Source organism: Hyperolius riggenbachi, chromosome 3 (assembly GCF_040937935.1).
Source record: "Hyperolius riggenbachi isolate aHypRig1 chromosome 3, aHypRig1.pri, whole genome shotgun sequence".
In the NCBI taxonomy this organism is placed as follows: Eukaryota; Metazoa; Chordata; class Amphibia; order Anura; family Hyperoliidae; genus Hyperolius; species Hyperolius riggenbachi.
In genome coordinates this window covers 326,099,726-326,160,673 of record NC_090648.1, presented here as the reverse complement: position 1 = coordinate 326,160,673, position 60,948 = coordinate 326,099,726, and the positions used below count along the sequence as shown (strand labels likewise).

General features: G+C 46.1%; 1 long non-coding RNA gene across 1 annotated transcript; it reads right to left on the bottom strand.

The window, feature by feature from the left end:
• Positions 1–884: 884 nt before the first annotated feature.
• On the bottom strand, positions 885–18,157 carry LOC137561479 (uncharacterized). Its single transcript, XR_011030028.1, has 2 exons — positions 18,088–18,157; positions 885–1,205 (listed from the first exon to the last, which is right to left on the bottom strand). It is a non-coding gene; the product is annotated as an uncharacterized lncRNA (long non-coding RNA).
• Positions 18,158–60,948: the final 42,791 nt, after the last annotated feature.

Here is a 60,948-nt window from a genome sequence, read left to right as displayed (position 1 = left end):
TACGGCGCTGCTGCGCAGCAGCGCCGTAAGGCAGATCGGCGATCCCCGGCCAATCAGCGGCCGGGGATCGCCGCCATGTGACAGGGGACGTCCTGTCACTGGCTGCACAGGACGGATAGCGTCCTGTGCAGCCCGGATCTCAGGGGGGGGAGCAGGTAGGAGAGGGAGGGGGGAATTTCGCCGCGGAGGGGGGCTTTGAGGTGCCCCCCCCGCCACCCACAGCAGGCAGGAGAGATCAGACCCCCCCAGCACATCATCCCCATAGGGGGGAAAAAAGGGGGGCAATCTGATCTCCCTGCCTGCACCCTGATCTGTGCTGGGGGCTGCAGAGCCCACCCAGCACAGATCAATCAAACCAGCGCTGGTCCTTAAGGGGGGGTAAAGGGTGGGTCCTCAAGTGGTTAACACCTTGTCAACGATGTAGGCTGGAATAGCCAACTGGAGCTCCGCAGTCTGAGCTATACCAGCATCACATGGTTTATGGTATGGAGGGTCTCTGAAAAGATGGGCAGCCAGGCCCCCCCTCTCCCCAGAGCCCTTGTCCAATCTATGGACAAGGGGCTCTTCCCCACTTTAGGAGGAGGTGGGAGTGTCAACGCCCTGGGGGTATTCATGGTGGCTTCTGGGAGTCCCTATAAGAAGGGATCCTCCAGAATCCCGTTCCCTCCCCAGGTGAAATGAGTATAGGAGTACTAAGGTACCCCTTACCCTTTTCCACAAAGAATTAAAAAAAAGAAAAGAAACAATAAAGCAACTACAAAAAAAAGTCCAATTAACCATAAATACTGTACTTACCTTTGGTTACTTTCACGAAAGTATCCTTAGATATAATCCCATGCCATATCTTCTCCATATACAGAAATATTTTTTGCTCAAGTGCTTGCTAAATAAAGAAATTGTGCTCTTTTTTATTTTCTGTACTTATTTGATTTTTACATTACAGTAAGTAAATCATGCTTTACACATGCAGGATGAAGGCTTGAATCATAACAAAAGTAATTGTCATTGTTCTTATAGTTGAAGCCTCTGGCAGTTTATGCAATGTATGTATATACTGTATGTATCCATGATTTCATGTCACATCTTCTCTGGTCATCATGTCTCTCTTGAAGCTTTTTTGTGGACATTTCAGATTTCTTGAACATCTGAAGACTCTCAGTTTCTGGCATGTGCCTGTAATTATATGTCCATGTTGGAGAATTGCCCTGTAAACAGAAACCGACAATATACCATACTGCTATATAGTATTATCTCTGGTAGGAGGATAATAAACTGGTAATAAACATTACTTTGAAACCACATGTACGGTTGTAATGACTGCTAACGTCTACCTATAACATGTCATTTTCAGTGTTTAAAAGTGATAATGATTAGTATTAGCAACAACAAAACACTCCAAGATTACAAGAGGCAGTGCAAAGCAATATATATATATATGGGCTGTATATAGGTGATGTATAAGGAAATCTGTATTAACCACCCTGGCGTTCTGATTAAATCGCCAGGGTGGCTGCGGGAGGGTTTTTTTTAAATAAAAAAAAAACTATTTCATGCAGCCAACTGAAAGTTGGCTGCATGAAAGCCCACTAGAGGGCGCTCCGGAGGCGATCTTCCGATCGCCTCCGGCGCCCAGAATAAACAAGGAAGGCCGCAATGAGCGGCCTTCCTTGTTTCGCTTATATCGTCGCCATAGCGACGAGCGGAGTGACGTCATCGACGTCAGCCGACGTCCTGACGTCAGCCGCCTCCGATCCAGCCCTTAGCGCTGGCCGGAACTTTTTGTTCCGGCTACGCTGGGCTCAGGCGGCTAGGGGGGCCCTCTTTCGCCGCTGCTCGCGGCGAATCGCCGCAGAGCGGCGGCGATCAGGCAGCACACGCGGCTGGCAAAGTGCCGGCTGCGTGTGCTGCTTTTTATTTCGTTAAAATCGGCCCAGCAGGGCCTGAGCGGCAGCCGCTGGCGGTGTTGGACGAGCTGAGCTCGTCCAGACCGCTCAGCTGGTTAAGAGAAATATGAAGGCTGCCAATGGATAATCTTATATACCATCCTAATTAAAAATGCTATGTATCTGTGTGCTCACCGCTACCCCTCCACATTCTAAATGTAACACACAAAAAAATAGTCCATCAATTGTTTACGTGTCCATGGAGCGCAATATCAGTCACCAAGCATATAGTGTATAATCCAATCTCAATGTTTTTTATTGAAATTTTTCATTTTCAAAAACATACAGTCAAATTAATGACATATCACTTTGCATGTTAGCCTTGTACATATTAGTAAACATAATAAAGAAAGTTAACAGTATGTTTACATATCCCAAGGTATACTAAAACAGCTTATTTTTAAGTCTGAGCCTATATTCAAATATAACATATAAAATATAAAATAAACAATAGACAGAGTTGTCACATCAAATATTGTTAAACCTGTGGGAGCAGTACTACCAGGAAATGGTAGTCAATACCAGCCTACTGAGATCCTGGAAGACGCGTCCCTTACCATTAATGCTTTTTAAAGTTTTAACAACTAAATATGATGAAAATTATTTCCGTTTAAAGATATGGATATGCCAGCAATATATTTCTAACTTGGTGTAAGAGTTGTGTTATGGCTGGTTTAAACATGGATTGTTATTTGAAATAATTTTTAACTATTCTCTACTACTCTGTACTACACTACACTAAACTACATTACACTACAAGGAGTAAATAACTTGAGGTTCTGAACTCAGTTTAAGGTACCATATAGTGTATAATCCAATGTCCTCCAGTAATACCATGTGCCAATTCCGTCTTCTTGCAGTGGTATCACTCAAAAAAGAAAAAAGAAAGAAAAACAAACCATAGCATGATACTGTATTATCATATATGTTTCTTATAAAAATCACCCTGTGTCATATAACAATTGTTTTTTTGTCCACTGTGATCACAGCATAATAATAACACACCATGACCTATAGCTGTTAGATCACCGACAGCACGACAGCCATATGGGTACACTCTGAGCACCACCAATGTTGAAACACCAGGTCTCACAGGTCCTCACCATATGTGGAAGCTGCCACACAACAGACAGCACAAAGACACTATGTGTTTCTATGGTGCAGCCCTTATTCATATGCACAAAGCTATTTCACCACCACAAGTGGCCTCTCACCTTGTTTGCTGCTGCCCAAGTTATAAGACAGCAATAGCACTTGTGGCTTTCTCAGCCTAAGGCCTGGGCCACACTAGCTCCGGGTGCGGGACGCATCCGCGGTCCGGGCTCCGATTTTCAAAACCCGGAACGCAAACGGATCCGTGCTGCTTTTTTTGCAGCACACGTTTTGGATCCGCTTGCGTTTTTTGTTTTTTTTTTTGCTAGAGGGGGTAGCAGCCAGGACGGGGGGCTGCGGGCAAAGCGGCGGCCAGGGGGGGTCACATCCCCCCCCCCTTGCTCACCTGGGTGCCCCCTGTCCCCGCTCCCCCTCCAGCTCGCATATAATGTAATAATTTGTACCTAATGAAGTTCGGCCGGGCACTTCCGCCCACACCGCTCGCCGTCACTTCCTGCAATGTCGCCCTCTGTATTTCAGTGGGCGGCATCGCAGGAAGTGACGGCGAGCGGTGTGGGCGGAAGTGCCCGGCTCGCCGAACTTCATTAGGTACAAATTATTACATTATATGCGAGCTGGAGGGGGAGCGGGGAAGGGGGGCACCCAGGTGAGCAAGGGGGGGGGGGGTGGTGGATGTGACCCCCCCCCTGGCCGCCGCTTTGCCCGCAGCCCCCCGTCCTGGCTGCTACCCCCTTCAGCATGGCGGCCCCCTCCTTCACCATGGGACACTGGAAACTGATCCATTTCCAGTGTCCCAAAATGTCAGTGAAGAGGGAGGCCCGTTTCCCCATTGATTTTCACTACCCGTACGTGTATACGGGTCCGTGAAAAATGCTGCAAGTCCGGACTCAGCGTTCCGGGTTTAAAAACGTATTCCGCGGATCGCACGCGGATACGTTTTTAACTTGAGTGTGTGCTGTTCCTATTTTTAACATTGGTATCCGTGGCTACGTTTTTCGTCCGGGACAAAAAACGTAGCTACGGATACGTTTTTAAATTAAGTGTGAACTAGCCCTAATGCCAGACACTCCCTCAGCAGAATGGCTCCTTCTTCACAAAACCACTGTTTGCAGCCTCATATCCTAATGACTAAAAGAGCTTCCCATAGTGTAAAATGTATCATTTATTTAAAACTTTAAAAGTAGTGCACTCACATTTCCAGGATAAAAACACGCATATCATAATACAAGTTTCCTTTTGCCGACTTGCCCACGCCTGTAGCTCCGCCCAAAATGTTCCGTACTTCTGAACTCATCAGGGGCTGTATTGTGCATTGCGCAATAAGCACAACCCACAGTACATGGATAATACAAGTGCTGCTATGGTATCATACTGTACTATCGTACTAAGTACTGCCAATATTGCCTGTGCACGACAATATTAACAGCCTTTACTAAATCTACCCTTGTATGTGGTGTTGTTATTATTATTTAGTATTTATATAGCGCTGACATCTTAAGCCCCATACACACACATTTAACAGCGGTCTTTTAGGCTCACAACTTTTCTTGTGAAAAACCTAAAAAAAATCTCTTGTTATTGTTCAAGCAGCTGATAAGACTGATAAGAAGTCAATTCAATATTTGGATTGACTTCTTATCAGTCTTCTCAGCTGCTTGAACAATAGCAAGAGATTTTTTTTTAGGTGTTTCACAAGAAAAGTTGTGAGAGCCTAAAATACCGCTGTTGAGTGTGTGTATGGGGCTTTACACAGCGCTGTACAGAGTATATAGTCTTGTTTCTTAACTGTCCATCAGAGGGGCTCACAATATAATCCCTACCGTAGTCATATGTGTATGTATGTATCATATCTATATATGTACGTATTGTATAGTGTATGTATCGTAGTCTAGGGCCAATTTAGAGGGAAGCCAATTTACTTACCTGTATGTTTTTAGGGTGTGAGAGGAGACTGGAGGAAACCTACGCAGACACAGGAAGAACATACAAACTCTGTGCAGATGGAGCCCTGGTTATGTTTCAAACCGGGAACCCAGCGCTACTAGGTGAGAGCTCTAACCACTACATCACCGTACTGCCCGTTTTGATGCATGTTTTGATGCATATTTTTATGCATGCATGACTGCTCCTCCTTCTACTACCAATATCTGAAAATTTGTCTCAGATAATTGAGAAACATTGAAATTAAGACACTTCTGACCACATGGTGAAATATATATTTAGTTTTTGGTCCATTCTGAATAAGCGGTGGCACTGCAAATTGGATTAGATGTTTGTAAAATGTTCTATAATTTGTGTGTTTTGTTTTTCCTTTAACTTGCCCATAAACACAATTGTAACCTATTTTTCATTCAGTAGCAAATCAATGCGATACATTCAGTCCAAACATGTCTGACACAGCACAGTTGCTTCCTACTAATGAATAGAGAATAATCGTGCATCATTCACTGCCTCAGCCAGCAGTGCTGAAAATATGCTTATGTTTTCCTTCACTGCTGTGTGATTTATCTCTCTTGATATCATAAACACAAAAATAGCACAACATCTGTAATGCTTGTGTCACAATGAAAAGGCTAATGAAGCTGAAATCCACAAATTCGTCCTCACAGGCTTTGCTAGGCTATCTGGCTTCTAGAGAATACCAGCTAAACATTGTAAAGGGGAAAAAAATCAGTTTGCAGTGAATATCTGTCATCTTGCCTTTCAGGCTCTGTTTGGGAATAGAGTCAAGACAAACGATGAACTATTGTGTTCGCTATGACATCTGCACCCTAAAACAATTGTTAAAAAAGGAAGTTCGCCGTCATCCGTATTTTCTTTGGATGGCTGCAGGTATGGCTAAGTTTGCCAGTAGCTTGAGCTCTGAAACTGCTGAAGGCAATAAGCCTTTCCTACAGCATGCCGCCTCAGTCAAGAGTTATCTGGAACACCGGCTGACATTTGCATATTTTTTCACGGCATTTGTTTCACAAAAATTCCCCAGCTTGTTTGGCATTTAGCTACCAGGTTGTGAGAATGAATGCACAAAGCACTTAGCTGAGCTATGGCCCTTTGTGTTGTGCGCAGGGCATATGCAGGGGGAAGCAAGGATCATCAATTAAAGCAAGGTAGCTATGTCAGGTGCATCTGTTCCCCTCTGCAGTGTGAGGCTTCATATCCCTGCACTATTATCATCTGCTGCTACACAGGGTTCCTACAGTAATATTCTTTCTTTATAAAATACATCAGCTTTATGATGTATGCAAATACACAAGCTCTGTTTACTGTTTTCTGTTCTCTCCTAACATCTTTAAGAAACGATTAGCTGTGGAAAGGCAGGAATATGTGTGCACTATTATTGTTCTTTACTTAACTGCCACGCTAGTTGAAATCTGCGCCCTGCTGGTGGCTGCGTGGCTCTGACAGGACATAGATTTAAACATTGCCACTGCACGGTCTCATCGCTCCCGCCGATCACACCATTTTATCAATCAGGTGATAAATAAGTCATTTATGAGAAGTTTTGTGAATAGAGCCCATTAACGTATTACACAGGGATGTAGTTTGCAAATAATCACAAATAAAAGTCAAAGGAGGCGAGGAGTTCTTTGATGTACAAAAGATGGATATAGATAGAATGTTGACCTGTGACTAATACAGTCTTTCTCAACCAGGGTTCCTCAAGAACTTTGCAAGGGTTCCCTGGCATTTCTCCCCTTGAGTTGAGCTGCCACAGCTGTCAGGTTGAGAAAGCTTCAAAATTATGCCCCTAGCTTCTCAATGTCCTCTTTACTCATTTTCTGCCCACCTTGAATTCTAGCTTCCCTACTTGTTCAGCACTAGTGCAATCAGGGCCGTTCTCTCATGACAATTTTATGACACATCGAGCAACTATAATAGGGAGTGGAGTGCAATAATAGAGGACATGAAATTGGTGCCCTGTAAAATGAGAAACATGGAATGGGGACTATTACAATAATAAAAAGTGTTTAGGCTTACCCACTTTTAGGGCTTGATTCACAAAAGTGTGATAACTCAGTTATCACACATAAAAGCTTTGCACGTGCAAACTAGATTGCTAAGTAGTTTGCACTCTTAGTTTGTACCCTAGTTTGCACGTGCAAAGCTTTTTGGTGTGATAACTGAGTTTTTAGGCGTGCTAACTGTGTTAGCACCCTTTTGTGAATCAAGCCCTTCGTTTACTAATGAGTTTATTGAAGAAGAATAAACATATTGTCAAGATGCGTTCAAAGTATATATTCCTGAAACTAGGAAAAAAACATGCAAGTTACAGAGCAGGGAAAATTACCATTAGGTCTTTAAGACTTGACCATTGATGAATAAAAAAACAAAAGGTCTCACCCACTTTTAATGACCAATCCTACTAGAAAATAAATCCCATCTCCCTCCATCAATGCCTGAGATCCGAAATTATTTGAAGGGTTCCTACAGGGTAAAAGGCTGAATTAATATGTCCCTTTGCCCTTGTGTTGTATAAAGAGCCTTTTACTTTTTAACCTGTCTAGGACTGCCTAATGCCAATGGGTGTGACCAAGGCGGTAGCCTCAGGACCGCCTAATGGCAATTGGCGTCAAGTCCTGGGGCGGGGATTTGCAGGAGATCATGCACGCCGATGTACAGTGCTGCGATCTACAGCAACGCTGTACTGGGGACAGCCGTGGAAGGCAGCAGAGCGATCGCGCTCATAGACTAAAGCCGATGACAGCCCATCGCTGTCATAGGCTGGCTAGGGGTGGGAGGGAGGGTTGAGTTAGGAAAAATAAAACAAAAATATGTTTATTTATTAAAAAAAAGCATAAATATTTACAAAAAATATTTACAATAAAATAAACATTGGGGGAGCGATCAGACCCCACCAGCAGAAAGCTCTGTTGGTGGGGAGAAAAGGGGGGGAATCACTTGTGTGCTGAGTTGTATGGCCCTGCAGCAAGGCCTTAAAGCTGCAGTGGCCTAATTAGGGAAAAATAGCCTGGTCAATAGGGGGGTTTAAGCCCAGGGTCCTCAAGTGGCTCCATACACATGATAGATGAAGCTAGGCCAGTGCTGACCACTTTTTCCAAGATTCCAGTTTACAGCACCACCAAACCCCACTTGGCCGCTAGTGGATCACCTTGGCTGGGATCATTAATTTCCTCACTTACAGTACCCTGAGCTCACAGCTGCAGGCCAGGAGCACCATTCGGGTGCAATTAAAATGCAGCCGTATGGCAGCGTTTGTAATGCTGGGAATACACAAGGAGATTTTCTGTCACATTTCCTGTCAGATCGATTAATTCCAACAGGTCTCATCTGATTCCCGATCGACTTTCTGATTGATTTTTCATAGAAGTGAACGGAAAAATCGATCAGGAATCAGATCGGACCTGTCGGAAATAATCTTTCTGACAGTAAATCTCATTTTGTATTCCCAGCATTACACCACCCATATCAGCACGTGATTGTAAAGACATACAGTTAAGATAATTGGTTGGTCCCTAAAATCGTCCCTAGACTATGATGGACATATGACTATGGTAGGGATTCGATTGTGACCTCCTCTGAGGGATAGTTAATGACACAACTATAAAGCGCTGTGGAAGATTTCAGTGCTATCTTAATCATAATAATACTCGTTGTAATAATTGTTTTTAGCAAAAATAGCACCCCAACAGGGAGCCAAAACGGTACAAGTTGACTACAGTATGTTGTCTATGGGCAGCTTCAGAGAGACAGTAACAAAGCAACCAGATGCACAGAGGCAACTAGAAAGTATAAATGTAAGAATGTAGGTGCTAACCCCCATGCTCGCATTAGAATAAATGGTGGGCACACTGACGGCTTCCTACTCTCCAGAGTCATGAGGCAGAGGTGCCCCTTATCCCTCCTCCTATTTGATCTCGCAGTAGAACCCCTCGAAGTCCTGATCAGGAAGATCTGGCAGATTGAAAAACTGGACAGGTGTTGACAAAATAAGGTTTTATATTGATGATCCGGTCCCTGAGCCTCAGAAACTCATTTGGCGAATTTGCTGGCCTGCAGATCAATTAGACCAAGTTCTTTATCTTTTCCAGTTGATATCTTCCCCCCTGCCCTGCCTCAGGCCTCTTCTCCATTACAGTGAGCATCAGAGATCACATACCTTGGGATGAAGGGCTAGACCCCTGCAGAATTTTGGCTCCCTAATCTGGGCGCCTTTGTTGCAGCACCTCATTGCTAAGTTTTAAGCCTGGTCCAAGCTTCCAGTTAACATGGCAGGTCAGACTAACATTTTCAAGATGATCCTCCTCCCTAAGGTCCTGTACATCTCATGGAATTCCCCAATTTACCACATATTTAGCACATTTGCCAAACTCCTCACACAATTTATTTAGAACACAGGCAGGCATCGCCTTCCAGTGCTGTGCTTCCCAGACCCTCCAGAGTCCCAAGTATCTCGAGGGAATTGGGATCCCCAACTGCTACATTTATTATCTAGCTTCTAGCAATCCCATATATTTTTTTACCTTATAATGAATAGAGACATGTTGTGTAATTTATTTTCAGACATTCTCTTAGACACCTCTTAGACATAATTGATCTCCTTAGTGTCATGGCTACTGGTGTTACACATTCCTATAACCTTAAATTCTTCACTACCACGCTCTGTCAGACCCTTAAAGTTTGGGACCCTACTCTCCTCATGTCACGTGTAATCATGCTACATGCACACGGTAGGAGATGCTGGGCACCAGGCAGAGCAGCGAGCGGACAGGCAGAAGCACAGCACTGGAGAGGTAAAAGCACAGCTTCTGCTTTACACACTAAGCTGGGGGAGTGCAGGAAGGAGGTGCGCAATGAAATAAGACAGGATTGGCGAGTTATTTGTATCCTGGAAACTGTATCCTTAAAACTGTAAATTCAATAGTTATTTCCCAGATCATCTCCCTGGGAGGTAAAGGTGGATTCCTTCTGACGAGGTTAAAGGAACTATTAAGTGCTGTGGTGCAATTATGTATGTAATTAATTTAAGTAATTGTAACCTATGCAGGAACAAGTTTAGTTTTGCTTTGGGAATTTGCTACCAAATAGAAGTATGACTCAGGCTGAAACTAAGCACTAAGGTGAGTCAATGGAAAATAATATAATCAGTGTTAATTATGTGTTAAAGTGAAAGTGAAGCTTCATTGTTTACAAATCAAGTTTTAATTACAAAACAGAGCGCTTAAGCCCAATCTACACGATACGATTCTATTTACGATTCGATTAAATCCAACATGTCTGATCGCGATTCGATTCGATTCAGTTCGATTTGCCATTGCAAAACAATGGCAAATCGAATTGCATCGAATTGAATCCTGATCGGACATGTCGGATTTAATCGAATCGTAAATAGAATCATAATCGAATCGTACAAAGAATCGTATCGGAAAGCTGTGTTGCCAACCCATCCCTTTAATTACAGACACTTAGGAATTATACAGGTTTTGTGGTTACATGCAGTGTAAGCACTGATTATGTGTTTGTAGCCCCAGAACCTGAATAATGTAGATGTATCAGTATTTAAAGGGATGATTTTTCAAACTTGTTACATTGAAAATATATACTTCCTATTCTAAATTGTCTTTTCTCTTTTGTACCACCCACTCGTTCTTATACTGCCATTGAATTGCCTGACCCACTTATGATACTCTCCCTCACATGAAGTATTCATGGACTGCCCTTGCCCCTCCCCTGCCCATGTGACCACCTGCCCACTCCTCATTGGTTTGGCAGAAGGGGTGGGGCAGAAGTTCTCAACAATCTGCCATTTCCCAGTGTCAAGGAGATACTAATATTTACAAGTTAATACAAACTATATGCAAATGTATGTTGCTTTTGGTGTATATGCAGAGCTTCCGTTTGGGTTCAAGGTGCGTTTGCAGTTTCTGGGGGGGCTCAGCGCACCTCTGATTCGAGGCCATTTGGAGGCGGCCTGGTGATGCGCTGATCCACCTTTTGCGCTATATGCGAATGTATGCATCTTGAAAATAGATTGACCAAATACGGCATGTCAGTTTTCAATCTGCTAAAAAGAGCAGAAAGTTATCATAAAATTGCATCAACTTGCAATTAATAGACTCACATTGGACATTTATTTGCAATTACATCATTACTGTACATAAGTAGAGATTACTTATGCACAGTAATGATGTCATTGCAAATGATTATTCCACTCTTGATTCATCCTTGGCTATCTGGGTCCACATCAGAGACGTAACAATAGACCCTGCAAGAGATGCAGCTGCAGGGGGACCCAGAAGCAGCAGGGGGCCCCATGGGGCGAGAAGTTTCTTTTCCTTGTCCTGAGACACTGACAACTAATGCTGGGTACACACGGTGCGTTTCAGTACTCGATGCCCCGCTCGATTCCTGGCCACTCGATTATTTCTGAGCATTTCCGATCACGTTTCAGTGATTGTTAGGTCGATTCTCATGTAAAGTATGCCTAATCGACCTAACGATCCATCGAAACGCGAATAGGACATGTCGGAAATAATCGAGCGGCTGTGAATCGATGGGAATCGAGCGGGGCATTGAGTGCAGGAACGCACCGTGTGTACCCAGCATAAGGACACACAGAGAGAAAACATTCTGTTGTCTTCACAATTGTTCACAATTGTTCTAACGACTGTCACTGCTCAGTCACTGATAAGGAATCATATAAAGTTTTGCAGACAAAGATTTGGAGACAGTCCCTATTCACTGTGCAGCAGGGTCTTGTGTACAACGCCCAGCCCCCAACCTCTCTACCCCTCCTCAAGTGCTCTGTACTGTAGTGATGCTGGAGAAGGCTGCAGAGCCAGTTCTGCTCCATCAGAGATGGACAGAGTGAGTGTAATAAGCTGGGGCTGGGACCACACTCATGTGTACGGTTTTCTGTATGCGTTTTCTGTACACCATGCGTGCGAATGGGGGAGGGGCCCCATCCAAAGATTCGTAGGGAGGCCCAGTGATTTCAAGTTACGCCCCTGGTCCACGTCTCTATTTTCCAGGCCCCTATAAATATTTTCTTTTTTTAAAATAGTTTTTATGTTTTCCTTTTTATAGACTGAATGTACATAAAAATGTATTCAAGTTTAGATATACATTTTTTATTTCAAAGGAGCAATACAAATCATAAGAACTAATGCTGGCTGATCCGGTTTTACTGCTGAATCTGTAGCAGCTGTGAATGTGCCTGATGTGGGTCAGATCTCAAACTCAGAGGATCAGTTTTTCTCATCTCTAGTTGTTACGTAAAGCTCATCCCTGCTAGAGGAAAAGAAGTTCTAAAGAGAATTTCCTCAAGTAGAAATGCTCCCAGCAATGCTGAATGGAAACAATTTTTGCCCATCTGTTGCCACTTTGTCACAAAATCCAAGACAACTGTTTAACACTTTTAACTTTGTATTCCTGCCGTCTCTTCCACCTCTCATCTCAGAAAACGGAGACTCTTGGACATGCATTCAAAACAACTAGCTATCTATACTTCCTTTTCATTAACACCATCAACCAATACTTGAATATACAACTTATGTTGCAATTTTGCAGACTATGAGAGAAAGAATGGCATACAGACAGACAGCACCTACTGTTGAATCACATAATAGTCTCCCTCCATGTATATATAAGTCGGTATATCAATTACTAAAGTGAGTTCAGTGATTGCACCCCCTTCCATGCTGAACCTGGGTTCAATTAAAAAAGGTCAATAGTGCAAGTAAAGTGAAAAGCGTGTTGAAATGCCAGCACAGCATCGCAGCCACCAGCCAGCTAGCCGCAGCATCGCAGCCACCACCCTGCCAGCACAGCATCGCAGCCAGCACAGCATCACAGCCACCAGCCAGCACAGCATCACAGCCACCAGCCAGTAAGAACAGCATTGCAGACACCAGCCAGCAAGCACAGCATCGCAACCACCAGCCAGCACAGCATTGCAGATGCCACCAGCCAGCACAGCATCATAGTCAGCCACCAGCCATCACAGTGTCACAGCTACCAACCAGCACAGCACAGCATCACAGCCACCAGCCAACCAGCTCAGCATCACAGCCACCAGCCAGCTAGCACAGCATCGCAGCCACCAGCCAGCCACCACAGCATCACAGCCACCACAGCATAATAGCCACCAGCCATTACAGTATCACAGCCACCAGCCAGCAGAGCATCGCAGGCCACCAGCCAACCAACACAGCATCAGTGATGCTGAGCTGGCTGGTGGCTGTGAGACTGTGCTGGCTGGCTGGTGGCTGCAATGCTGTGCTGGCTGGTGGCTGAGATGCTGTGCTGGCTGGCTGGTGGCTGTGATGCTGAGCTTGTTGGTGGCTGTGATGCTGTGCTGTGCTGGCTGGTGGCTGTGATGCTGTGCTGGCTGGTTGGTGGCTGCGATGCTGTGCTGGCTGGCTGGTGGCTGCAATGCTGAACTGGTTGGTGGCTGTGATGCTGTGCTGTGCTGGCTGGTGGCGGCGATGCTGTGCTAGCTGGTTGGTGGCTGTAAGGCTGTGCTGGCTGGCTGGTGGCTGTGATGCGGTGGTAGCTGTGATGACAGACAACCAGTACAGTGTCTCAGCCACCAGCCAGCAGTGCCCAGCACAGCATTGCTGCCACCAGTCAGCCAACCCAGAATCACAGGCACCAGCCAGCACAGCACCGCAGTCACCAGCCAGCACAGCACAGCATCGCAGCCACCAGCCAGCACAGCATCGCAGTCACCAGCCAGACACAACAGCATCGCAGCCACCAGCCAGAGAGCTGAGCATTGCAGCCACCAGCCAGCCAGCACAGCATCGTAGCCACCAGCCAGCACAGCATCACAGCCACCAGCCAGTACAGTATTGCAGCCACCAGCCATCACAGCAACTACAGCATCACGGCTATCAGCCAGCACAGCATCACAGCCACCAGTCAGCCAGCTTAGCATCGCAGCCACCAGCCAGCTAGCACAGCATTGCAGCCACCAGCCAGCACAGCACAGCATCACAGCCACCAACCAGCTTAGCATCGCAGCCACCAGCCAGCCAGCACAACATCACAGCCACCACAGCATCATAGCCACCAGCCATCACAGTATCACAGCCACCAGCCAGCAGAGCATCGCAGCCACCAACCATCACAGCGACCACAGCATCACTGCTACCAGCCAGCACAGCAGAGCATCACTGCTACCAGCCAGCACAGCACAGCATCGCTGCTAGCAGCCAGCACAGCACAGCATCGCAGCCATCAGCCAGCCACCACAGCATCATAGCCACCAGCCAGTACAGTATCACAGCTGCCAGCCAGCACAGCATCGCAGCTACCAGTCGGCCAGCACAGCATCACAGCCACCAGTTGGCCAGAACAGCATTGCAGCCACCTGACAGCCATCACAGCATCGCAGCCACCAGACAACCAGCACAGCATTGCAGCCACCAGCACAGCATCAGAGCCGCTAACCAATCCCACATTTTGCTATGCATGCTGCAATACCAGTCTGGTACACAGAGGTGCCACAGACCTCTCAAGGTCTTACCAATGGTTCAGTGTATAAATGTTCAGCATGAATTAAGAAAATGTATGTAATGTAGTAATATATACTCATTTATGTATAGTAACTGACTTTTTATTCTTAATTAATGTTTGTGTATAGGTGCTTCCAAGCATCCTAATATGGAAGTGCTTAACATTAACAACAACAGGAAAGGCTACCATATCAAACATGTCTAAATGCTGCAGTGTTTGTTCAGTTTAACACGGTAACGCTTTCCCTTTTCTGCAATTACATCATAAATAGTGGTGTGTCAAAGAGCAGGACCTGAGCATATGTGCAGTACAATTACCAGTTGGGGACATACACACATTGTCAGTGCCTTGGGAATAAGCATTTGTACACAATGCCATGACCTGTAACCTGGTGGTGGACTACACAGCTTGTGTTCAGATTAAGGTCATGAATCATATAAATAATGCAACATTTTTTCCATCAAATTCTTTAGCCCTTAAAATCATTTGCCCTTTGTAATTTAGGGAACATTTAAAATGATTTTATCGATACAGCACATGGGAAACTATGAATGATTCCTAAAAGTGAATAATAAAATGACCCTAATGTACAAAACTGACAACTGGCGGGGGGAAATAAAAGTCCACGATGACAATGGGGTTGATTCACTAAAATAAATTGTGCGAGCAACCTCCTATTACTCACGCTATTACATCAGCGTGTCTTAATGTTAAAGTCCCTGCATACTACACGCGCTAGTGGCAGCGTAGCATGCGTAGGTAAGCAAAACAGGCGCTGCTTATAATAGCCGCACAGTAGTTATGCATTGCTAACGCAATATTTCACTAGCATGGCCGCTACTATGTTAATTAACATAATAGTGGCCGCACTAGTGAAGTATTACGGTTGCGATACATCACTACACCGCAGCTATTATAAGCAACACCCTTGGCTTACTTACGCACGCTATGCTGCCTCTAGTGTGCATGGACTTTAACATTAAGGCATGCTAATGTAATAGCGCAAGTAACAGTAGGTTGCTCGCACAATTTATTTTAGTGAATCAACCTCAATGACATTATTTTCTAAACTGAGCTGGATTTTGGAGATTATTGGTTATGTATAAAAAGCAATAATTATAGAAAATATAGCTTCATGTAATATATGTGTGTGTGTGTGTGTGTGTGTGTGTGTGTGTGTGTGTGTGTGTGTGTGTGTGTGTGTGTGTGTGTGTGTGTGTGTGTGTGTGTGTGTGTGTGCGCACAGTATATATTTTTAAACCATTAGTGTACTTATACACTTAAGTGTATCGAAATGTGTGGCAGCCAATGGGACAAAAGGTGTGTTCTACTTAGATTCCAGCTGTGAACCTTAACCTGATGGAAGCAGTGGAGTCTTTTTAAATTAACCTGCTCACGACCGCGTCAAGCCGATGGGCGTGGCCGCGACGGCAGCCCCAGGACCGCCTAACGGTGATCGGCGTAAAGTCCTGGGGCTGGCTTTTGTAGAAGCCCGCTCGCATGCTGCGCACGCATCTCCTATTGATAGGCGGAGCGGAGCTCCACCTTCAGTCTCCAAGCGGCGATCGCCACTCGGAGACTGTTAGATGGCAAAACCGCCGTCTAATTACCTTGTACAGTGCTGCATGTGTGACACGGCTGTCCCCCTGAGACACTAGAGAGCGATTGGCTTCTGCCTATGACAGCCGATCGCCATGATTGGCTGGCTGCAGGGAGGGAGGGAGGGGGAAAAAAAAGAAAGAAATAGTTATATTTATTAAAAAATAAATAAGAAAAATATTTATATAAAAAAAAATAAACACAGGGGGTGCGATCAGACCCCAACAACAGAGAGCTCTGTTGGTGGGGAGAAAAGGGGGGATCACTTGTGTGCTGTGTTGGACGGCACTGCAGTTTGGCCTTTAAGGGAACCTAAACTGAGATGGATATGGATTTTTCCTTTTAAAACAATACCAGTTGCCTGGCTCTCCTGCTGATCCTGTGTCTCTAATACTTTTAGCCACAGCCCATCAACAAGCATGCAGATCAGGTGCTCTGACTGAAGTCAGACTGGATTAGCTGCATGCTTGTTTCAGGTGTGTGATTCAACCACTACTGCCAGGCAACTGGTATTGTATAAAAAGTAACATCCATATCCCTCTCAGTTTAGGTTCCCTTTAAAGCTCCAGTGGCCTATTTGACAAAAAATGGCCTGGTATTTAGGGGGTATAAAACTGCAGTCCTCAAGAGGTTAAACAAGTGAAGGAAAGGCAATAAGTCTGCATATTATGCAACTTTGCCACTACAGGTAGTCCCCGACTTACGAATGTCCCGACTTAAAAATGACCCACTGATACAAATGACCTGATTCTGCGGGAACAAGTAAAACAAATTCAAAAAATTGATTGAAAACAATTCTAAGATTTTTTTTTAAACTCAGTAAAATTATATTTTAACATGGTATACAAAACTATATAGCAAGTTTTGAGTTCTGCATACACATTTTAAAGTAAACCTGGGGACTTTGTGTAGATTAACCACTTGAGGACCCACCCTTTACCCCCCCTTAAGGACCAGCGCTGTTTGTTTGGATCTGTGCTGGGTGGGCTCTGCAGCCCCCAGCACAGATCCGCGGCCACACAGAGCGATCAGATCGCCCCCCTTTTTTCCCCACTAGGGGGATGATGTGCAGGGGGGGTCTGATCGCTCCTACCTGCAGGCATTTTGCGGGGGGGGCACCTCAAAGCCCCCCCCGCGGCGACATTCTCCCCCCTCCCTCTCCTACCTGCTCCCCCCGGAGATCTGGGCTGCACAGGACGCTATCCGTCCTGTGCAGCCAGTGACAGGCTGTCTTCTGTCACATGGCGGCGATCCCCGGCCGCTGATTGGCCGGGGATCGCCGATCTGCCTTACGGCGCTGCTGCGCAGCAGCGCCGTACAAATGTAAACAAAGCGGATTATTTCCGCTTGTGTTTACATCTAGCCTGCGAGCCGCCATCGGCGGCCCGCAGGCTATTCACGGAGCCCCCCGCCGTGATTTGACAAGAAGCAGCCGCTCGCGCGAGCGGCTGCTTCTTGATTAATTAAGCTGCAGCTGGCGACGCAGTACTGCGTCGCTGGTCCTGCAGCTGCCACTTTGCCGACGCACGGTATAAGCGTGCGGTCGGCAAGTGGTTAAGTGAAAACAATTCAATTTCAAAATTGTAATTACGTGTAATTGTAAAACTTTATGTGAAAATAATCACTAGGACAGGAGGAGGCACAAAGGGGGGCGGGGAAGGGAGTCAGAGGTGAAAAGAGGGACAAAGTGGAAGCAGAGGTGGCACATAGGGTGACAATGAGGGAACAGGGGGACAGAAGTGAAACAATTGGGGGGGGGGGGGGGCAGAGGTGGCACAGAGGGGGACACTGAAAGCACAGAAGGGCACAGAGAATTTACAGGGGACAATCATGGCACAGTTTTCCAACTTAAGAACGGATTCAGATTAAGAAAATCATGTTCATTAACCTGAACCGAGTATTATTTTTTAAAATAAACACATGATGTACCTGCAAATGAAAATGATGTTCTTACCTCACAATCAGTTCCTCTCAGAAGCTCACAATTTTCTTCTTACAATGATCCCTTCGAGTTCTGATAATATTTTGTCAGAACTGAAATATATCAGTTGCTGTCGGGTTTATATTAGTTGCTGTCAGTTATAACTGAAAGGATAACTGATGAGCAAGGTAAAGTCCATATTTCCCTATAGCTCAAGTGGGCAAAATTACAGTTTAACGGTGTGCTGATCAGGAAGCTGTTATGGGGTAACAGCCGTTTTAAGGCCTCTTACACACTGCAAGCGATTCAGATTCAGATTCCGCTTTTTAATCTGTTTTTACTGCCGATTCCGATTCAGATTTGCAGTTTGCTCCCTGCACACTGCAAATCGGAATCTGAATCGGATGTAAAAACTGATTAAAAAGCGGAATCTGAATCAGAATCGCATCCAGTGTGCAAGAGGCCTAAAAATGGAGGAAGGAGAATTCCATGTATCAAAGCTGACAAACAGGACATGGGAGAGGCGAAAGAGATTGATGAATAGACTATACTGGAGGTAAGTATGACCTGTGTATGTTTATTTTGACTTTTAATTTTCAGGTTAGCTTTAACTGGGTCTACTTGTAGTTTATTATTTTAAAGCACTACTGGCATTTATTGAAATAGTAGTATACTTATACTTAATTGTGCTTAAAATAATCGTCAGGCAAACACAAAAGGGAGGTGGGGGTAATTGGGTTGAGGGGACATTTACAAATTAGTGAGAATAATATGTTAGAAACACGTTTCAAACAAGGATCAGTACATAATGGGGTTGTTTCACTAAACTTTTCTTGTGAATTGTCTCTATATATCTGTTTCTATGTCAAATCTTTATGTTGAGTTTCGTAAAACTTGCATTGCAGAGTGTATTCAGTAAATGTCAGTAAAATTGCTATGAGCAGGGTGTAGCACTCTGTGATGTGAATTATGCAATTAGCACAACCTGTGTTACCTTGGTAACAAGCACAATACCATGGTACTGAATGCTACACTACTCGCTGCTTTTCACCTTACCGATTCAAAACTTCCCAAGCTCCCAATAAAGTGCTAAAAGTATTACTGTTATCTGAGAAAAATAAGATTTTAAGTTCATCTGGAATCAAGAAATCACAAAACCAGGAACAGCTTATTTTGATTGATTTATTTCTTGGAAAACACTACAAAGGTATATTATATATTAGGTGAAACATAAGTAAGGAGTTATAATTGATGAGCTATGCTTTGTAAATCACATACTGTACACGTCACTATTGACGTAGATAGTAAAAATCAAGCATGTTACAATACTGATCAGGTCTCTATCTCAAGACATTTTAATCACATTTCAAGCAAATAGTAGCAAAAAGAAGAGAAAGAGAATTGGCTCTTTGGTGCATGAAAAATCACAAATTGCTTTATTTACAATCACATAAATGTAGTAGAAAAAACATATTAACTTCATCATATATTATAATAAACTCCACATAAAATGCAACAACAAAACTCCATCTGGGGCTGCAGTCCCCAATACTCATAAATAAAGTCCAACTCTGCAAAGTATAGTTCAATGTGGCATCAATATAGGTATATGCAGTCAATGATGACATATACAGTGGATATTGATAATGCAAATAATCTATGCTGTCCTGCTTTTGAAAAGGCTGCTAGTGCATGCCAGGCGACCACTGACAGCTATCCATCTCCTGTGGGCATTCCTTTTAACCACTTGAGGACCCACCCTTTACCACCCCTTAAGGACCAGCGCTGTTTGTTGGGATCTGTGCTGGGTGGGCTCTGCAGCCCCCAGCACAGATCAGCGTGCACGCAGAGCGATCAGATCGCCCCCCTTTTTTCCCCCCTATGGGGATGATGTGCAGGGGGGGTCTGATCGCTCCTGCCTGCAGGCATGTTGCGGGGGGGGGCACCTCAAAGCCCCCCTCCGCGGCGATATTCCCCCCTCCCTCTCCTACCTCTCCCTCCCGGTGATCCGGGCTGCACAGGACGCTATCCGTCCTGTGCAGCCAGTGACAGGACGTCCCCTGTCACATGGCGGCGATCCTCGGCCGCTGATTGGCCGGGGATCGCCGATCTGCCTTACGGCGCTGCTGCGCAGCAGCGCCGTACAATGTAAACAAAGCGGATTATTTCCGCTTGTGTTTACATTTAGCCTGCGAGCCGCCATCGGCGGCCGGCAGGCTATCCACGGAGCCCCCCGCCGTGAATTGACAGGAAGCAGCCGCTCGCGTGAGCGGCTGCTTCCTGATTAATCAGCCTGCAGCTGGCGACGCAGAACTGCGTCGCTGGTCCTGCAGCTGCCAGCTGCCACTTTGCCGACGCACGGTATAAGCGTGCGGTCGGCAAGTGGTTAAGCCACTCTATTATTCCATCTACCTCACCGAATTATGGGGGTTTATTCTAATATATGACATTTTAACATTTTTTCTACTACATTTATGTGATTGTAAATAAAGCAATTTGTGATTTTTCATGCACCAAAGTGCCAATTCTCCTTTTCTTCTTTTTGCTAATTATCATATGTTGGCATTGTGCATGAAAATATTGTTTATTTATACATTTTTAGCCTGGTTGGTTCCCATTTGGCTACTGCCCCTTTATACCGAGGTATTTTTTCATATTTCAAGCAAATATCTACTGGAAACATATAACGTGACACAATATGCATCTTGAAGTGAGAAACATGCTTACTGTTTTCATTGTCATGTCTGTTGCATTGGGGATTTCTGCTACCTGATGTTTTTTTTCTTCTTGCATGGAAGCTGCTATCTTGCTGATGGTATCACCACTATTTATAGAACAGGGAGAATTCACAGAGAATATAACCTAATGTGTTGTTTCACCTTAAAGGGATACTGTAGGGGCGTCGGGGGGAAAATGAGCTGAACTTACCCGGGGCTTCTAATGGTCCCCCGCAGACATCCTGTGTTGGCGCAGTCACTCCCCGATGCTCCGGCCCCGCCTCCGGTTCACTTCTGGAATTTCTGACTTTAAAGTCAGAAAACCACTCCACCTGCGTTGTCGTGTCCTCGATCCCGCTGATGGCACCAGGAGCATACTGCGCAGATACAGACCATACTGGGCTTCTGCTATACACTCCTGGTGACATCGGCGGGAGCGAGGACACGGCAACGCAGGCGCAGTGGTTTTCTGACTTTAAAGTCAGAAATTCCAGAAGTGAACTGGAGGCGGGGCCGGAGCATCGGTGAGTGGCTGCGCCAACACAGGATGTCTGCGGGGGACCATTAGAAGCCCCGGGTAAGTTTAGCTCTTTTTCCCCCGACCCCCCTACAGTATTTCTTTAAGGTGGCCACTAATGATCCAGTCTTTTTCATCCAATTTTACCAAATGTATGTAGTATAAGGGTAAATTGAATGAATGTATTGAATGGATAATGTTGGCAGTCTAATGTTGGCAGTCTGTAACATAGAAATGGTAAGATTGGATGAAAAACATTAGCTTGTCAGCTTATATGCAAGCATTGGTGAAATATTTAGGCTTTATTGTAAACATAAAGAGACCATAAAAACAAATTACCAGGAGGCGCATGCGCGGCGGTGACGAGATGGCCGCTTAGACTCTCTGCTCCGATCTGCCCCGCTCCTCTTTCTCGCCGCAATTAGCTCCCACTCCGCCCTTACAGCGCGGCTCCACCGGACACGGACACAGGAAGCTTCCGAGCACAGATGGCCACGAAAAGCAGCCAGAGAACAGCATCACAGGCCGGCTCCATGGACCGTTTCGTCCGCCCGCCGCAGCCACAAGATGGCGCCGACTGCGCCACAACCACAGTCGCCACCCACCTCTCCCAGCCCACACAGCAGGCCCCATCTCACCCAGACCTGGGCTCCACATCCATGAGCCACATACCGCTGACCGCTGCCACTCTTGAAATAGCTCTGGACAAGCATTACAGAGCCCTCCACGACTCATTGCAACAGATGATCCTATCCGCAGTGAAGGACCTCAGAGGTGACATTACTTCCCTGAACGAACGTTCCACAGCTCTGGAAGATAGGATGGACTCTATTTCCCTAAAACAACACGATATGGAGGACGAGCAACGCCTCATTCAAACCGACCTCAAGGCAATTAGGTCTGCGCAGGAGGACTTTGAAAACCGTGAGCGACGTCAGAATATTCGCATCAAAGGTATGTCCATGACTGTCACAGCCGACAAGCTCCCCACACATCTGCTAGATCTCTACAGATCACTAGTACCTGAACTTACTGATGAAATGTGGCGAATGGACAGGGCCCACCGCTCACTAGGTGAACGCAGACCTACAGCCCAACGCCCTAAAGATGTCATAGTACGACTCCATTACTATGAGGCAAAAGAGGCCCTCCTAAAAGCCATCCGAAATACCTCCACAGTTTCCTTTAAAGGAGATGAACTCTCAATTTATAATGACCTTTCACTCATTACTCTGGCTAAGAGAAGGGCCTTTAAGCCGATTACTCAACTTCTAAGAGATGCAAAAATCCAGTACCAATGGGGTTTCCCCTTCCGCCTTACTGTCAATAGAAATGGCGCACGCTTCACGGTATCGGATTTAGATGATGCACCAATGTTCCTCAAGCAAATGGGCCTTCGCCTCCCTCCGTCCCATTACACCCAGCAGAGCCTAACCCTCTCCCCGAGTTCACCCCCAAGAAAGATACGTCACATGGCCGACCATTCCAGAGGCACCCTGAGAAGCCTGACCTTCCCGGAAACACCTGAGGACATGGAAGCCCTTCCTACCTGATCTTACTGCCTTCATAACAGATCTTCATAACTCCATCGTCTTAGAGTCTCAGCTTGTTCCTGCTCCAGACTACACGCAAATATATATTTATCTATAATTGTCTATTTTTACTATGCTTTCTTCCTTCTTAGGTCAAAAGACGTTTAGCCATCTGTGCTCTAGTTAGTTGTTAACTTAACGTTAGTCCTTATAGACTGTTCATATATATGGAGGATCGTTGGGGGAGATCTGGGCGGCCCTTTTGGCTCACCCGCATGTACCTCCGTAGAGTCGCCACATTGTCCCACCGTTCTTCTCAGGGACCATGTTTTTTTTGGCGACTCTTCCCCTGGCAACTTTTTTTAGTTGCCCTGCTTTGCTGCCACAATTTTTGCAGTGGCTACACCTTCATCATTGTTTACCTATTGCTGTCGAGTACAACTTATCTTCCCTGGTTCCCCACTTCCCCCTCCCCAACCTTACTCGCTGACTGTTCACACCACAGCCGTCCTGGCCTTCTATACACTTACATCTTCAACATGAATAATGGTTAATCTTTATACGCTTAATACTAAGGGCCTAAATATCCCCCAAAAAAGGAAGTCCTTACTAAAAGACCTCAGAAGACTAGATAGTGACTTGGTTTTCCTGCAGGAAACCCACCTAACATCCAGGTGTACTACACGTCTTACTAACAAACTCTACCCCAATGTCCACCTGGCCTCCGGTCCGAAAAAACGTGCTGGTGTGGCAATTCTGTACAAGAAAGACCTACCTTTTCAGGTTGACAAAACCATCGCGGACCCACAAGGTCACTTTCTAATTTTGGTGGGCACTCTGGCAGGAAAGCCTGTCACTCTAGCTAACACTTATGTCCCCAATACACACCAGATTGACTTCTTATCCTCTTTCCTCACAAAACTGAGCAAAGCAGTGAAAGGTTCTCTCCTGTTGGGTGGTGACTTCAACTTGGCTTACTCCTCTACAAGGGACAGAAGCAAATTATCCTCTACCCTTTCCCAGGCCTCACACGACAGAAATTCACGTAAATTTAGGATACTTCTTAGAAAATACAAACTGTTTGACCTTTGGCGCATAGCTAACCCCACAAGCACAGAATATACCTTCTACTCTCCTCCTCATGCTTCCCATTCCAGACTAGATTACTTTTTTGCTAATACACCAGTTTTACCCATTTTAATCAACTCATCTATTATTCCTACAGCTTGGTCTGACCACCAAGCGGTTACAGTTGATCTAGACTGGCTATCCTCCCCACACAAACCCACCCATTGGAGGCTAAATGAGTCACTTTTCAGGGATAAAGCGCTAATCAACAAATGTTCTGATGAACTTCAATCATTCTTTGACACCAATTTAGACTCAGTCTCCTCTTACGGCCTGCTGTGGGAATCTCACAAGGCTTTTATAAGAGGGTTCTTCATTGCAGAAAGCTCCAAACGTAAGCGCTTCTCTACTGAAAAACTGACACATCTAAACTCCTCCCTCGTTAAGGCTTTTTCCGCTTATAAAAGTTCCCCCACTCAAGACAATTTCTCCAACATCCAACGAATCAAGCTTGACATCAGAGCCCTCCAATCATCCCAGTTAGAAAAAAGCTTGAAATGGACAAGGCAGCTCTTTTTTGAAAGAGGTAACAAACCACACACTATTCTTGCCCGTAAACTCAACCCTAGGGGGTCTTACCAGGCGGTCCACTCACTAAAAGACTCACAAAACACCTTACATCATGACCCCTTAAAAATAGCCCAAATATTCACAGGTTTTTATGAACAGCTTTACAACCTACCAGACCCCTCCTCCTCTCCAAATTATAACACAAGAGTCCTCTCCTTCCTCACAGATCTTAACCTCCCAAAACTCACAGATCAAGAACGCCTTTTACTTAACTCTCCATTCACCACAGAAGAGATATCCAAGGTACTCAAATCTCTTCCCTCCTCTAAATCCCCTGGCCCAGATGGTCTCCCTTACTCTTACTACAAAAACTTCTCCGATATCCTGGTCCCACACCTTGTAACTCTAGCTAATAAGATTATGAAAGATGACTTCCCCCCCTCCTCTATGCTTTCCTCTCTCCTCACTGTCATCCCAAAAGAAGGAAAAGATCCTCACCTACCCCAAAGCTACCGTCCCATCTCCCTCCTCAACTCCGACCTAAAAATATTGACGAAAACCTTGGCTAACCGCCTCAACCCCATTCTTACCAGAATTATCGATAATGACCAAGTTGGCTTTATCATGGGAAGGCAAGCAGGAGACAACACCCGCCGGGCAATAGACCTCATCTCACTAATGAATAAATCAAAGCACCCTTCTCTGCTCCTCAGTTTGGATGCAGAGAAGGCCTTTGACAGATTGTATTGGCCTTATCTATTCCACGTCTTATCTCACCAAGGCTTCACAGGCCCTGTCCTCTCCATGATAAAGTTCATCTACTCATCCCCCACAGCTTCACTCAAACTACCTTTTGCCTCTTCATCTCCCTTTCATATCCGAAATGGCACTAGACAAGGCTGCCCACTCTCTCCCCTGTTATTTGCCTTAAGTATTGAGCCCTTAGCCACAGCCATTAGACAAAACTCTGACATCAAAGGGATTTCCCTTGGCAAACAGGAATACAAGATCTCTTTATTTGCTGATGACATATTACTAACTCTCACTCACCCACTCACTACGTTACCAGCCTTGCATAGTGTACTGAAAACTTTTGAACTTATCTCAGGCTTTAAACTCAACCAAGATAAGACGGAAGCCCTCCCTATAAAAATCCCTCCCAATCTACTCTCATCTCTCCAATCTTCTTTCCCTTATAAATGGCAAACTCACTCTCTGAAATATCTGGGTATCCATCTCACCCCTACGTACAACACACTATATAAACATAACTTCCCCTCTCTCATACAAAAAATACTACAAGATCTCCATAAATGGACCGCCTATAAGATCTCCTGGTTGGGCCGCATTTACGCACTTAAAATGAACATTCTCCCTCGCCTCCTTTATCTATTTGAGACCCTCCCAGTTACAGTTCCCAACTCCCAACTATCAAGCTTACAATCCGCCTTCTTCAAATTTATCTGGAACCACAAACACCCTAGGGTTCTTAGGTCGACCCTCCTTGCCCCCAGAGACCAGGGCGGCCTGGGCGTCCCTCACCTGCGATATTACTACCAAGCTTCGCACCTCCGCCAACTACCCGAGTGGTCCAATTTTAAAGTCTTTACTAAATGGGGCCTCATCGAAGCAACTAGCATCCTCCCTATATCCTTAGCATCTCTTATTTGGACCCACCCCCAACCCAAAGTTTCCCAACAAGATTTTCTCCCCACCATCAAATTTACACTCCGCATCTGGGGATCTACTGTCCACTTAGCCAAGTTGAGGTCATCACCCTCCCCTCTATGTCCGATCCTAGGCAACCCACATTTCTTACCAAGTCTATCTAGGCCTTTTATGACTGAATGGTTTAGCTTGGGATACTTCAACCTTAAAGATTGGCTTAACCCACTCACAGGTAAAGCTTTACATAAATCCCATTTAGAAGATAAAATTACATTCACACCCCAACTTCTCATGCAATACAAACAGATATCCCACTATCTCCAATCTCTAGTGAAAAACCTTCAAACAACTCCTACATTGTCCCCTTTTGAGAGATTATGTAATAGGTCAGCTCAACAGAAGGGTCTGATCTCTCAGATCTACTCTATCCTACACACAAAATCGGGTTCAACAATTCCCAACCATTCTTACATGGCCAAATGGGATAGCCTTCTATCAACTTCTATCTCAATAGAAGACTGGTACGATATTTGGGATAACGCGAAACATTCCTCACAATGTATCCAAATTCGAGAAAATATATATAAAATACTTTTCCATTGGTATCTTACACCTGACAAATTAGCAAGGATTTACCCAGGCTCATCGGACCTCTGCTGGAGGGGCTGTAATTACAAAGGTACTATCGAACACGTCTATTGGTCCTGTCCTCGGATTTCCCCCCTTTGGTCGGATAATCAAAAACTTATTAAGTCATCCACTAATATTACAGTCCCCTTGGACCCCTTATATATGATCCTGGGCAAATCACCACAAAACAATACTAATAAATATACCAACCGACTAATAACCCATATTCTAACTGCCACCAGACTATCCATTGCTTCCAATTGGAAGAACATAGCCCCCCCAACACTATCAGAAGTTATCCACAAAATCAATTGGACAAAAAATATGGAACAACTTACGGCTTCACTCAGAGACACAGAATTGAACTTTCACAAAATTTGGGATTCCTGGCCGTACTCCTCTCCCATCTATCAACCCCCCTGAAGTATACCCATCTCTTCTACCCTTCATTAGCTTACTATTGAACTGACCTAACAAGCCATATTCCCACCATTGGACATCCACCCTTGCTAGATTTAGCTAGGCCCTTCCCAAATAGCTCTTGTCTCCCATACATAATACAGGCCATCAGGGCAGTGGTGTGACTCCTCTTTCTCACTTCTATATCTCGAAGCTTACTATCTCTTCCCCCCCCCCTCTCTTCCCTATACCCCCCCCCCCCCACTTCTCAGAATGTGGCTTGAAACTTTTCAGTTATCCATTTATCATGGACTCCAGACACTTGCCACGTCTCCAGCTGGAACTTTCCGTCTTCGAATCAAGATTTAATCCTCCTTGATTTATTCTGCTGTTTCTCCAAAAGCTTCAAGGTTGGACATTGATTGGGACTTCTCTAGATCTACCTCTGGGACTCAACCTAAAGCCCCACTCGTCCTTCCTTTTGTATCCCCATATTCGTTGTACTATTATCTTGACTGTTAACTCTGTGAAACCAGTTCCTGTTATTTCCTATTATTCTCAAAATAAAAACAAGTATGATAAAAAAAAAAAACAAATTACCAGTAGCTCTTCATTTTTTTGCACAGGATATGGACATAGACTAATTTTTATTGCTGTGAATGCACTCTGCAGTCTTATTCGGGAACATTCTTTGTGGTGTAAAATGTGTGTTTTAACACACAATAACAAGTGTAAAACTAAGATGGAAAAATAATTTTAAATTGAAATTTCTGTAATAGAGGCAGCTTTGCTTAAAACCTGTTAAGAACTGTAAGATCATGATTCTTAAAACACAGCACTTCTTACTCTGCACTTTCTTTTCTGTTTCTCGGAGAGAAAATATGTTTTAGCGATTAAGCAAATAAATTGAACTACTCCTGCAACTGGGCTTAATTCTTTCAAAGTCATGGATTCAATTTAGGCCCAGGTGCTGTTACACTGCATATGGTGGATTTAAATCTTTGAAAGCAGAAAAAAAGGGGAAATTATAAGGGCAACCTTTAGGTAAAGGCCAACTTTGGTGAAACTCAGATCTGTTCCACTAATGGCAATATACACACAGGTGCAAAACAAAGGCTTTCAAACATTAAGAAACAAGTCTTAAAATGTCAATCTCAAGCCATTATGATGTTAGGTGGGGTTTTAACAACATACACTACTCGTGTGGATTACCTTATAAAGTCTATAGCAGCTCATGGTGTGTATCATCACTCAGTTACTTGACTGGCAATGAAACAACAACAAATAACTGTCAAAAAACAATGATAGCAGCAAATGCTCCAGTCAATTCAAAGACAAGCATAAAAGTACCTTAGTGGTTATGTAACAAAAATCAAAGTAGGCTGTCCTTTGTGGTCTTCAAAGCCTCGAAAATAATGACATCCTAATGAATAGATTTGTAAGTCTTGCTTGCCTTGAAGCAGTAGAGAATGGCACAGCCACTAAGACAAAAGCCAGAACCCATCAAAGAACAATCACCTGCATGGCAGGACAGCCTGTAAATTAACAATAGAATATTACCCAGTCTATTTCATTCCATGCATGCTGCTGCCTGATAGTCAAATGCTCACTTTGCAATACAGTCTTTGCAGTGTGTGTCTCTACAGTATATGTCAGTTGGATTACACACAGGGATGTAAGAAGATGCATAGTGATTTTAGTTGAAATTATTTATACTGGAGTCATGGACATAGCTAGAGATCATGGGGCCCCATAGCCAAGATTTGGTTGGGCCACATCCCCGAACTACAACAAAAAAGTAGATAAAAGGCACCTTTGTGTACCCAAGGGGCCTCTGTGTAGGTAGGCAGAAGAACCCCTGCATAGGTAGCTTCCTTAGTATAGGTAGCCGGGGGGGGGGCAGTGTAGATAGGCAGAGGGACCACTGTATAGGTGCCCCCCGGAATAGGTGGCCAGTGAGGGGTCCTGTGTAGGTAGCCTTATGTCACTCCCCCTCCACCCAGAATGCAGAGTAGTGTGGAAGCATTATGGAGAAGTTACTAATCTCTCATCTCTACTGACAAGCTATGTTCTCCAGGCATCCCCACCCACCTTTATGATTACAGCTCCCTCTAGAGCCTACTGAGGGTCTCCATGTGACACACCATGGAGACCAATATCACCCCACACACCGGATGGGCCCTATAGCAGATGCTTTGGCTGCTATGGTGATCCCTACACCACTGATTAGAGTTATCTCTTGATTAAAGAGAATCTGTAGCAAAAAAATCCCCTGGGGGGTATTCACATCAGTAGGGGAAAGCCCCTGGATCCGATCGAGGATTTCCCCATCCTCCTGTGTCCCGCGGCGGTCTCCCTGTGCCTCTCCGAACACTGGGGATGTAAATATTTACCTTCCCGGCTCCAGCACAGGCGTAGGAGTGGCTCTCCGCTCGAAAATAGGCGGAGAGCCACTACTACGCCTGTGCTGGAGCCGGGAAGGTAAATATTTACATCCCCAAGTCACACACCAAATATTTACATCCCCAAGTCACACACCAAGTCAATTCGCATAATTTCCATCTCTGCAGCAGGCAAACTGAACACTCTTCCTGCCAGCCAAGGTCTCCACCCCCTGCGGTGCCTCAGCAACTACACAACACAGGAGGCCAGACACAATCTATTGACCTGTCCCCAGATGCGCATGCTCTAACAATATGCCAATCAGATGTAAGCAGACTCTTCAAAAGACAAAACACTAGGAAAGCAATGGGACCAGACTCTGTCTCTGCGAAATGCCTGAAACTCTGTGCCGATCAATTAGCTCCTGTATTCACAGACATATTCAAAGCATCTCTCGAACTTTCAATTGTTCCGGCCTGTTTTAAAAGCTCAACTATTGTACCAATCCCAAAAAATTCAAAACCTACATGTTTAAATGATTACAGGCCTGTTGCCCTGACATCATTGGTCATGAAAGCATTCGAAAAACTGTTAATGGCTTATCTGAAATCTATCACAGATCCCCTGCTGGACTCTCTGCAATTTGCCTACAGGCCTAATAGATCTGCAGATGATGCCGTGAACATGTGTATGCATTATGTACTACAGCATCTAGACACCCCAGGAACCTACACCAGGATTTTATTTATAGATTACTCCTCTGCATTTAATACCATAATGCCATCTCTGCTACACAGCAAGCTCTCCCAGCTACACATACCTGAATCCATCTGCAAATGGATAACCGATTACCTAACCGATAGGAGACAGCGTGTTAGACTTGGTAAACACACATCAATCTCTCTGACCGTCAGTACTGGTGCACCCCAGGGCTGTGTGCTTTCCCCACTGCTCTACTCACTGTACACCAATGACTGCATCTCCACAGATCCATCTGTTAAGGTTCTGAAGTTTGCAGATGACAGAACAGTAGTTGGTCTCATACAAAACGGGGATGAATCTGCATACAGGCATGTGGTGGGACAGCTTTCCTCCTGGTGCAGCAGCAACAACTTGGAATGAAATGCTCTCAAAACCATGGAGATGATAATAGACTTTAGGAGATCTCCCCCCCAGCACCTCCCCTTAAAGGGATACTGTCGGGGGGGTCAGGGGAAAATGAGTTGAACTCACCCGGGAATTCTAACGGTCCCCCGCAGACATCCTGTGTTGGCGCAGCGACTCACCGATGCTCCGGCCCCGCCTCCGGTTCACTTCTGGAATTTCAGACTTTAAAGTCTGAAAACCACTGCGCCTGCGTTGACGTGTCCTCGATCCCGCTGATGTCATCAAGAGCGCACAGCGCAGGCCCAGTATGGTCTGTGTCTGCGCAGTACACTCCTGGTGACATCAGCGGGAGCGAGGACACGGGCGTGCAGGCGCAGTGGTTTTCTGACTTTAAAGTCAGAAATTCCAGATGTGAACTGGAGGCGGGGCCGGAGCATCGATGAGTGGCTGCGCCAACACAGGATGTCTGCGGGGGACCATTAGAAGCCCCGGGTAAGTTCAGCTCATTTTCCCCGACCCCCCTACAGTATCCCTTTAACCATAAATGGATCCACAATAACCCAGGTAGAGTCATTCAAGTTTCTTGGGTCCACGATCTCACACAACCTAAAATGGGATAACAATACGGCCACTATTGTCAAGAAAGCACAACAGAGGATGTACCATCTAGGGCAGCTGAAAAAGTTTGGCCTACCTCAAAATTTATTTGTGCAGTTCTACACTGCAATTATTGAATCCACCATAACATCATCTATGACTGTATGGTTCAGCTCCTGTTCAGCATTAGAAAAGGGGAGGCTGCAGCGCATCATCCGAACAGCGGCAAGGATAATTGGCTGTAGCTTACCTTCCCTGCAGGATTTCTACGCTTGCAGGTGCAGAAAAATAGCAACCAAAATTGCCTCTGACCCCTCTCACCCAGCTCACTCCATCTTCCAGCGCATGCCTTCAGGAGTAAGATTCCGGTCAATCACTACCAAAACCTCCAGACACAGGAACAGCTTTTTTCCTCAAGCGGTAGCCATACTTAATGCTGAACCACGTTAGAGCTGCTAGGACTTGATAGCAATCAGCACAGAACTGTAAATGAACAATTCTCACATTGCTTACTGCCACTATACTTATAATGTCCTTGACTTGTAATATACACACTGTCTGTCCTTGTATTGTTTTTGTTTGTGTTTGTTAAGCAACTGCCAAGACAAATTCTTTGTAGATGCAAACTTACTTGGCGAAATAAAAATTGATTCTGATTCTGAAATAGCCGATCTCTGTTGGTCCGCTCTCCTGAGCCTGTGCAGTAGTGCGGACCAGACTGGAATCAGCAATTTCCCCCTATCTCTGTGATGAGAGCCGCAACAGTGCCACCCCCTGCAGCCAAGGAAGGTAAATATATCAAGTCTTGTCGAGCGAGGATTGCAGGACGCTTCGGGGGGGGGGGGGGGGGGGGGAGTCAGCGCTGGATTGCTTGCAGCTACAGGGGAGGGGGAAGCCTTATTGGGACCCTAAGGCTTCCTCCTCCCGAGTTACGTATCCCCCAGGGGAACTTTTTTTTAGTACAGAGTCTCTTTAAAGTCCAGTGCTAGGCTCTAGTGATGTACAAAAACATGCAAGTGTGCAATGTTTTGTGTGCATGTATTTTTCATCAACTCCAATATCATATACACTGTAAATATATTTATTGAAGCAGGTCATTTTGGGGCAATTTAGGGCCAGGAAAAATGGGCTCCACCACAGGTGTCCATATTAAATGGCAGAATTACCAGCTACAGCTGGTAATTTGGACAAATAGCAGTGGTGGAGTTCCACTACCTTGTAGCAGAACTTGTAGTGATGACTCTGGAGCATAAATGATAGATTTGGAAGTGAAGACAGCAGCGTGGGCAGTAGTGGACTTTAGCTACCAGTGGATTCAAAGTTTGTAGCAACAATAGCAGCAACGGGGACAATGGTTAGCAGTGGTGTTAGTGTTAGGTGTAAGTGGAAGGGAAGTAAGTGTAAGTGTTAGTATTAGACATGGGTAGGGGTAGGTTCAAGTTTGGCATAAATGCAGGGATGGTTGGTGTAAGAATAGGATAAGTTAGGTGATAGTAAAATACCAGTAAGAGAAAGAGGAGCACTCTACTAGAGTAGCTTGCCCTTAGTTTAAGTCAATTATGCTAAAATCACACTTACAATGTGTATTTAAAACGTATCCATACCATGGCTCGTGTAACCAGGAACCTCCCCTAGAAGGCTGTGCTGCCATGGCCAGCAGGGGGACCGGCAGTGAATAAAAAAAAGAGGAAAAGATTCTCATAGTTTCCTGACTCTGTGTGTGGCTCAGTTACTCACTACTTTCTTCAAGGCTCCGTTTCTTCATCAGGTTTTTAATACACATGGGCCTTGATTCACAACATTGCCTAAAAGTTTTGGGCGTGCTAACTACAGTGCTAAGTAGTTAGCACGCCCACAGCTTTTACTCATCGTGCGCAAAGTTTAGCGGCACGCGATGCGCTGAAAATGGCGCACAGGGTGCGCCTTTAACGTCGCACCGGGTGCGCCTACAATGTCGCACCGGGTACGCCCGAATCGTCGCCCCGTGCGACGTTTTGGGCGCACCTGGTGCGCCTCTCCGCGTGCACCGTACGGCGCTAAACTTTGTGGGCGCTAACTTAACGCACAAAGCTTAACGCGACCTAAAGCCCTTTAGGCGTGCTAAGGGCCTTTTCACAGGCATGCTAATACTTAGCACACTTTTGTGAATCAAGCCCATTGTAAATATGATTTTAGCAGAGTTTACCATTATGTCCTGTAATGTGCCGACAAGCAGCATTGCTGCTCAGTGGCGGCTGTTATATGCTGCACTTGCAAATAATCTAAGCCAATTGTCTTATTAACAACACAAAGCAATGATGAGCATAAGTGCTTTATACTTTACAACATAGGTGATGCACTAACACTATAGTCCCTGCTTCACACAGCCTTCCCATCATCCTTTATTTGACTACTTGTACAAAGCCTAATAAAATACTTCTAGTTTAAAATTGGAAGAATTTTGTGGGGCCTGAGTGGTGCATCTACCAGATTATCAAAACTCCAAGTAGGATCTATGCCATCAGCAGCATGGCATCCCATGTTTGTCTTTGGCTGCCAATGCCAGACCAGGACACTATGGAATAGCCCACCAAGCACTCAACATTTTTATCAAATGACATTTTGCTCTTAATAAAAAAAAATGACTGATATTCAGCATCATTAAAGACAAGTAGCAATGCCAACCCATTTTCAGCTGAAAAATGTAACAATTGTTATATTTTAATGTGCTAAAAGCTCATTTACTTAGTTCACATGCGCTCTGAATGTTTTTATTATGCGTCTATTCAATAATAGCACTTGTAAATTTGAGCTCCTGCTATTGCTAATAGTTTGAATATATTATTACAGAAATAATTATTATTATTATTGATTTATAAAGCGCCAACATATTCAGTGGCGCTGTACAAAGTAAGAAACAAACATGGGGTACATAATACAGACAATGGTGTACACTAATATACAAGATACATAATTAGTGACAAAATACAAAGAATGATACAAAATACAAAATATAGAATTGGACAGTGATAAAAGTAACATGATGAATAAAATGTATAATGATTTCCAAGACACAAAAGGGGGAGAGAGCCCTGCCCTTGCGAGCTTACAATCTAAAGGGAATGGGGGGAAAAAAGAGGAGGGGTAGTATGCAACAAATTTATAGAGGCAGTGTGTTTTAGGATATCTAGTAGGAGTCCAATTTGGTCTTAGGACAAAAAGAAGTGGCCTAAGGTAGCGCAGATGCTTGTCGGAGCAAGTGAGTTTTTAGAGAGCATTTAAAGGTAACAAAGGTTGGCGAGTGGCGGATGTGTTGTGGGAGGGCATTCCAGAGGAGGGGTGAAGTGAATGCGAAATCTTGTAAACGTGAATGTGAGGAGGTGATTCTAGAGGAGGACAACAGAAGATCATGGAAGTAATGTAATATTGCCTATGTTCTGCTATTGGCTTGTGTGCCCTACCTCACACAGACCCCCCAGCCCCCACCTACACCTAACACTAACTCTTCCTACCTGTGCTCTGCCTAACATTAACCTTCCTTAAACCTATGCCTAACACTAATTCCCCCTACTTATGACTTACACAAACCTCCCCTATACCTAAGCCTATCCTCTCACCTACACTAACACTAATCTGTATAGCCAAGCGCCCCAGCTGATATTGCCCTGTCACAGCTGATATTCGTACATATAACCAATATCATAACTTGGCTATATGTACTTGGCTATATGCATGCCCAATCCATCGTTCAGCTATATAATATATAACAGCAGAACCCCAGTGCGGATTTGTCACCCCCTCTACATTGTGCGCCTATAGTCGGACTTCTGCTATATAATGGCCAAACTAACTTAATTATTGTGGTCTAATTTCACGATCTATTCTGGTGCCCAAACTACCGGCCTCGCTTTTTACATCCTTGTCCTTTTCAATGAAACATCCAGTGCCAGAATTTGCTGAGTACCAAAACATGCATTTGATGTTTACATACAATATATTTTTTACAAACTGATGACTCACATCTTTGCAATAAAACTGTTTTAGGATTGCTCAAAGAAACACAATAGATATGATTGGATTTTCCACTGTGTTAGCGAATGAGTTAGGTTAAAGCTCAGCGGTTATTTTCCACAGTTCATGAGACCGGAGAGCCGTGTGCTCTTGATTCAAAGGGTAATGAAAGATTTGGTATCTTTGGCCAGAGATTGGTGGAATTTTTTTTTTTTTTTTGCAAATTCTGTCAGTTATATTTTTGTTTTGTTTTATTTGCAGTGTGCCAGGCATAAATGTTTTTCTAACCCAGACAGTGTAGGCACTCAATGACTGAGCTTGTTTGTATTCATGTGTAATCTCATTCATTAACTCACTACATATAAACTAGATTTTAAATGTATTTCCTGCAGATTAAACTTCTTCAGGCTTCAAAGGACCACCCAAACCGTAAAATGTTATATACATGTAAACACATTAATGTAAGAAGTACATTTCTTCCATAGTAAAATGAGCCATGCATTACTATTCTGCTATGTTGCTGTCACTTAAAGAAGGTAGTAGAAATCTCACAGAACCAACAGGTTTTGGAGTAGCCCATCTTTTCATAGGTGTTTTCTCAGAGTTTCCTGTATTTTCAAAAGTACTTAGCAAATGGCGGTTGCTCCATCCAACTGCTAAAAAAGTTTGAAGTGAGCAGGGAGGCTGGCCAGCATCTTTGTATAAATCCTTATTAAGCAGTGTCTGTATAAAGAGTAAAGGCTATGCTGAAAATTCCCCATAAGGAAATGGACTAGCCCAAACCCTGTTGGTTCTGGCAGATTTCTACTACTTACTGTTAGTGACAGCAACATAGGAGAAAAGCAATTTATTTGCTCATTTACTCTGGAAGAAATGTACTTCTTACGTGCATGTATTTACATGTATTTTAAATGGTACATTGTTTCGCGATAGTGGTCATTTAAGCTGCAATCCTTCTCAGAAAGCTCTGTCTGAAACCCACCTGCTTTACATGATGAAATGAGCTGAACAGCAGCTGAATCTCATCCCCCAGAACCATACATAGGTTGCAGTAGCCAGCAGGTAGTGATAGGCTGATTGTAGTGGCCAGCAGGTAGTGATAGGCAGATTGTAGTGCCCATCAGGTAGTCATTGGTACATTGTAGTTGCTGGCAAGTAGTGAGAGGCAGATTGTAGTGACCGACAGGTAGTGATAGATAAGTTGTAGTAGCAGGCAGATTGTGATAGGTAGATTGTAGTAGCAGGCTGGTAGTGATAAGCAGACTGTAGTGGCCAGCAGGTAGTGATAGGTATGTTGTAGTAGCAGGCAGGTAGTGATAGGTATGTTGTAGTAGCAGGCAGGTAGTGATAGGTAGGATGTCATAGCAGGCTTGTAGTGATAGGTAGGTTGTAGTTGCCACCAAGTGGGGATAGGCAGATTGTAGTGGCAGGCAGGTAGTAATAAGCAGATTGTAGTGTCTGCCAGGTAGTGAGAGCAGATTGTAGCAGTGGTGCTCAGCAGAGCTCGAATATTTGAGTAGCTCGAATATTCAAGCTCTTTTTCAGCTATTCGAGCTCGGTATTCGAGCTCCGAATAGCTGCAGCTATTCGAATGGGCTATTCGAGTAAACGCGAATAGCCCATTCACTATTCGAGCTATTCGAGCAAACGGCGCTATTCGAGCTCGGGTACCGAGCTCGAATAGCGTCATAGCCCAGATTGATGTCCTTAGAGCCAATCAGAGGGCTCCCAGGCCCTCTGACGGCAGCCAATCACAGAGGGGGACCCTGGCCAGCCCCTACCCTATAAATAGCGGCCGCCATGTTAGGTTTCTCCGTCCTTGCCTGAGACTTGCATAGAGAGAGAGTTGCTCCTTTGTGCTTTGGCTTAGCAAGAGCTCTATTGTGGTCATTTACCTAGCGTTTTTGCTCACATACACATCCTATACACACCTATATTGTTGTTAGTTAGATAGACATTGTATTTTAGTTAGTAGCTTTTGTGTTACATAGACAGAGACAGCTGCTGCAGGCAAGCTTACAGCTTTAGGCCTCAGGGCCTGCCTGTGTGGGCAGCTGTTCTCTCCTGTCCTCTGTTAGTATATTTCTCTCATCTATACCAGTATTTCTGCTGTCCTTTACTACTGATTGATTCTGTATTTAGTATTGTAGTTATACTGTACGAGGACACTCACTGTCACTGTTCATAGGCTAAGGCTAAGGCTACTAGCTCCTGCGTGTGTGCACTCACTGTCTTGTACACACACACTCTATTTCCTTCTGATTACTGATTGATTATTGTAATTAGTTGTACTTACTGTTACTACTTACTCTTACTGTACTAGGAGTCTAGGACACTCAGTCACTGTTCATAGGCTACTAGCTCCTGCGTGTGTGCACTCACTCACTGTCTGTGTACTGTAGTGTACACACACACTCTATTTCCTTCTGATTACTGATTGATTATTGTAATTAGTTGTACTTACTGTTACTACTTACTCTTACTGTACTAGGAGTCTAGGACACTCAGTCACTGTTCATAGGCTACTAGCTCCTGCGTGTGTGCACTCACTCACTGTCTGTGTACTGTAGTGTACACACACACTCTATTTCCTTCTGATTACTGATTGATTATTGTAATTAGTTGTACTTACTGTTACTACTTACTCTTACTGTACTATAGGAGTCTAGGACACTCAGTCACTGTTCATAGGCTACTAGCTCCTGCGTGTGTGCACTCACTCACTGTCTGTGTACTGTAGTGTACACACACACTCTATTTCCTTCTGATTACTGATTGATTATTGTAATTAGTTGTACTTACTGTTACTACTTACTCTTACTGTACTATAGGAGTCTAGGACACTCAGTCACTGTTCATAGGCTACTAGCTCCTGCGTGTGTGCACTCACTGTCTGTGTACTGTACACACACACTCTATTTCCTTCTGATTACTGATTGATTATTGTAATTAGTTGTACTTACTGTTACTACTTACTCTTACTGTACTATAGGAGTCTAGGACACTCAGTCACTGTTCATAGGCTAGCTCCTGCGTGTGTGTGTGCACTCACTGTCTGTGTAGTGTGTACACACTACACACACTCTATTTCCTTCTGATTACTGATTGATTATTGTAATTTCTAGTTGTACTTCCTGACTCTTACTACTTACTTACTGTAGTAGGGACACTCACTCAGTCACTGTTCAAAGGCTAGCTCCTGCGCGTGTTTGCGCGTGCGTGCACTCACTGTCTGTAGTGTACACACACTAAATTTACTTGTGATTACTACTGATTATTGTAACTGCTATTTGTACTTCCTGACTGTTACTACTTACTTACTGTATTAGGGACACTCACTCAGTCACTGTTCATAGGCTAGCTCCTGCGCGTGTTTGCGCGTGCGTGCACTCACTGTCTGTAGTGTACACACACTCTATTTCCTTCTGATTACTGATTGATTATTGTAATTTCTAGTTGTACTTCCTGACTGTTACTACTTACTTACTGTACTAGGGACACTCACTCAGTCACTGTTCATAGGCTAGCTCCTGCGCGTGTTTGCGCATGCGTGCACTCACTGTCTGTAGTGTACACACACTAAATTTACTTGTGATTACTACTGATTATTGTAACTTCTAGTTGTACTTCCTGACTGTTACTACTTACTTACTGTACTAGGGACACTCACTCAGTCACTGTTCATAGGCTAGCTCCTGCGCGTGTTTGCGCGTGCGTGCACTCACTGTCTGTAGTGTACACACACTAAATTTACTTGTGATTACTACTGATTATTGTAACTTCTAGTTGTACTTCCTGACTGTTACTACTTACTTACTGTACTAGGGACACTCACTCAGTCACCTCACCCACCAACCCACTCCATTAAAGTACCCCACTTTTAACCCGCCCTTTTAAAAAACTTTTGTCTTTACGCCCAAAACATCGAAGATGTCTGGAAGTGGCAGCCAGCGCGGTTTGGGCAAGGGGAAGGGCAGCAAGGGAATCAGGAGGAGAGGGAGCAGCATTGTGGCAGGCCGCGGCCGCGCCACCATGCACAGTTCCGCAGCAGCAGCGTCAGTGGCTAACATTCCTCCCATAGCCACTGGCCGTGGACGCCTTGGGCGCCGCCCAGCAGGAGCATCTGCAACTCACGCTGCAGAGACACAGCAGCAGCAGCGTGTAGCACCTGCTCCAATTTTCCACCAGCCGGGTCGGAAACGTCCCATTGAGGAAAAGCATGCAGACACTGTGGTGCAACTCATGACGGAGGATGAGCAGCCCTCCATCAGCTCTGCATCCGAGGCCTCCACCCTCACCACCACCACCACCACCCCTGTTCGCAGCAGCCGCCCAGCAGGGTCTGGGGAGGAGGCCAGTTCACCGTCACAAGTTGGCGACCTGTCACTCAGCAGTATTTTTACCCCAGGCACCATCAGGGTATTGTCTGCTGTTGTTGGCGATTTGGAGGAGGAGATGCTGATGGGCACTTTGGGGGATGAGGGATTGGACAGCAAGACTGTGGCGACAGTCAAGCAGCCCATCCATGCATCAGGAGAGGAGTTTGGGGGGTCATCATCCCAGCAGGACCTGTTTCAGGAGGGGGAGGATGATGATGACCCGGTGACAGACAGAGACTGGGTGCCACCACCTCCAGGGGATGTCGTCCTCAGCAGCTCTGAGGAGGAGGAGGAGGATGCGCTTGTGGGCCTTGCAAGGAGGCGCATCATTGCAAGCATTGGCAGCAGTAGGCAGGTCCCACAGCCTACTGGTGTCTCAGGCTCAGCAGCAGCAGCAGCATCTGCCAGTATCACCACCAGCCGCACCCAAGCCCCCCCCCCAACCACCACAGGGAGACAGGCGGCAGCAGCGCTTCCATGCCGTAGGGGGATGTTTCTGTCACCAATCTGGCGATTTTTCACCATGCCCACTGTGTACAGCAAGTACACCACTTGCAACCACTGTCAGCGGAAGTTGAGCAGAGGTGCAGACCCCTTAAAGTTCAGCACCAGCTCGCTCATCAACCACCTTGCTGCGAAACATTTCCACCAGCATGAGGAGTTCCAGAGGCTGAAGGCATCTGGTGCTGGCAGTGGCACCACACCCATCACTGCACAGCCTTCAGCTGCAGCAGCAGCAGCAACAGCAGCCACCCGCCCTCCTGCTCCTCCAGGAGCACCAGCAGGAGTGCGGAAACGCACTGCTCCTCCCCCCTCTGCAACTCCTGCCGCCGACACTGAGGCCTGTTCTGGCAGCCAGTCCTCAGTGGCCTCCTCCGCTGTGTCTGCTGATTCCCGTGCCAGCAAAAGGCCACGCCAGAGCCTTTTGAGCGAGTCCTTCCAGGGGGTGGTTAGGGCTCTGCCTCCCAGCAGCCGTCGCGTGCGGCAGCTGAACGGCTTGCTGGCACGGGCCATGTGCTCCCAACTCCTGCCGTACACGCTCGTGCAGGAGGGGAGCGACATTCGTGCGCTGCTTGCTTGCGCAGCCCCAGACTGGCAGCTCCCCAGCAGACACTTCTTTGCCCGCAAGGCCATTCCTGCACTGCACCGCTTTGTGATGGCCAATGTGGAGCGAGGGCTGGAGCACGCGGTTGGTGAAAGGGTCCACGTCACCATGGACTCCTGGAGCAGCCGCTTCGGGACAGGCCGCTACCTGTCCTTCACTGTCCACTGGGTCAGCTTGGTGGAAGGGGGTGAGGATGGGAGAGCAGCAGCGGGCACAGCAGCAGCAGCAACACAGTGGGTGGTGCCACCCCGCAGGGTCAGGGGAACTGCAGCAGGTTCCTCTGATCCTCTGCCATCCTCCGGCACACCTGGCCAAACCCCCCGCCTCAGCAGCAGCGTGAAGGCCCGCCACTGCCAAGTGCTGCTGCACTTGGTCAGCCTTGGGAAGACCAAGCTGACGGCAACCCATGTGTTGGCCAAACTCCAGGAGCAGGAGAGGATTTGGCTGACCCCCAGAGGCCTCAGAGTCGGAGAGGTGGTGGCCGACAATAGGGCCAATCTGGTTGCCGCAATAGACAGGGGAAACCTGACCCACATCCCCTGTCTTGCCCACGTGCTGAACCTGGTGGTGCAGAAGTTCTTGCGCACCTACCAGGGGATGGGCGAACTGCTGGAAACGGCAAGGAACGTTGTGCGTCACTTCCGGCGCTCGGCTGCAGCCTGTGCGAGTCTGGAAGACGTGCAAAAGGAGCTGGATCTGCCACGCCATCGGCTGATCCTTGACGTTCCGACTCGCTGGAACTCCACCCTGGCGATGTTGGAGCGTCTGGTTGAACAGAAGCACGCTGTCAAACAGTACCTTGCCCTGGCCACTGTTTCCGCCGCTCAGAGAAGGGACAAGACCAGCAACATCCCGTCCATCGTCCCCGATGATGACTGGAGGCACATGCAGCAGGTGTGCTTAGTGCTGGCTCCCTTTCTGCAGGCCACTAACATGGTGAGCAGGGACCATGCTATGGTCTGCGAGTGGGTGCCCCTGGTTTGTCTGCTGAACAGGGCCCTCGATGCTTTGCTGGAACAGGGAGCGGCAGCCTTGGACCAGCAGGAGCGGCAAGCAGCTGCACAGTCCACCTCTGAGGGGGAGGAGGAGGAGGACTTGGTGGAGGTCCCTGACCTTGCTGCTGATGAGGGGGAGCAGCACAGTGCAGCTGAGTTGGTGCGGGGGTGGAGAGAGGATGAGGCTGACGAGGCAGAGGAGGAGGATGAGGACAGCAGCACTGCCGTCGATGTGCCAGCAGACGTGGCCCGCCTCTTCCCAATGGCATGCTGACGTGCCTGCGCAGGGACCCCAGGGTGATCCAGATGAAGCAGAGGGAGGACATCTGGATCAGCATGATGTTGGACCCACGCCTCAAGGGGAAGTTGAGCCAGTTCCTGCCGCCTGCAGGAGGAGACCCAGTGCAACAAATAAGGAGCTCGCAGCAGGCCCTTGTTGAGCGCTTGGAGGAAGCCTTCCCCCAGCCTTCCACCCCCACTGTCCAGCAGCCAGCACAGAGGCAGCAACAGGTGCCTGCATCCAGCAGCAAGCGCCCCACAGACCTGCTGTCTCTCAGCCACGAGCTCTACAGGACTGTAGAGGCTCCGGCAGCAGTGACTAGAGAGGAGGTGCATGCAGCAGCATCCTCCACCGGTCACAGCCAGCGCCTGACCCGCATGGTGGCTGACTACATGGGGTCCTACAGCGGGCTTGACAGCGATGCCCCTGTTGAACCCATGGAGTATTGGGTCAAGCGCCTGGAGATCTGGAGCGAGCTGGCGCAGTACGCCCTGGAAGTGCTGTCCTGCCCCCCTTCCAGCGTGCTGTCCGAGCGCTGCTTCAGTGCAGCTGGTGGTGTGGTCACCGAGAAACGCTCACGTCTGTCTCACAAGTCTGTGGACAGACTGACGTTTCTCAAGATGAACCAGGCGTGGGTGGAAGGCGAGTTCCTGGCCCCTGTTGTCGGCGAGAGGGGGACATGAACTGGCTAAGAACCATCGTTAATGTGCCTTACCACCCTTTACCACCTCCTGGCTCCTGCTCACTAAGCCAGCCTGGTTCACTTTGACTATTACGTCGCCTGCAGCCACACATTTTACACCTACAGTGGGCTGCTGTGTACTGCCCTTCTGCTGTCTGTCTGTGTTTCCCACTGCCAGGGTACACAGATTTACCTTCTGCTGCCACTCTGCCACCAGCTATTACGTCAAACAATAGCTATATATCTGTGTAATTTGTTTTACAAACAAAACCCAAAAAACCATTAAAAAAAAAAAAAAAAGGTTTAATTTTTCTGAGGTGCCCGGGTTGAAAACTGTGTTGTCCCAGTTGTGTATTGGACACGATGTGGGCTGCACGACCGCTGTCTGGGACCTCCTGTTGTGTTCATTTACGGCCTGGTATCACCGCTAGGTACCAGGGCTATTATGTCACGCTGCCTGCCTGCTGCCACACTCACACTACTCCTCCATTCCTCCTGCTGCTGCTGTCTGTCTGTGTTTCCCACTGCCAGGGTACATAGAATTACCTTCTGCTGCCACACTGCCACCAGCTATTACGTCAAACAATAGCTGCTCACATTACTCCTCCATTCCTCCTGCTGCTGCTGCTGTCGGTCTGTGTTTCCCACTGCCAGGGTACACAGAATTACATTCTGCTGCCACTCTGCCACCAGCTATTACGTCAAACAATAGCTATATATCTGTGTAATTTGTTTTACAAACAAAACCAAAAAACCATTAAAAAAAAAAAGGTTTAATTTTTCTGAGGTGCCCGGGTTGAAAACTGTGTTGTCCCAGTTGTGTATTGGACACAATGTGGGCTGCACGACCGCTGTCTGGGACCTCCTGTTGTGTTCATTTACGGCCTGGTATCACCGCTAGGTACCAGGGCTATTATGTCACGCTGCCTGCCTGCTGCCACACTCACACTACTCCTCCATTCCTCCTGCTGATGCTGCTGTCTGTCTGTGTTTCCCACTGCCAGGGTACACAGAATTAGCTTCTGCTGCCACTCTGCCACCAGCTATTACGTCAAACAATAGCTGCTCACATAATTATTCCTCCATTCCTCCTGCTGCTGCTGTCTGTCTGTGTTTCCCAACGCCAGGGTACACAGATTTACCTTCTGCTGCCACTCTGCCACCAGCTATTACGTCAAAAAATAGCTATATCTGTGTAATTGGTTGTAAAACCAAAACTACAAAACCATTACAAAAAAAAGGTTTAATTTTTCTGAGGTGCCCGGGTTGAAAACTGTGTTGTCCCAGTTGTGTATTGGACACGATGTGGGCTGCACGACCGCTGTCTGGGACCTCCTGTTGTGTTTATTTACGGCCTGGTATCACCGCTAGGTACCAGGGCTATTATGTCACGCTGCCTACCTGCTGCCACACTCACACTACTCCTCCATTCCTCCTGCTGATGCTGCTGTCTGTCTGAGTTTCCCACTGCCAGGGTACACAGAATTAGCTTCTGCTGCCACTCTGCCACCAGCTATTACGTCAAACAATAGCTGCTCACATAATTACTCCTCCATTCCTCCTGCTGCTGCTGTCTGTCTGTGTTTCCCAACGCCAGGGTACACAGATTTACCTTCTGCTGCCACTCTGCCACCAGCTATTACGTCAAAAAATAGCTATATCTGTGTAATTGGTTGTAAAACCAAAACTACAAAACCATTACAAAAAAAAAGGTTTAATTTTTCTGAGGTGCCCGGGTTGAAAACTGTGTTGTCCCAGTTGTGTATTGGACACAATGTGGGCTGCACGACCACTGTCTGGGACCTCCTGCCTGCTGTGTTTATTATCACCGCTAGGTACCAGGGCTATTATGTCACGCTGCCTGCCTCATTGACTGCCTGCTGCCACACACTCATCCTCCTCCTCCTGCTGCTGAATTTACCTCCTGCTGTCTGTGTGTTTCCACTGCCAGGGAGCACATACAATGGCGCTTCCAACATGCGTGCGCCACCAGCCATTTGTTACGCTCAAAAAATATCTGCATTTCTTTAAAAAAAAAATTGAAAAGAGAAATAAGTGAAGAAGAAGACGATATAGAAGAAGATGAAGAAGATGAAGAAGATGAAGAAGAAGAAGGAGAAGAAGAAGAAGATGAAGATGAAGAAGAAGAAGATGAAGAAGATGAAGAAGATGAAGAAGATGAAGAAGATGAAGAAGAAGATGAAGAAGATGAAGAAGAAGATGAAGAAGATGAAGAAGAAGAAGATGAAGAAGAAGAAGATGAAGAAGGAGAAGAAGAAGAAGATGATGAAGAAGAAGAAGATGAAGAAGATGAAGAAGAAGATGAAGAAGATGAAGAAGAAGATGAAGAAGATGAAGAAGAAGATGAAGAAGATGAAGAAGAAGAAGATGAAGAAGATGAAGAAGATGAAGAAAAAGAAGATGAAGAAGAAGAAGATGATGATGAAGAAGATGAAGAAGATGAAGAAGAAGAAGAAGACAATATAAAAGAAGAAGAAGAAGATATAGAAGAAGATATAGAAGAAGAAGATATAGAAGAAGAAGATATAGAAGAAGAAGAAGAAGATATAGAAGATAAAGAAGAAGAAGAAGAAGAAGAAGTATATACAGTACTGAACAAAATTCTGGACACAACTTCTCTTTTCACCTTTTTTTTAAAGGAACATCCCCACATAATCACTTGCTGTTGTTACTTGGAAAAAAAGATGTTTCTTGCATCATTCACCCTCAAAACAAGTGTAGGAAGCTATTTAAGGCCAATTCGAATAGTCAGCTCGAATAATGAGCTCGAATACCGACTCGAATAGTGAGCTCGAAGTCCGAGGTCGAATCGAATAGTAAAATTTATTCGACTCGAATATTCGACTGACCTCGAATAATTTACTATTCGAATTCGACCAAACTCGAATTTTGAAAAGGGGTATTTGAGCACCACTAGATTGTAGTAACCGACAGGTAGTGATAGATAATTTGTAGTAGCAGGCGGATTGTGATAGGTAGGTTGTAGTAGCAGGCAAGTAGTGAAAGGTACGATGTCATAGCAGTTTGGTAGTGACAGGCAGATTGTAGTGGCTGGCAGAAAGTGATAAGCATATTGTAGTTACTAGCAGGTAGTGATAGGCAGATTGTAGTTGCCAGCAGGTAGTGATAGGTAGATTGTAGTTGCCAGCAGGTAGTGATAGGCAGATTGTAGTGGCTTGCAGGTACTAATAGCCAGATTGTAGTAGTGGGCACTAGGTGAGGGGATGAGTTGATTAGTGGTATATCAGAGCACCTGGTGGCAGGAGATGAAAAGATTGTTGAGTTCTTCCCCATACTTGGCTTACCAACTTTCATTATGTAAACCTAACTCTGGAGTCGGGGTCAGATAAGAGACTATATAAAGGCAATATGAAAGGGGTTGGTGACACTAGGGAGGAGGGCTGCTGTTATCTTCCTGTTGGCCAGATTATTGAGGACTCTTTAGAGTTATTGATGTTTATTAAAAATGTTTTACTCAGTCTATATTTACAAAGTTTTATGCAAATGGCACTGAAGACATGTGACCACAACCTTTGCATATCACACCCTATTCACTGCTCCAGAAAAAGGGACATTCAAAAAAGGATATTCATAGTTTAAAAAACAAACAAACAGTGATTATATGTAACTAGAGTAGTTTGTGGATACTTTAGTAAAGTATAGTGTGACCCCTTAATCACTAATTGGCGCAATATGGAACCAAGGCCAGATTTATACTTTTTTCACTTCTAGGTGAACTATCGTGTAGCTCCTCCTCTACCTGCAGCAGTCACCCATTCCATGTGCAGCCCTCTTTTTCATGTGTAACATCAAGCCCATTGTTGCTTTGAATAGATTCCTTGGGCAGCAGCAGCAGCTCCTCTCTTTCATGTGTGCTCCCCATTAGAAGCCTCTCTTTGCATGTGCAGCACTCTTTTCCATATTTGGAAACACCTCTTCCATACCCAGACACCACCTTGAGGAGCAGCTGTCCAAGGCATGGTGTTTTGTGGCCTTCCCAGATGTCCAGCCATGTATGACACACCCAGATGGGCTGTGCTAAAGGAGGGGCTCTGCATGTACTAGAGTGCTCCTTGCACATCAGCAAAACAAACAAACAAACAAACAAACAAACAAACAAACAAACAAACAAAACTGTTCTGCAGATGGTGCCTGCTAATTCCTACTAGCTATTAGTTAATACATCTGTTATTTTATGTTTGTGGGAAATCCTGATTAGTGATATTATAGCTGGAATTGAGTGCTTATGCCAATCCCTGACCTTCCCATTATCATTACTGCAACCAGACAGCAGCTATAACATCTCTTTGTTTTAAACTAAATACATTGTCTTGGAACTGCCAATACATAGTCATACTGTTTTTCTTGTGAAAGCAATAGCCATGCAATGAAGATCAGCACTTGGTCAATGTTGTCATGTCACACCCATTAGCAACAAGATATTCATTTCCTTCATAAGGAGATGTTTATAGTTGGCAGACATCTTAGTAAATATTCCTAGTTTTACAATAAACAATCAAACTTTTTTCCAAGAAGTATGATAACTATTCAATGGGGAGGTCTTTGCATACAGAGTACACATTGTCATTTGTCAACAACATTTTCACAATGGCCTCGTAAGAAGCTTAAGAAGAGATAGTTTTATGGGATAGTTGTTTGTTTGGCCTTAGCACATGCAGCTGGTAATTGGCTTGCCAGGTTAGCGTGGCAGCACAGCTTAAATAGGAACCGTAACCAAGGGTTAAACTTCATCCCAATCAGTAGTTGATACCCATTTTCCCATGAGAAATCTTTACGGATCATCAGGAGCTCCGTATGGCTGATATCGTGGTGAACCCCCTCCCACAGTGTCAGCATCTGAGTACTGACATCACACTGTGGGAGCCGCCTTGTTGCATTGTGGGAAATAACAGATGTTTCCAACTGCCAAAGGAACAGCATCTCCTTCCACAGACAGCACCTGCCAGCAGTTAAGATGTCGTCATGTGATACATTTCATAATGTAAATCAGACACAGGAAAGATTTTATAATGGGCAAACACTGACTATATCATTTTATAAATAATTATAGTAAAAATTAAGCACGTTTTTCATGATGTTATTTTCATTGCAGCCCTTCTTTAAAGCAGACCTAAACTCTTCCACTGCAGACAGAAGGGTGAAAGAAAGGGAGAGAAGCATAAGTGTAACACTAAGCACTAAAGTATACTAAACTTATATTATAAGTAGTAGATACAAAAGTGTGGGCTGGATACATTATATTATGGGCTAAGGCTTCAGTAGTCTTGAAGTATGGTATTCAGAAATTCTGTTAAAAGCAGCAAGTGCGGAATACAAGACAGCTTCTGCACAATATTATACATTGGAGTCAAGCCTTGCGTGCCTGACAAAAGTTACTGATCTGACAAAAGAACCAGAGATAGTAACCAGCTATAGCTGGCTTTGGACTGGATTTGACCACAGTTTAGGATACAGACCTAGTGGAGGCACCAGCATAACAGCTGTACTGACAGGAAAAAATACAAGAAGAAGCTGCCTGGGGCTTTGACAGTCTTCGCTGTCTTCAGCACTGGTCTTAGCTAGATTTACAGCAATGTGTCAAATACTGGAAGATTTTCTGGATACCTAGATATACACCTGCCTGGAAGGATCTGTGATGTTCACATGAACATGTTTATCAGAAGAAAAACAAAAGATACAGCATTATTTGTTTTTGCCAAGTAAAATATTCTTGAGGAACTTGGGCATCATCAGTGTGCTGTATGTGGGGCTTAAACGGGAGCTAAGAGTTTACAGATGACAGCCGGTGTAAGAGTTTATAGAAGACAGCAAAAGTAACCGTAGACTACATACCTTTATGCAAGGGCAGCAGTGAGCAATGAGAATAACCAGCGGCACATTCACAGTTTCCATACATACAGGTATAAGTAAGAAAAGGGCAGAATCCTGTGGCCGTGGCTGCCAATTAAGGAGCCATCTTTAAAACGCGTAGAGTGGGAACTGTGCCATAAGAAAACATGAGCTTTACTTTGAAAATAAGTTTTCTTTCAGTTATAACTGAGAGCAATTGATTAAGTGAAATTCTAGGTACACACTATACAGTTTTCAGATAGACTATTTCCAACAGGTCCGATCTGATTTCCGATCATCAATTTTCCAACCGGTTTTCCATTCACTACTATGGAAATCAATCGTAAAATCGACCAGACCTGTTGGAAATAGTCGAAATGACAGTAAATCTGTCAGAAAATTGTAGTGCGTGTACCTAGCATAAAAGGAGCCTAAAAGTGACATTGAAGCAGAAAAAAAATTATGATATAATGAATTGTATGTGTAGTACGGATAATTAATAAAACATTAGTAGCAAAGAATATAGTCTCATAGTTTTATTTTCAATCATATCGTTTTTTATGACATTGCATATTTCCCTGATATTTGCAATTTACACTCTGCAATCAGCATTCTAAATGATTTCACGGAGCAGCCAAGTGAACTTTTGAACTTAACTCTGCAGAAAAACAAAATACAGTGACAGACACTTGAGATAATAAGCTTCAGAAGACAAGCTCTCTGCGAATTTGAAAGTCGTGGAGCTCAATGGCTCTTTCACATAGATAACAACTGGAGTTTCTTAGCTCGTCCTGTACTGGAAACAATATAAGGCTCATATCTCTGTTACTGATGTTTAATGTCTTAGATGTACTACACATACAAATCATGATATCATAAGGTATTTTCACTTCAGATTCCCTTTAAGCCTTCCTTGCAATAAGCACAAAACTGATAAGAAGCTGATTTATCCTAACATGTTACCGTTTCAGTTGACTGGCTGAGGTCACTGCAGAAGTTAGGTATGTTTTAATTCCTCCCTGTACTGTGCATAGTGCTGAAGTTACCAGTTACAACTCCCATGCAAAAAAAGAACAGAGAACAAAAATACATTTTTTAGAAGAAGAAACAGGGGAACATATTGGAACAGTGGAAACAGGGGCGTAGGGCCTGAGGTCGCAACGGTCACCGTCGCGACTGGGCCCGGCTCCTGAAGAGGCGGGGGAGGGGCCCGGGGGGGCCATGTCTTTTTGTAGTGCGGCCCGTGCGCGGCTGCGCGCTATTGGGAGGGGGGAGCCGCAGCCGCGGGGAGGGCAGCCCGACCTCTCCCTCCCTTCCTCTCCCCGGGGCCCCCCCCTTCAGATGCAGAGTGCGCGGCGCACGGAAGCGCTGTAAGCAGAACTCACCTCCGTCCCTGCGTTCCAAGCGCCGCTGATCTCCTCCCGCTGTATAGATGTTGTTACACACTGCTTCCTGTTTAGCCGGAAGCAGTGTGTAACAGCATCTATGCAGAGCGGGAGGAGATCAGCGGCGCTTGGAACGCAGGGACGGAGGTGAGTTCTGCTTACTGCGCTTCCGTGCGCCGCGCACTCTGCATCTGAAGGGGGGGCCCCGCGGAGAGGAAGGGAGAGAGAGGTCGGGCTGCCCTCCCCGCGGCTGCGGCTCCCCCCTTCATTATGGGGGGGGCACCTACCTACCTACCCTATCCTGGGGGGCAGCTACTTACCTAACCTATCCTGGGGTGGCAGCTACCTAATCTAACCTATCCTGGGGGGGCAGCTACCTAATCTATCCTGGGGGGGGGCAGCTACCTACCTAACCTATCCTGGGGGGGAGGGGGGGCAGCTACCTACCTAACCTATCCTGGGGTGGCAGCTACCTACCTAACCTATCCTGGGGGGGCAGCTACCTACCTAACCTATCCTGGGGGGGGGGCAGCTACCTAATCTAACCTATCCTGGGAGGCAGCTACCTAATCTATCCTGGGGGGGGCAGCTACCTACCTAACCTATCCTGGGGGGGCAGCTACCTACCTAACCTATCCTGGGGGGGGCAGCTACCTACCTAACCTATCCTGGGGGGGGGCAGCTACCTACCTAACCTATCCTGGGGGTCAGCTACCTACCTAATCTATCCTGGGGGGGGGCAGCTACCTACCTAACCTATCCTGGGGGGCAGCTACCTACCTAACCTATCCTGGGGGGGGGGCAGCTACCTAATCTAACCTATCCTGGGGGGCAGCTACCTAATCTAATCTAACCTATCCTGGGGGGCAGCTACCTAATCTATCCTGGGGGGCAGCTACCTAATCTATCCTGGGGGGCAGCTACCTACTCTAACCTGGGGGGCAGCTACCTACTCTAACCTGGGGGGCAGCTACCTACTCTAACCTATCCCGGGGGGCAGCTACCTACTCTTACCTATCCTGGGGGGCAGCTACCTACTCTAACCTATCCTGGGGGCAGCTACCTAATCTAACCTATCCTGGGGGAACGCTACCTAATCTATCCTGGGGGGCAGCTACCTAACCTAACCTATACTGGGGGGCACCTACCTCATCTAACCTATACTGGGGGGCAGCTACCTAATCTAACCTATACTGGGGGGCACCTACCTATCTAACCTGGGGGCACTTACTTGTCTAACCTGTATTCGGGGCACCTAGCTAGCCTATACAGGTGGCAACTATACTGGCTACCTATATTGGAGGCACCTACCTAACTAACCTATACTGGGGGGCACCTACCTATCTAACCTATGCTGGGGGCAACTATTCTGGCTACCTCTATTAGAGGCACCCACCTAGCTAACCTGTACTGGGGGCGCCTATCTATCTATTTAACTTATACCGGCGGCGCCTGCCTATCTAACCTATACTGGGGGCAACTATACTGGCTACCTATGCTGGAGGCACCTACCTGGCTAACCTATACCGGGGGCAACTATACTGGCTTACCTATGCCTGGCTACCTATACTGGGGGGACCTATAGCTGGCTATAGGGATTCGGATGTGTGTGTGTGTCGGGTGTTGCCGGGGGAGGAGGGCTGTTGTTGCCGTGTGGGGGGGGCCCCCACATCCAGATTCTGCATCGGGGCCCAGAGGTTTGTAGCTACGCCACTGAGTGGAAACATCCTGGAGTAAGACTGTGCTACTGTGAGATGCACAAAGTGCCAGAATTATCTTTAACCAGCTGAGCGGTCTGGAGGAGCTCAGCTCGTCCAACACCGCCAGCGGCTGCCGCTCAGGCCCTGCTGGGCCGATTTGAATGAAATAAAAAGCAGCACACGCAGCCGGCACTTTGCCAGCCGCGTGTGCTGCCTGATCGCCGCCGCTCTGCGGCGATTCGCCGCGAGCAGCGGCGAAAGAGGGTCCCCCCAGCCGCCTGAGCCCAGCGTAGCCGGAACAAAAAGTTCCGGCCAGCGCTAAGGGCTGGATCGGAGGCGGCTGACGTCAGGACGTCGGCTGACGTCGATGACGTCACTCCGCTCGTCGCTATGGCGACGATATAAGCAAAACAAGGAAGGCCGCTCATTGCGGCCTTCCTTGTTTATTCTGGGCGCCGGAGGCGATCGGAAGATCGCCTCCGGAGCGCCCTCTAGTGGGCTTTCATGCAGCCAACTTTCAGTTGGCTGCATGAAATAGTTTTTTTTTTATTTAAAAAAAACCCTCCCGCAGCCACCCTGGCGATTTAATCAGAACGCCAGGGTGGTTAATATGACTTACATATAATGTTGTTTTCACAACCATATAATAATACTTAACCATAATTTCTGAAGTGACGCGCAAAGGTCACATAAGGCCCTGGCAGTAATGAGTATATAGTAGACCATGAACGCTGTTGTTGTGAATCCTCCATTTGTCATGAGCATCCTTGACAATGCTTTATGACAATGGTATTTACTTTGGCTGTACATACTGTATGACACTAACTATCCGGTTCCCCAGCTTGTTCCTTATGCAAACTTTATGATATTGTATTTAGGTCGTTACAGTTTACTCTCAACAGTAGTAAATTGGGAAGGAAGTTAAACATATTATTAATGACTGTGCATATTTACTCTGTTGTTTGACGTAAAACGGTAGAACATCGTTCACAGGAATCATAGAGTGCTTTTTCTAGTAATTATGTCTTCATCTCTTTATCTGTCATTTGGTACAAGCAAAGTTTAATCGATTTAGTGATCATTTCAAAATGAATTCATCCATTCACACAAACCTGAAGGGCTAAATTCCCTTCAGGTTTGATACTTACCTAAGTAGAGGGAAGGTTCTGGATAGTTTGGAAACTTCCTGTTCCTGCGCGGGGCCTATTGTTGCTGTCAGCTGTTTGACTGAACAGCTCTTCAGAACTACTTGCTTCCATGAGTAATTTGAAGGAGGAGTGCAAAGCTGCGGTGCATGCATAAGTCTGGACTCATGTGCAGTAGTGATACACTCATCCTCAGAACCACTCAGAGACATGAGTAGTTCCTGAAGAGGTGGTCGATCCAGCAGGTTAGGCAGTATTAGCAGCAGACGGCAGGGGGGAGGGTGGGCAGAGGAACGAGAAGGCTCTATACTATCCACAGCCTTCCATCTACTCAGGTAAGTATCAAAGCGGAAGAAGAGATGGCCCGAATGGTTCGGCGGTGAACAGACAGTTCCAGGCGAACTTCCGTGGTACGCGTTCGCGGAGATCCGCGAACTTTTCCGGAAGTTCAGTTCGCCCCCATAATGCACCATTAGGGTCAACTTTGACCCTCTACATCACAGTCAGCAGGCACATTGTAGCCAATCAGGCTACACTCCCTCCTGGAGCCACTCCCCCCTTATAAAAGGCAGGCAGCGCTGGCCATTTTATTAACTCGTGTGCCTGCGATAAATAGAGAAGGGACAGCTGCTGCTGCTGCAGACTCTCATAGGGAAAGATTAGTTAGGCTCTTGTAGGCTTGTTAGCTTGCTCCTTGCTGATTCTTATTGCTAAAATAGCACCCCACAACAGCTCTTTTGAGAGCTAATCTTGTTTTTGTGATCTATTTTTTTTTCTGCGTGTCCCACTGACACTTGTGTTGCATAGACAGCCTTGATAATTCATACTGTGTGTGTGCCACTGCCAGGCTCAGCACATTCAGTGACTACCTGTGTGTGTGACAGGTGCACATTGTAATACCCAGTATTGCATATACCTACCTACCTGTTGTTCACAGTGCACCCACCTACCTACGTGAGCTGTGTGCACACAGTGTAACTGTGCCTGTCCACTACCTGTCTGTGTGTGACAGGTGCACATTTGTAATACCCATTACTGCATATACCTACCTACCTGTTGTTCACAGTGCACCCACTTACCTACGTGAGTTTAGCGCACGCAGTGTCACTGTGCCTGTCCCATACCTGTCTATGTGTGACAGGTGCACATTGTAAAACCCATTACTTCATATACTTACCTACCTGTTGTTCACAGTGTACCCACCTACCTATGTGAGTTGAGCGTACGCAGTGTCACTGTGCCTTTCCGCTACCTGTCTGTGTGTGACAGGTGCACATTTTAATACCCAGTACTGCATATACCTACCTACCTACCTGTTGTTCACTGTGCACCCACCTACCTACGTGAGTTGAGCGCACGCAGTGTCACTGTGCCTGGAGCTGGAGACGCTGGGGCTGGAGAGCGGCAGCAGAGGACGTCCTGTTTTTGTGATATACGCATTAGGTTTTATGGATATGTGAGTGCACTTTTATGTATGTTTTTATTGTATTAAACGGTATTACGCTATAGAGGATGTGTTTGGAGTTTTTAAGGGAGAAAAAAACACAGTAACCTGAGAAGATCCGTGAGGTACCTGGGAAAGATTCCCCATAAGCGCACATGCTGGTCTTTCTTAAAGAGACTCCGTAACAAAAATTGCATCCTGTTTTTTTTATCATCCTACAAGTTCCAAAAGCTATTCTAATGTGTTCTGGCTTACTGCAACACTTTCTGCTATCACAGTCTCTGTAATAAATCAATGTATCTTTCCCCTGTCAGACTTGTCGGCCTGTGTCTGGAAGGCTGCCAAGTTCTTCAGTGTTGTGGTTTTGCTATGAACTCCCCCTTTCAGGCCCCTCTCTGCACACTGCCTGTGTGATATTTAGATTAGTGCAGCTTCTCTCTGCTCTCTTATCTTTTACAAGCTGAATAAATCATCCTCTGAGCTGGCTGGGCTTTCACCTACTGAGGAAATTCAGACAAAGGCAAAGCTGTTTGCAGGAAGAAAAGAGCAGCCTGAAACTTCAGTGCATGAGAGATGCAGGGGGAAAGAAACACACAAATGATCTCTTGAGATTCAAAAGTAAGGCTGTATACAGCCTGCTTGTGTATGGATGTATTTTCTATGTGTGGACATGCTGTACATCAACCTACTTCCTGTTTTGGTGGCCATTTTGTTTGTTTATAAACAAACTTTTTAAAACTGTTTTTAACCACTTTTAATGCGGCGGGGAGCAGCGAAATTGTGACAGAGGGTAATAGGAGATGTCCCCTAACGCACTGGTATGTTTACTTTTGTGCGATTTTAACAATACAGATTCTCTTCAAAGGCAGCCTGGGAATCTGGTGAGCGGATTTTATACTCATACCCACCGAGGTGTTAAAGTAATATAGGTTGTGCACGGTGGTGGACACAGAAAATAGCAAAAGGATGTGTTTGCCTTAAACTGGTTCACGCTATGCCTGTTCCCCCTGTCTGCTCCTGAGTGATTACTAGGGAGAAGCACGGAAGTTTATGGGTAGTGCATACACTACAAAAGCGATATATGCTGATTTAAATCTATCAGCCAAGACATCTGGTGAGAGTATTGAATCTCATATGAATACAAGTTGGAACTTAAGGACTTAATGAACTGTGGTGTTTTTGAACAGATCTTTACCAATAGGATACTTGATGAACTGCCTGGATATATCTATGTTGATGTATTTTACACTGACTGGTGTTGAGCGCTATACTAATTTTTGTACATAGTGTCAGGGTGGCAATACCCACCCAGAGTGTAGCGGACCACCAGAGTAGTGTGTCTTGGTGTATTTGGAAGTGAGTAGCTGTAGAGGAGCGCACATAACCACTAAAGTTCCCATTGTCAGGGCATAGTTGACTATTTAACACAGAACACCTCATCTTTCTCAGCTTCAGCTTCTCAGCTTCCGCACGGAAGCGTGACATACCTTCCTCCTCCTGCTCTGATTCTGGCACCCCACTTAACACTTTGGTCGGCCGCCACCACCAAAGTGCCATCACCCCAGGGCTCAGCGGTGTGGAAATTTTTTTGTGTGTCTGCCTCAGATGAGAGCAATGCCATCTGTACTCTGCCACCGAAAATTGAGCCGTGGAAAGACCAAGACCCGCGTAGGGACAACTACCTTACGAAGGCACATGATTACAAAGCACCAACTACAATGGGATGACCACCTGAGGAAAAGCAGCACACAAAAGCAAAGCCACACACCGCAGTGGAAAATACCAGGCCGCAATTTGTACTCAAAAAATGCGATACCTAAACTGTACCGTGATGTTGAAAGGCAAGTGGTGACACCTCTGGCACACAGCGTTGGGTTAAGGGTCCATCTGACCACGGATGGTCTGCAAAGCACGGTCAGGCCTGCCCGAAGACTAAGTCAGTCCCCACACACAGCATCTCTGCCTGCACGCCGTGTGACTGCCTGCCCCAAGACTAAGTCGCTCCCCACACAGCATATTTTCCCGCAGGCCGCTTAACTGCCTTCTCCGCCACCACCAACAGGGTCCAGGACTCCAGGCGGATTCCTGAATTTTTAAGGCCGCTGCTAGCAGCGGCCGCTATAATAATTTTTCTGGTGCGTGTACTAATTTTTCTGGCTGCAGTGCAGCTGCAACAACAAAACAAAAGGCATGTACATGTGCCCATTCCCCTTCGTGATCATTACCTTGCCGCGGTGAAGGGGCTTGCATATCACAATGAAGCAATGATCGCCGGCTATATGAGTGTCTTGTGGGGTGGCACACCAAAGATAATAAGGTCGTTGTTTCATTGTGGACAGACCAAATTTGACAGTTGGACAGTCACCGTTGTTCTATCACAAAGCTACCACAGCCCAGCGACCATATGGGCTTGAAAACCGCCACGGCCTGCACTCTGGCCATGGTGCGCACCAGTCCAGCACAGCCGTCACTACGCAAACAGCTGTTTGTGGTGCATTACACAGTGAGTTTGGTGTGTCAGTGTGAAGCAGTACTCTAATTACACTCCCTGATTGATGTATACACATGCAAGATGTTTTAAAACACTTTAGGCCTGCAATTTAGCATTCAATGTGATTTTTGCTCTTAAAACGCTGCTTTGCGTCCAATTCGTTTTTTTCCCCGGGACTTTTGGTGTGTATCCCACTCCGCCATGCCCCCCTCCAGATGTTAGACCCCTTGAAACATCTTTTTCATCACTTTTGTGGCCAGAATAATTTTTTCTATTTTTCAAAGTTCGCCTCCCCATTGAAGTCTATTGCGGTTCACGAAAGTTCGCGCAAACCAAACTTTCGCGGAAGGTTCGCGAACCCAGGTTGTGAACCAAAAATCGGAGGTTCGTGCCATCTCTAAGCGGAAGTGAATTCTCCCACTTCAGGTATTCTTTACAGATAATCCTGTCACTTTCTTTGTAGGTCTTAAAGGACTTGTGTGACCAAAAACAGCCCCTATGGGTACTTACCTCAGGAGTGGGAATCCTAGATCCTAATGAGGCTTCCCCCAACAAGCACTGCGCAGGCGCAGCAATGCTCGGTAATATTTACCTTCAGGGTTCCAGCGCAGGTCTATGAGTCGCGTGTGCAGTAGAGTGGACCACATGGGGCTTCGCTGTTTCCACCGGAGCCCAATCAGAAAGCCTCTGTAGCACCTGCACCGGAGTCCTGGAGGTAAATATTGCCATGCATGGAGTTCGGGGGCTCTCTGCGTGGGATCCAGGAGGCTGAAGAGGATGGGAAAAGCCTCATTACGATCCAGAGGCTTCCCCCTCCTGAGGTAAGTACTCCCCAGGGGATGTATTTTTATTACAGGTTTCCTTTAACAAAGACCTGCCGTGCATACGGTTGAATATTTACAGCAGTAAGTGCCCAGATCTATTTGGATGTAAACTCTGTCAGTTATGTAATTTCTGAAATCCCTGCACTGTTTCAGCAGTCACTAAGGTTCCCGTTTAGCAGAGTTCCCTTTCAGCACAGTCTCCTGCGAGAGTTGCTTTAAGAAAATATTGAAATATGTGTGCAATTTTGTGCTTAATGACTGCATGTAAAATCATTTGCAGTGTAATGTGTTAATGAATTCAGTGTCATGGTAAAGTATGTCATGGAAGAACTCCATAATTTAACAGCTAAAGACAGCCGTTATTTGAATGGAGGTGTTAATGTTATAATAAAAATAAAGCACCTGCTGTACCTCGCATTTGTCACTGTATTGACGTACTACAATAGCATAAATACTGCAGTGTGTATCAAAGCACAAATAACAAAAGTTTAAAAATTAACTAAACAAAACAGAAAATAAATTCAAGATGCAAAATAACAATGGATGGAGCATAAAAATTTCCTGTACTTCCATATCGTACTTATAAATCTGTGTTGCTTGACTGACCCTTTTCTTAGTCCTTTAGTACTCAGAGTCAAAGATTTGTTTCCCAGCATTGATCACAGATAAGATCTTTCCTTCACTATTTCATGATTTTAGATGCTGCCTTTATCAACATCCTATCTTCTATTTTGTGGTCAGAGTGGACAAGGAAGAGCTTGTGCTCTGCATATACAGGAACCAGCAGATTCCATTGATGTCACTCTTTCATGTTTGAGTTTTATTTTTCAGATCAAGATCTTATTTGGAGTCTTATGACATGGTGCTGATGAAGCTTGTATCTTGCTAAACTAGTCAGTTATAGTAACAAGTATACCTAAAATGTATTGATTACAATTAGAAGATTCTGCACACTCTGTTTGCATAAGGCACTTTCCTCTTTATTACATGTGCCGAGGACAAACACATCCATCTATTTCTTTGTGAAATCTAAAGCCAAAACCATACCAGCAGGCTTACATGCAGTGAAAGCAGTAGTGCTGCTAACGTTTTTGTGGCCCCAAGCAACACATACATTGTGGCCCTCCCCACACCAGTCAGAGGCCCCTTCTCCTGTACTAATAGGTAGCCGAAAGTGCCCCCCCCTCACAAAAAATGGGTAGTACTCCAGTATAGGTAGGTAGCCAAATGCGCCCTCCCATCCCCCCAGCATAGGTAGCCAAGGTGTGCCCCCAGTATAGGTAGCTGTCACCTAGTATAGGTAGCCAATGTGTCCCCCCAGTAGCCAAAGATGGGTGGCCCCTGTATGGGGCATTGGTGTCAGTGGGGGTATGTAGATTCCTGATGCCTTCTCATCCCCAAAACTCTCTGACGTGCAGATCAGCAGATACCTGAAGAAAGGATGGCAGTGCAGACACTGCACAGTAACTGTGCGACACACTTCAAATGCAGGAGATGAGCAATGACCTGACTTCTGCAGCTGAGGTGTACTCCGTGGTCACTGTGCTGCTCTCCATCTGTTCACGTTGCCGCTGATCTGTGGTCTTTTTGTGAGTGATGGGGAGGCAGCCGTGGCCACACAAGCTACAGCCGCCCTGGCAGCACGGGAGGCCCCTGCTGTGGGTGAGGCACAAAGCGGCACTTGAGTCAGCTGGGCAAAGCAGTGGCCCTGAGTGAAAAGTCACTTGCAATTTCAAGGTAACATTTTAAGAAGATAGAATGCACTTTGTTTCACTGCTTGAGATTAATTATATACATAACACTATATAAATGACTAATTCAATGTAAAGATGAACTCTACTCCACACCAGGGGACTCTATAACTGTAAATGTAATTTACCATTGTTAAAACAATAATGGTCATTATAAGGAAATACCGTATTTTCTGTCGTATAAGACGCACTTTTTCTCCCCAAAAAATGGGGAGAAAAAGTCCCTGCGTCTTATACGGCAAAGGCAGGGAATCTCCGACTAACGAACGCCCGCCGATAGAACCGCCGACCCGCCGGAACATCGGGGATTCCCTGCTTTGATCCTGTGTATGCTGCGCTGCCCCCCGGGATGCCTGCCCGTATGTTCCTCCATGTATTCGGCGCTGCCTCCTCCCCACGTGTATGCTGCGCTGCCCCGTATGCCCACATGTTTCTCTGCCCCCTCCCATAAGGATAAAGTATTGGCACTCGGCAGTAGCCCCATCAATAATGTATTCAGCGCTGCCCCCTCCCATAAGGATAAAGTATCGGCACTCGGCAGTAGCCCCATCAATAACGTATTCGGCGCTTCCCCCTCCCTGCGTGAATGCTGCACTGCTCCCCCCCCCCCCGTATAAGGATAAAGTAAGGGCAGAAGCGGCTCACCTCCTTCAATGTTCCCGCAGTGACAGCTCAGCTGAACTCTTCTGTCCTGCGTGGCTCCCCGTAGTAAAAGTTTCTGCTGTTCGCGTCATCAGCAGAAACTTTCACTACGGGGAGCCACGCAGGACAGAAGAGGTCAGCTGTCACTGCGGGAACATTGAAAGAGGTGAGCCGCTTCTGCCCATACTTTATCCTTATACAGGGGGGGGGGGGCAGCGCATCATTCACGCGGGGAGGGGGCAGCGCCGAATACGTTATTGATGGGGCTACTGCCGAGTGCCGATACTTTATCCTTATGGGAGGGGGCAGCGCCGAATACATTATTGATGAGGCTACTGCCGAGTGCCAATACTTTATGCTTATGGGAGGGGGCAGAGAAACATGTGGGCATAAGGGGCAGCGCAGCATACACGCGGGGAGGGGGCAGTGCAGTACACATGCAGGGGACAGCAGCAGTATACATGGAGGGGACAGCAGCAGTATACATGCAGGGGACAGCAGCAGTATACATGCAGGGGACAGCAGCAGTATACATGCAGGGGACAGCAGCAGTATACATGCAGGAGACAGCAGCAGAATACATGCAGGGGACAGCAGCAGTATACATGGAGGGGACAGCAGCAGTATACATGCAGGGGACAACAGTAGTATACATGCAGGGGACAGCAGCAGTATACATGGAGGGGACAGCAGCAGTATACATGCAGGGGACAGCAGCAGTATACATGCAGGGGACAGCAGCAGTATACATGCAGGGGACAGCAGCAGTATACATGCAGGGGACAGCAGCAGTATACATGGAAGGGACAGCAGCAGTATACATGCAGGGGACTGCAGCAGTATACATGCAGGGGACAGCAGCAGTATACATGCAGGAGACAGCAGCAGTATATATGCAGGGGACAGCAGCAGTATACATGCAGGGGACAGCAGCAGTATACATGCAGGGGACAGCAGCAGTATACATGCAGGGGACAGCAGCAGTATACATGCAGGGGACAGCAGCAGTATACATGCAGGGGA